This window comes from Ricinus communis, chromosome 6 (genome assembly GCF_019578655.1).
Source record: "Ricinus communis isolate WT05 ecotype wild-type chromosome 6, ASM1957865v1, whole genome shotgun sequence".
Lineage (NCBI taxonomy): Eukaryota > Viridiplantae > Streptophyta > Magnoliopsida > Malpighiales > Euphorbiaceae > Ricinus > Ricinus communis.
The window spans coordinates 22,227,340-22,280,737 of NC_063261.1; the positions used below are offsets into that span (position 1 = coordinate 22,227,340).

Below are 53,398 nucleotides of genomic sequence, written 5' to 3' on the forward strand. Positions count from 1 at the left end.
CTTTACAGCATTCCAATACTCTCTGTCAGGATTCGCCATGTATCGACTTACTACTCCTACTATGTGTAATGTCTGGTCGTGTACAAATCATCGCGAACATTAAACTCCCTACTATTGATGCATACGGTACTCAAGATATTTTCATCCTTCCTTCTTCACTGTTAGGACTCATACTGGAGGATAATTTGAAACTAATAGGAAGTGGGGTAGAAATTGACTTACAATCTTGTATATTGAAGCGTCGTAAGACCTTATTCAAATAATTTTTCTAAGAAAGCCAAATCTTCCGATTATTTCTGTCTCGGTGAATTTGCATCCCTAGAATCTTGTTTGCTAGTCCCAAGTCCTTTATTTCAAATTCCCTAGCCAATTATGTCTTTAGTTCTTTAATATGATCTTTGTTGGGGCCTCCTACTAACATGTCATCTACATACAATAATAAGATAATAAAATCACTTTTGCCAAACCTCTTAAAATATGCACAAGGGTCTGTATTAAGTCTGTTGTATCCAAGGTTCATGACGAAGGAGTCAAATCTCTTATACCAACACTTCAGCGCCTGCTTTAGACCGTATAGAGATTTGTTCAACCTACAAACTAAGTTCCACTTTCCTTTTTCTTTAAAACCTTCTGGCTGGAGCATATAAATTTCTTCCTTAAGTTCTCCATGAAGAAAAGATGTTTTCACATCTAGCTGCTCTAGATGTAAGTCAAATGTAGCACACATCGCCAAGACTACTCGAACAATTGTTAATCGAACCACAGAGGAAAATATTTCGTTGAAGTCAATCCCCTCCTTCTGAGCATATCCTTTCACCACCATTCTTGCATGAAACCGCTCCACTTGATCATCACTATTTCTTTTGATCTTAAAGACCCATTATTGCCAATGGCCTTTCTTCCTTGTGGTAGTGGCACAAGCTCCCAAATCTTGTTCTTACGCAGAGCTTCCATTTCTTCTTGCATTGCTGCCATCCACTGAGATGCATCTGAACTGCTCATTGCTTTTTGGAGAGTTGATGGCTCCCCTTCCTCAGTTAGAAGACAGTATGCGACATTGCTGCTTACATCATAATCTTTCTGTCAGGTTGGTGTAAATTTTGTACGCTTTCCCTTTCCAAGTTCTGACTCTTCAGACTCGGCTGGCTCTTCAAATTCGACTGGTTCTTCCTCTTCGTGCTCTGGTGCTACTTCAGAAGAATCTTCTTCTGTAGACTTTCTTTCCACCTGTATGGTTGTAGTCTCTGAATTTTTTTTTTGAACTGCTATCATCTTTTCCCTTCAATTTATCTTCTAAGAAGATTACATCCCTACTGATTATAACCTTGTGGGCAATGGGATCACACATGCGATACCCCTTCATACCATCAGCTTATCCCAAGAACAAACACTTCCTGGATTTTGGATCTAGCTTTGTAGTTTCTTGGGTATTATACATCACATACACATGATTTTCAAATATATGGAGGTTTGAATAATCAACTGGCTTCCCAGTCCACATCTCCATCGGCGTCTTTTGATCAATTGTTGTAGATGGAGACCGGTTAATCACATAACAGGCGGTGTTAACTGCCTCAGCCCAGAATGCCTTATTTAGGCCTGCAGCTCCCAACATTGCTCTAGTTCTTTCTAATAGAGTTATGTTCATCTGCTCTGCCACTCTATTTTATTGAGGAGTGTATGCCGTAGTGAACTGCCTTTTGATGCCTTCTTACTTGCAAAAGCTATCAAATTCATTACCTATGTATTCTCATCCATTATCTGTCCTCAAACACTTGATCTTATTACCTGAATCAAGTTCAACCCACGCTTTGTAGGTTTTGAAAAGTGCAAATACATCTCCCTTGCTCTTGATAGGATACACCCAACATCTCCTGGAGTAATCATCAATGAAGGACACAAAGTACTTAGCTCCTCCTAATGATGAAACTGGTGCTTGCCATACATCAGAGTGAACTAATTCTAGAACATCCTTGCTTCTAGAATTGGATGTATTGAACTGTAGTTGATGCTGCTTGCTTGTTATGCAATGGTCACAAAACGGTAAAGACACCTTTGTGAGACCAGGAAGTAGATTTTTCTCAGCAAAAACTTTCATGCCTTGTTCAGACATATATCCAAGCTTCTGATGCCACACCATTGCAGATCTGTCGCTCGAACTACTTGAAGCGACAAATGCTTCTGCTTCATGCACGGTCTCTCCCAAAAGCATATACAAATTAGCAACAACTTTTTCTCCTTTTATAATTACAAGCGCTCCTTGGCTAATCTTCATGATTCCTTTCTGAACTTTGATGATGCAATTAAAATCATCCAGTTATTCCAGAGATAACAAATTCTTCTTCAGACCTTCCACATGTCTCACACTTTGAATAGTGCAAACTGTACCGTCGTGCATCTTCAACCTTATGGGTCCAATGTCTATGATCTTTAAGGCATTTTCTTCACAACTATACACAGATCCTCCTAAGATAGGTTCATAATTATGGAACCACTCTCTTCGAGAGGTTATGTGATAAGTTGTTCCTGAGTCAAGAAGCCATACATCAACAAATCCCTTCCTGCTCTCAATTGATATTGCTGCTTCACAGCATAATACATTTCCATCATCTGAAGTGCATGCCACATTCCCTTGAGGATTGAAATTCTTCAGACTCTAATAATCCTTCTTCAGGTGACCTTTCTTACCACAATAGTAGCATTTATAATTCTTTTTACTTTTTAATTTTGACCTATGATGATTATGACTTCCATTTAGGCCACATTTTGCTGATCTCCCTCTCATCACCATAAAGGCTTCCTCCTGTTGTGAACTTACCTGCTTGTCTTCCTTGTTCCTTCACCGATTTTCTTCTTCAAGAATAGCGGCTGCTATATCATCAAAGACTAGAATTTCAGTAACAACATTATTTATGAAACTGATGATGAGTTGATCATACGAATCAAGTAGACTTTGGAGTAGAAGTTATGCACGTTCTTGTGACCCTATTTTATAGCCCAAAGATGTGAGTTGAGAAAATAGAGTATTCAAGACATTAAGGTGCTCTGTCACTGAAGTAGATTTTGACATTCTTAAGGTGTATATTTTCCTCTTAAGGAAAATTTTATTGTGTAATGACTTGGCCTCGTACAGTCTAGTGAGGTGGTCTCAAATCTCCTTTGCCGTTTTCTTTTCTTCTATACTAGATAAGATCCCATCTGCAAGTGCCAGGTGAAGATTTACAATAGCATTCCCATCCATCTCGTTCCACTTATTATCATCTGTGAGTATTGTAGGTTGTTCACTGATAGCCGCAAGACAATTGTTTTTTCTCAATACAACCTTTATCTTTAATTTCCACAGTGAGAAATTACTCCTTCAATCTCAAATTTTGCCGCCATTACTTCTATCACAAATGGTGCCTTTTAGCTTGTAAAATGAACCACAGTAATGAACACAACTCACTAGGTAAGTTCCCAGGAAAGACTGGAGGGTCACAAGCGAACCTCTTAAGTACCAAACTCCTTAAACAAAACCTTCCCTAAATTGTAAATTTTTTTACTACTCCACACAAGCTCTTTTGCACCAAAGAAACCTCAAAACCCTTTTCTGATGTGAAAGATCAGACTGAGCTGCAACCACAGAATTTTAAGGAATTTCTTACCAACCAAGCTCTGATACCAATTGTAGAAAAATATGAACCAGATAGAGCAAAATCACAGCTAATAATTTGAGGAAATAAGGATAAAGAAAAATAAAATACACAATAGAATACAGATTTACGTGGAAAATCCCTAAACAAATTAGGATAAAAACCACGGGCAAGGATAAAAGAATTTCACTATAAGAAAATAACAGGAGTTATAATCTCTCTATTTATAAAGGAGAAAATATTAAAATTCTCTCTTTATAATAGGAGAAAAATAATTGCTTAACTCTCTAATATTTTTCTCTTATTTTTGGAATGAATGAATAACAAAGTGAGGCCTCTATTATAAAGGCTTGGAAGGTACCTCAAGATTGTTAACTTAGCAATGTGGGAGAAATACTCCTCAAAATTAATAACATAGTAATGTGGGAGAGATACAAATCCCTAAATATCAACAATAATATCCTGACAGGATTAATCCCATATTCCTTTGGTAACCTTTCTTCTCTCCAAGCATTTTCTGTAGGATTTAATCATTTATAGGGAAACATTCCTAACGAATTGGGACGATTAACAAGCTTAGGGTTTCTTATAGTTGCAGTAAATAACCTGAGTGGTGTAGTTCCTTCTATCCTATATAATTTTTCATCTCTCTATGAGTTTATCATTGTAGCAAATAAACTGACAGGGCATCTCCCATCAAACATAGGCCTTTCTCTTCCTAACCTGAAAGCATTTGGCATAGCTCAAAACCAGATTTATGAAAGTATTCCAATTTCCATAACCAATGCTTCTCAGCTTGAAATACTTGACATTTCTGCAAATATGTTCAGAGGACAAGTTCCAAACAATCTAGGAGATATGAAGGGTCTTCAACAACTTAATTTGAGAAAGAATTTTCTGGGAATTAATTCCTTTCAAGATTTAAGTTTTATTGAATCTTTGTCAAATTGCAGCAATCTACAAGTATTCTACTTTAATTATAATAATTTTTGCAGTGCACTACGTCACACCATAGGGAATTTGTCCACTAAACTCTATGAATTAGGTACAGAAAGCAATAAACTATATGGAATAATTCCTATAGAGCTTGCAAATCTTGTCAATTTGTGTAAGTTAGCAATGGAGGATAACCATTTTTCTGGTATCATTCCAATTTCTTTTGGCAAGCTTGTGACATTGCAACTTTTGACTTTACATAGAAACGATTTGTTTGGAGAAATCCTAGAGTCCTTAGGTAACCTTACTCGGCTATACGCGCTTACTTTGAGTAAAAACAATTTAAAAGGAAATGTAAGTACTTTAAGTATTTGGAATTGCTAAGGTTTCATTTAACTTGACATTTCAGATCATCACCTAATTGGTAACATACCCAAACAAATCATTGATCTTTCCTCTTTGTCAGTAGGTCTTAGCTTATCGAGAAATGCATTGTTAGGTACCTTACCTGCAGAAATAGGAAAGCCAAAAAATATTAGAATCTTGACTACCTCAGAGAACAGATTATTTGGGGAGATTCCTGAGAAAATAGGCGATTATTCAATACTTAGACCTATCTAGAAACAACTTGTCAGGAAATATCCCAGAAAAGCTTGAGCAACTTCCCTTTTTGCAATATCTGAATCTCTCTTCCAACAATCCCGAGGGGGAAGTACCGACTAGGAGAGTGTTTAAAAATGCAAGTGCAAATTCACTTGTCGGAAACACTAACCTTTGTGGAGGTATCCCGGAATTGCAGCTGTCAGCATGCCCTATAGTACAAAAGAAAAACAGGTCCCCCGTTATCATAATTCTTGCCACAACCATAAGTTCAATCGTGCTTTTCATGATAGTATTATCCATTATGTTTTGTATCGAAAAAAAAAAACTCATCTTCCATGCCATTTACGGTAGATGGTCTTCTTCGGATTTCATACCAGGAGCTCTTGCAAGCAACAGGAGGATTTTGTTCAGACAACTTAATCGGACAAGTAGTTTTGGCTCAGTGTTTAAACGAAGTCTTGATCAGCAGGGAGGAAAAGCTGGTCTTTGTGAAGGTACTCAACCTTGAACAACATGGAGTTGTAAAGAGCTTCGTAGCTGAGTGCAAAGCATTGAAAAACATCTGCCATCGGAATCTTGTTAAATTTCTGACATACTGCTCCAGCATTGATTTTAAAAGCAATGACTTCAAAGCTGTAGTGTTTGATTTCATGACAAATGGAAGTTTAGAAATGTGGCTGCATCCAGAAAGAGATGGTAATAGTCAATCAAGGAATTTAAACCTTCTTCAGAGACTACATATTGCCATTGATGTGTCTTCTGCATTGCATTATCTTCATAACAATTGTGAAACACCAATAATTCATTGTGACTTGAAGCCAAGCAATATTCTTCTTGACAATGACATGACTGCTCATGTTGGTGATTTTGGATTAGCAAGGCTACTTTCCTATAATTCTTCACAAGGCCAAACTAGCTGCATTGGCATAAAAGGAACCATTGATTATATGGCTCTAGTTAAATCTTTCCCATACTTCTCTATCAAATGATAATACAAAGATACACTATATCACTATATTAGAGTGGACTGCTATCAGTGGTCAATTTGAATATTTACCTAGGCCAGACGATCTTACACCTAGTGAATTGATAAATATTATGTCAAGGATTCATTAACATAATAGAAAAAAGAAAATATGGAATTATGTCAATCAAAATGGAGTTTTAAGCTCAATGTTTCTTAAGAATTGCAATAAAATAGTTTTGTTCCATCATTTCACTTAAAATGCGTAAGATATAGAGAAAATTTTGGAACCTAAAAAATATCCATGTACTCTTTCATAGAAAGAAGTGAAACTCGTTAACTATTATGGAATTTTGGTAGATCACAAATAGTTATATTTATTGTGTTTAATTCCCTTGCGATTTGGTTGAATAATGTACTTAATTATAGAAATTCTGTTTATTATGACTTAGGTGATGAAATATCAAGGATGGAGTAAAATTCAGCCTAAAGACATGTTTTAAGTCATCATTTGTCAAAAACCAAGTCTTTTCGAGGAGATGCAGAAATCTGTACAGAAGATCACTATCGACAAGGCATGACCATGCCTTACAGCCCATGAGCTCCGCATAAATCTGTGCAAAAGACTACTGTCAACAAAGCGTGACCACGCCTTATGTCCCATGAGCTGCTAAAAAATACAAAAGAGAGCTTCAAAATTTTCAGAGATTATTTTGTGGTGGACCTATCCCTAGTTAATTTTCTTTATTTTTAGAAATGTTGGATTAATAGAACTTTCTTCCATGTATTTGGGGTTTTAATTTATTTAGATCGCTCTTAATCTTATCCTTCCTTATAGGGATAAGATTAAATAGGAAGTTTATTTCTTTTTTATAAGGATTCTACTATTTGGGTTTAGGGTTTTACTTCCTTATAAGGACGGCTGTAAGTAATTTTATTCATTCATATTCTTATTCTTCTTCTATTCTCTACAATTATTGTGAATTCTTACTCCATCATGAGTGGTTAAGTTTTTAGTTTCTAATTCAAGAGTGAATAAATTCCAATTGTGATTTTGTGAGGATTTGTGCTTAACAGAATTCTTTTTTAATTCAAGTATTCTTTATTTCTTGTTCTTATTATTTATGAATTATTAATATTGATTGAACTGACGACTCAACTTTGATATTGATTTTTCTATTGCTAAACTTTGAGTTTGTAATCCGTAATTATCATGAACGATTGACACAAGTAACAAGGAGCTGGCTTATGTGTGTGTGATTATGGCTTATTTGAATTACATAGCTCGCATGATAGGCTCGAGGGAAATAAAGGAATAAGGTTATTTCAATTGTAGTTATCTCAATTAATTAATGTTGGTTTAGTCATTTTCATTATTCTTAATGCTATCATTAAGTTGATATGGAACGCTATCGTATCCAGTTGACTAATGGTAAGTTTTGATTTGGATGTTGGGTTTGAGTCAATTATATTAGGAGAATTACACTTGTTGCGGCTTTTTCGAATAAGTAGACTAAGTATTTGAATAGAAGAATTGATATTTTAGCCTATGATCATGATTACAATTGGATGGAATTAGCACTCTTGAATTGGAAATTTGTTAAGATTGATTTTATTTATTTTAATATTCAGCCTTCATTATTTTTTGCTTATTTATAATTTTGATTCAAACATTCAAAATCCCCTCTTTTATTTTACTTTGAGAAGCTATCCACATTGGTTATCTTGGGATTCGACCTGGTTTCACTATTTCTACAAGTTAGTTTAGAAAAATCAGTAATTTACTTTGAATAGCTTCAACAACCCGTTCAAATTTGATGTGTTTCTGTATTGCAGAGTATGGAGTAGGCAGCGAGGTTTCAACTTATGGAGATGTGTACAGCTTTGGAATGATTCTGTTGGAAATTTTTGCAGGACGGAAACCAACTGATGAGTTGTTCACAGATGGTCTAAATCTTCACAACTTCGTTAGAGCTAATCTCCCAGGACGAGTCATGCAGGTCGTGGACCCATGCTTATCACAACATGAGAATTTGGGCCGGCAGCAGCAGAGTATAGAGGACAATGACAATTATAATGCACAAGCAGAGATCGGAGATAATAATGTAAATATTGAGAATCTGACAGTAGAGGGAGGCATCAGTCTTGGAAATAGGACTGTCATGTTCATCAGAACTGTTAGGAGATCGGATGAATATGAGAGATGTCACAAGAAAACTAAATGTCGTCACTAAGGCTTTCCTTCGTGCAAGAACTCGGAGGGACAGATAAATTGTAGTCCGCTAAACGTATGACTTTAATATTTTCAACACACTTGTCATTGAAGTTAATTTCAGTTGTAAATGGATTTTAGAGACACTGTTGCTTTTAAGATGAAAAAAAAAAAAAGAAAAAAAGATTCCAAACGTTTCCAGTTTTCTATAAGTAATCTTATGTATTTGGCTTGACTTGATATGCAGAGGTATAGGTTGTGGCATTCGAGAATTACTTTAGAATCAACTTGAGCTTGTGAATCATACAGAATTCCAGGAAGAAGTGAGTTTCAACAAATAAATCTGTAGTAGTACCTCTTCAGCATTTCAAGTATGTTTGAGCTGAACAAATGATGGTCTCTTGATATGATGGGATTGGGGTTTTAAATCAACAAAATACTTGAAATGTGTTGCAGTGATGTTTCATTTTATTATCTAGTGATGAAATTCCAGTTTGGCAGTTTCTCCAAATCCAAGCATAACCCCGAATTTAAATAGCTGGATACATACTCAAGTCTATTGAAATCATGAATTCAGATTCTGAATATGGCTCAAAATATTATCAAATTATGAACCTCTCCAGGATAAAGCTCATTTTTGCCAAAACAACTAATTGACTTTAGAACCTTACAGCTAACAGTAAGTGACGTTACTACATGCAGTCTTCAAGCCAAATAACAGCAAGCTTGAAGTCCTGGGCAGCATCACAAGGGCCATTTACACAAGTCATCTGCAATGCAAGAGTACAAAAGCATTAAGATATTACTACATTTGGCAAGAAATAACAACCTTGAAAAGAAAAAAAAAAAAGAATCATTAACAATAGGGTATTATTTTGAAAATGATGTGCCCATTGCTGCTTGTCTTGTCTTAACATTAACTCTCTCACAATTGAAGATAATTGGAAATGAGTATTTTCAGTCAGTCAAATCAACAATGAAAGGAAATAAAGAGAAACCATAGCCCAAATAATAATAATCTTAACTTCACTTGAATACTCCTTTGGAGTCCATCTATAGGCCGTCTAATGCTTTAGATATTTCTGTAAATACAACTACATGAACCCAAAAGAATTATCCCAGCCCAAAAAGGCTCAGTAATTCACAACCACAAGATCAAACCTCAATTAAAAAATCATACATCAACCGTCTGATCTAGGTTACAGCAAAAACCCTAATTTCTCATTCCACTATATAACCGAACTGAAAACCGTGTTCCATTTCCACCAAAAGCTTTTCACTTTCACTTCATATTCGCGCAATACTCATATCAAACGGAGGTTAAAGAGACGGCATATCCTCGCTGTCCGCCTTGACCGAGCCACGGCAGCTTAGTCTTGGCCCTCTAATTTTGCTGTAAAGTTAGAGTCTTTATACTGTTTTTTCGTTGTAATATCATCAAATCGAAATTAAATGGCTGGAAAACCATCAAAGGCTGACAAGAAGCTTGCATATGATGCAAAGCTATGCCAATTATTAGATGAGTATAGCCAGATCTTGATTGTTGCAGCTGATAATGTTGGTTCTAATCAGCTTCAAAATATTAGGAGAGGTTTAAGAGGTGACTCTGTTGTTCTTATGGGAAAGAATACTATGATGAAAAGGTCTATCAGAGTTCATGCTGATAACACTGGCAACAAGACTATTCTTAACCTTATCCCTCTCCTTCAGGTATAGAAATTTAACCTTTCATTTATCAATTCAATGTCTAATTCTATGCTCGTATTTCTTAATTGGTTAGCTCTATGTGTGTTTGAGTTAAGTAGTATGATTCTTCTAGGAAAAATGTATTTCTGTTTTCAGAAAATAAAATGTAACATTTATTTATTTCTTTCTAGTCTTTACCTTTTATCCATCAGTTTAATGTTTAGTTCCATTTTGTTTAATTGGGTAGCTTTCTGCTTAAGTAGAGTTAATCTTAAAACCAAAATGTCTTTTTCGAGAAAATTATGATATTTAGATAAATATAGTAATCTTATATTCCAGAGATTTAGTTTTGAAACTTGTATATGTTGTGGTCAATAAATTTCATAAGTGATTGATTTGTGATTTGCTCCTTGATTATTGTTTTGAATTGTGCTTATTACTTTATAAACCAGGGCAATGTGGGTTTGATTTTCACAAAAGGTGACCTGAAGGAAGTGAGTGAAGAGGTTGCCAAGTACAAGGTACAGAGTCTAACTTAATTTTGTTGTCTGCTACCATATAATTGTTTATATCTAGAAATGATAAACTTATCCGAGTGAAGTGTGAATTTTGTTACTGTAAAGCTTTTGTAGTTGAATTTAAAAATAGAAAGTTTGGTTTTTAGAACTGTATATTAAGTATTAGAATTCATATGTATCTTATTGGTACTCAATTTACTATGCTATGTAACTAACATAAACTCTACATGTAGAACTGTATATTAAGTGTTTCTAGTTGTTAATTGTAACTATATGAGATTCCATTCTATTAAGTGCACAAGAAATTTAGTGGTCAAATGCTCCTTTTTAATTTGTTTGTAGTACATGAGATAGTGGAAAAACAGATTCTTGGTTTGAGAAGTCGAACTCTCGTATGGTGATTTGTTTATTTTAGCTACCCCTTCCTTTATTGCCGAACAGATATATTTGTTGAAGATTTATGTTAAATAGACATGCCCGGTGTTCTGTTCAAATCTGTGTACTCAACATAATTTTCATTGTCAATGTGAAGGTTGGAGCTCCTGCTCGTGTTGGTTTGGTTGCCCCAATTGATGTTGTTGTCCCTCCTGGCAATACAGGGCTCGACCCCTCTCAGACCTCTTTCTTCCAGGTTCGTTGTTGAATTTCTCTGATCAAGCTGTTTTGCTTGCTATTCATTGCCCCTGGCAATAATCAGAACTAACAGTTGTTTTTATTCTCTTAAATTTAGGTGCTTAACATTCCTACCAAGATTAACAAGGGTACTGTTGAAATTATCACCCCTGTGGAGCTGATCAAGAAGGGTGATAAGGTTGGCTCTTCTGAGGCTGCTCTTCTGGCAAAGCTTGGTATAAGGCCATTCTCATATGGTCTTATTGTATTGTCTGTTTATGATAATGGCTCTGTCTTCAGCCCAGAGGTTCTTGATCTGACTGAGGATGATCTCATTGGCAAGTTTGCTATTGGTGTCTCCATGGTCACCTCATTGGCCTTGGCCATCTCATATCCAACCCTTGCTGCTGCACCACACATGTTCATCAATGCCTACAAGAATGCTCTTGCTATTGCAGTTGCAACTGAGTATACCTTCCCACAGGCAGAGAAAGTCAAGGAGTACCTTGAGGTAGTGTGGTTCTTAATTTATTGGAACTCAACAGTATCTTATGTAGGGAAACCTATTACGCCTATAATTTTATGTTGATTGGGTTTGTGTTTCTGATTGCAGGATCCTAGCAAGTTTGCTGTTGCTGTTGCTGTTGCCCCTGTTGCAGCTGCTGGTGCACCAGCTGCTGCTGCCAAGGAAGAGGAAAAGAAGGAAGAACCAGCTGAGGAGTCTGATGATGACATGGGTTTCAGCCTATTTGACTAAGTTTCATATAGGTTTCTATCATAGGACTTTTAGATTTGGATTTTGCCCAGATGTTTTTGAAGAATTTTAATGTGTTAATTTAGCAAGTTTCACATACAGATGTTTAAATCTACTATTGTCTCTCGATCAAGTACTTATGTTTTTCGATTGAACTTCTTTACTTTTTTGAGTACCTTGTTTGATATTTGTAGCTGCTATACTGGATTATAGCTTAGTTGATGAAAAGCCACTTTGATATGATTTTTTTAGCATCATAGATTGTAAAAATTAACAAGCTTAGAACAGGGCAGACAACTAGAGATTTTGAAAAATATGGATTGGTGCTTATGAAGGGCGACAAAAATATGGCAAGCTGGATTGTGAAACTTCTTTCCATTTTGGGAATAAAACCTGTTCATTTTTGGGCCACTATCTTGGTTAATAACTTGATAATTTCTAATTCTAATGCGGTATGAGCTTGGACGTGAAAGATAATGTATGTAACGAAATGTTCCTAATATTGGAATCTTTTTCTATTCTTTGTTATGAAATCCATTAGGAACATAAAAAATGAAATGGCTGAAATGCATCGGCTTCCATTTTTATTTTTGTTGATGTTGGAAGCACAGTGTAATGTGATAATATTAAATTGTTTTCACAAATTGACTTGGCAGATATTCGATAGGACAATTCTTAAGTTTGCGCAAAACGATTTCTGTATATCTTCTTGGCAAAACTCGGCTCTTCTCTCAGAACTTTGCAAGTGTGATTTGGCAAGTGTCAGGATTTTGCTCACTTCTCCCGAGTCTCTGATGATTTAAGACCCTTTTGTGATGTTACTTTCATCGTTCTGTTTTGTCAAAAATCATTAAATCAATATAGTACTCTTGAGATAAACTATATAGGAGCAACATTTGATCAAGGCTTATTGTATCCGAAGCCCACCTCATGAGAATACGTAATTAAATAAATTTTATATAAATTAATAAATGTCCTCTTTTATTTTTTTCCCCCTACCCAAGCCCAAGCAAGAACAAGGGCTACAAGAAAAATAAAACAAATAAGAGGCTCCAAAAATTATTTTTCCTGAAAAAAAGAATTATGGTACGAGAAGACCAATCCTCATTTAGCTAGTGCAGCCACCGAGGCATCATTTTCTATTTAATTTTAAATTAAAACTATAATCATCATCAATTTAGGGATGGATAGGTAATTACTGATTAATGACAGGGCAGAGGGAGGAAAATGGGTCAAACCGATGTCTTGTAACGTTACCCACCATCAACACAACAAGGTTTTCTATTTTATTTTAGTATTCTTTTCTAGAGCATGAACTGAAATTATAGACAGAATTATATATTAACTTACTAAATTATAATCAAACATGTCTTTGGTTTCCTTTTGATGTGTTACTTATGTTTGCCACATCACCTAAAAACAAAGCAGTCCCCATTTTACAGATATTATATTACAAACACATAGTTTTATGGATGGATTATCATCAACTGAGCAAGACTTCATTTCTAAATAGAAAAGACAACCCATTCTATATGCTTACGTTCCACAACAAACAATGTCTCAACATGAATTGTCTCCCACACAAACAAGGAATAATAAAATCTTATCCCTTCCCCTACTCAAATTTCTTATATATATATACTGAGTAACTTTAAAAACCATCGTACTTTAATTTAATAATTAGATATTTAATACCAATAATTAAAATCGTGACTATTATGTTTTTATTTTCAAATATAATTTTAATTATTTCATTTTTTTTCTCGTTTTTAATATACTAACATATTATTTTAATAGTAATTAATATTGGATCGACTACTTTTAAGATAACAGTATTGATTTGGACTAATTTATTTATTTTGCTAAATGTTTTCGCATTTTAGAGTTATAGATTTTGAGGAGTTTTACAATTTTAATTGATGTATAAATCATACTTCTTGTTGAATGGAAAAAGAAACGAAAAGAAAGTTGGAAAAGAGAGGGAGAGAAAAGAAGAAGAAGAAGAAGAAGATTAAGTGGCATTATGTTGACCATTATCGTGTCATGTCTTTAATTGATATTCAAGAAAATTAAAAAGAATTAATTGAATTGATTAAACAAGTAACCGAACTCGCAGGCAATTTCTTTAAGACATTGATTGATATAACCTAAGATATATTCAAGATTGATATCTTAGTAAAGATAAGTTCCACATCATTCTTCTTCCCACCCACTTCCAAACATATTGTAAAACAAAAAATTATGTTTATTTATTTATTTTACATATAGAGGTCTTTCCAAAAATTATTATTTTTAGTTTTGAATATTACAATGTCAAACTTCTTGCTTTATAAAAGAATCATAGAATAAAATAAAATTAGAGTAATTTATTCGACCGACCTAACCTTGTTGTGTTCATGTGTGCTGTTGAAAGTGGGTAACATTACTGGACATTGATTTGACCATTTTCCTCCCTGTGGCCCGTCACTAATCTGTAATTACCTATCCATCCCTGAATTAATGATGATTATAGTTTTAATTTAAAATTAAAATAATTGTAAAAATTTTAAATTTTAAAAATTAAAAGTAAATAGGCTAATAAATTTTAATTATTTATATCAAATAAAATAAGATATCTAAAAAAACAAAAAGAAAAAGAATCCGATAAAAAGAGGAAAAAGGAAATGAATGTGAAAGGCATGGACATTAGGAGGACAACTAATTTTATGCCAAATGTGGATTATCTTCTTATGAACAGAACATACTTTCCGATATTCCTATTCTTTTCCTATCTAAAACTTTTTGTTCCTTTCCTTTTGATCATCAATCAGCTCATCTCCCTAATTAGATTAGAAAAGCAAGATGCCCAATACACCATACTTTTTGAAAAATGTTGTGTGTGGAACCAGTACTACAGCTAATGCTTCATCATAATTGCCTCCAAAATAGACTCATAAAAACTGTTCCCTTCTAAGTCAAGGACAAAAGGAAAAAAAAGGGTTGGCTGTCTCATCTGGAAAAACCCATATGTCTAGAATTCCTGTTAGAGTTTTTGTATTGTACCAAGCTACCATTGACTTGAGATAAGGAAAAGATGGGCTGATCTTAATCCCCACCAAGCAAGAATTTTAAAAAGATTTGGGCAGATTCCACCCTCCCTCCCCTAAACCCTATATTTGAACCCATTCATGTTTAATCCTGGCTGCTTGATGGATCGTGCATTTGACAGATGAATTTCTTTTGTTATAAATCAATCCAGACTGATTATGTCACTGATTATTATTATTATTATTTAAAAATATTCTTATTAAGTTTTTTTAATAAAAGCTACATTTTTAAAATAAAGTGTTAACAGTTTGAGATATATATATATATAAATATATGGTACCCATAATAGTACCAAAACTGGTCCTAAAGTAGCTCTAGAGATCCAATCTTTCCGACTTTTTTTATTGTATTTTACTTTTCTTTTTTCTTCCCAGTACCCTTCAGACAATTGGATTCATTTAGAACCAAGGGTTAGTAGTAGAGTTATGTACCCATTTAACCAATAGCCAAGTGGTGCAATCCTTTCGCTAGGTGTCATCCCACTTATGTCAAACTTTAATATGTTTGATTAGAGGTTGTCAAAATTAAAGTAAATATAAATTATTTCAAATGGCCTAACAACTGCACAATAATTTCAAAATACTCTATAACAAAATCTAAGCTATTATTAGACCATGGCCCTCTTTTCTGCCAATTATATACTCCTGGCACATTTATACCAATTCAAATTACACAATTTGATTTACAATTGCAAATCCTTTTGGACATGTCAAATTCAACTAGTTAGATTTGGAATAGGGGATCAGCCCTAACTCAAAGAGGAGTACGTACAGAGTACTGGGTTTGCTATCCCAATTTTAACCCAATAATCTGCTGAATAATGGAGCAATCCTTGAATAGCTAAAAGCTATAGGGTACCTTCTCCTTTTCTCTCATTTATTGTTGATCAAAATTTTATTTTTTTATCCACTGTGGTCATTTTTAAATTCAGGGTTTTTTTTTTTTATATTAATTGATTTTAATAAATAAATATTAAATATCTTTTTAAGAGTTTTATAATCTTTCGTGGTAAAGAAAAAGAAAGGATTTATCGTAACATTTAAATAATCAAACTCGTCAAAAAAACACTTATAAAATTAATATGTAATTTAGTGTCAACTAGTGGAAAGTTTTTTCTTATAAAATTACAATATGTTCCTTCATCAACACAATTATTAATTGCAAAGGATAAATTTCTTGTATTTGCATTACATGATATTTATTATTTATTTAAAATTTACTTATTAATATTTATTAATGGAATAAAACAAATGGAGCAATCCTTGCCTCAATTTTTGCAGCAGATTGAGATGCCACAAACGTTTTAGCATATTATTTAGGGTTAATGCAAGAGGCTGATCAATGTCATCCCCCAACTAATTTCATTATTGGGCAATAGTAACAAACTGTTTTTATCAATTTGGTACTGTAATTGTCAAAAAAAGAGGCAAATAATGGAGCCATGTTGCACATGTTATCCAAAGTTGTACATTCTTTATCTTGGGATGGGTTTGGCTACTATGTCCTTTCAAGAAAAAACAACAAAGAATGGCATACTATGTCATCAACATTTAAAGACAAAAAGAAAATTATAGTGGCACCTTCTTCTTCTTTTTTTTTTTTTCCCTTTTTTTCTCTTATTTTGGGTAGATGTTTTTTGTTTACTTTTAATTTATTATTTTTTTCTTCTTATTTTATATTAAAAAAATAGATATTTTTCAATTTGTTTATTTCTTAAAAATTATTTAAATCTCTCTTCATAGAAATTTTAATACCCTATGAGGGATTTATGGTATTACTTTGAGATTTAAATCTTATTTTATGAACATATTTGTGAAACTTAGTGGATATGAAATTTTAATAGTCTAAAAAGTTTTATTAATGTTTTGCAATCAAACTTATTTGAAAATAAAAGTTTCAATTTGTGATTCATTTTAACCATTTTAAAAGAGCTCACTAACACTATTAGAAAAAAAAATACAAATATTTAAATTAGAAAAAAATTAAGTTTAAGAGGTAAAAACCTAAATAATAGAGAAAATTTTAAAATTATTAGACACTACAGTACTCAAAAGGGTTGAACTAAAAAAAAAACAATTACAAGGAGAAAATCTAATTAGTAGATAAACATGATTGGGCCCATGCTAACCTTTACAATCAAACTTAATCATGCTAACCTTTAAAGAAAATCCCATCCCCAATTAATTAATTAGGAGATAAATATGATTACATGATATGATAAGCATTAAAAAAGAAAGGAAAACACAAAACAAAACAAAGGCATGCAGCCTCCATTGCTCATGCTTTGATAAAAACTTGTTTCCCACCATGTCTGAGGAACTAATGACTTTTGACTTGGATTAAGGAGGCAAATGCTCTCATCTCTCTCATGTAATGTCTATCCATTGCAAAATCATATAAGGACAAGGAGGCAGCCTAATCTTTTCTTTATATCCCTTTGCCTTTAATTTTATATTATCTATATATCTTTTTCTTTTTATTAAATTAATTAGCAATACAGACAATATTGTTTCCTTTTTTATTATTTTAATTTAAAATTACTGAGGAATCTAGATAGGTCAACATCAATAATAATGGGTTTTTGTAAAGGTTGTGACGCAGTTTTGATTAACCTATGCTGATTCTAAAACTGTTGTAATTAATTAACTAAGATTAAAAAAAGAAGCAAGGTTTTTGTTGTATAATTAAATTTATTAATGAATTGCTTCCTTGATATTATCAAACAAGAAAAGATTTGTGGTCTTGAAGTTCTTGTTCTTGCTATTGGTCTATGTTTAGTCAATAGTCAAATTAATTTAAATGTGAAAATGTAAACTTTTGGTCACAGTATGCTCCTAAAATCAATGATGATAAATCAATATTCTTTTGTTTGTAATATTCAAAAGAATTATTGTTTTAAGAGACAATCAAAGAAAATCAAAATTACTATATATAGACTTCAAGTATAATGAATTCTTTTATTTTCTAAAATGGGGGCATAAATTTAAACAGTTATTTCTAATTTTTATGTCATTCAGATTTGAAAAGAAATAAAACATAAAAAAAGAAAAGTAAACAGATAAAAGGAATTAAAACTAATAGATAACAGAGAGGGAAAAGGAAAAAAAATATTTACCTAATTTTAATATATATTTCTATTTATAATAAGTTGATAGAAGATTAATATATATTATTTGCGAATGTAATTAAGATCCTTTGAAGTTAAAATAAAAAATTATTATAACCATGTAATCGTAATACTTTACAAAAATATTGACCACTAAATAGAAGCATCTTTCAACATTTCACAATCTTCATTCTTCCATATTAATAAAAAGACTAATCTGTTAAATTTTAATTCATTCAACATTTGATGAGACGGATTACATAAAAAGCAATAATAATTTTCTCTACATTCATTGTAAATAAAAATATAATTAATATTAGAAAATGAGAATAAAAATATTCGAATATTTAAAATCTTTTTAACTCTTAAATTAAAATTAAAAATATTGATTTAGATTATATTACTCCCCCAAAAGTTGTTAGAGCTTCTATATCTACCCACACTTTTTAAAAAACAAAAATTATTAGTCTGAATTTTGTGAAATGTGGACTTACAATAAAGTGGGTAGCTAAAACATATCATGATCTGCATAAATGTGATCCTTGAATTACAAATTTAAACTAGTAACCATTAACTACCCCTTGTTTGAAATTTTCTAAATGTATTACTTTTAATGTGAGATCATGCACACTTCATTTGTATCACACTAATTCTTCTACTGCCATTAAAATAAAAGGTATTACTTTAATGTGTTATATTTTGATCCATGAAGTTAAAATAATTAAAAAGAAAAATTCTTGAATTTTCCTTTTCCATATCAACAAATATATATATATATATATATATATAATGTTTCAAGATGGTACACCACACGGCTTAAATATTCTTCAATTGAATAATCAAATTCAATTTTTTATTCTAAAGTTTTCTAGAAAAACTGCATATATAAATATCCATATCCATGTTATCTGGCTCCTCCAATTGTTGGGTCCATTTACGCTTATATATATGTATATATATTCAAGCCAGAAAACATGCTTCCTTGCTAGGAAACCTCTGTTGATAGCTATACATACCTCAGAATTTGACTCCCTTCAAAGTCAAATAAACAACACCAGTTATTCCACGCACACCACATAATACTAGACATTTCTTCTTCTTTTTGCATCAATAAATTATAATTGTTTTTCTTTACTCCTTCATTTAATCATAAAACTTCAATATTTAACTAATTATTTCCTTTCATTTATAGATCTTATCCATTTAAATTTTTCGTCCACTAAAATAATTATTTATTTATTAGAAATCTAATAAACCATATATTATAGACAAAAAAATCTAGCCTCTATTATTAATTTATGTTTAATACAACATAGCTAGCATAGAAATAAATATTTAAAATTTAATCATAATTCTTTTATCTGAATCAATTTAAGCTTTTTTTTACTCGTATAAAAATAATAATTTTTTTATTAAATATTAAAATTAATAATAAATGAAAAAAATTAAATTTTATATTTTTATTATTTAAAAAAATACATACGAATATAAAAAGAAAATTATATAGTTGAAAATCGATGTCATGAATTTAGAAAAAAAAAAAAGAAAAGAATACAGTCAGTCGGGTCCCTCGTGGCTGGCACCAATCGCTACTTTTTATTGTACCCTACAAGATATAATCATTTTCATATTCTCGCATAGCTAGACGTGGAAGCCAATTAATCAGTAATAGCTCCAACTGTAAAGTCCACGTGGCAACAATCAAACTGCCTGCTTGGCACCGTCAGATGTGACATAATATGTCCACCTAAGACCCGACAGGTAAGTAGTAGATAACGGTGGGTGAAGCACGTGAGCAATCACGACACGTGTTGAACTTAGAGGTCACAGTCACGTGCTTGGCCGCGTAATTAGTTGGCACTAAAAATATTAACAATAATTAGAAAAGAAAAAGAACAAACCAAAAGCGGTACCGAGTTGGAGGCCACCACCACGCCTTAAAATAGTAAACGGTGGACGCCACGTGTTCCAATCAATACCGTTGGAGATTTTTTCGTTTGATCTTTTTGCCGTTTGGCGCGGCAAACGCGGAATTGAATTTTTATATAAAGAAGCTTCTCTCACTGGCCAGCTCTTCAGAAATCCAAAGGAGAGAAACTATGAAACTGAGCAAGCCAACAAATATGAAGGCTTATCCACAAACTAGTGAAAGTAGTGCCAAATAGAAACATTTGGAGATTTCTAAGTAATCATACTGAGACCCAATTCATTTATATATAGTAATTATACTATTGTTATTAAATTATGTACCAAGTATAATTGTCAAGAACAGTAATTACAGCAATTTATCACATCTTATAGTTTTAAATACTATTTCAGCCTCCCAGAATCAAAATTTATTGCCTTCCATAATGATGTGAAGCAATTTATCACATATATACCACCAAATTAATAGTCTGAAAAGAAATTAATTAAAATAAATTGACTAAATAAGGATATATTAATTAATATTTCACCCTTCACCTCTTCTATTCAATAACTTAACTTGGCCACTTATAATGTTGGTAATGGCTATCACTATTATAGGTTCAAAACCATTAATAATGGGAAACAAATATTAAAATTGGTACTTTTAATAATAGTGGTTGGTGACTGTAGTAGTAGTAGTAGTAGTTGAGGGGGGGAGTTTAGAAATTGCACTAGTTTTTAATAGTGACACAAGCCTACCATCAATTGCCAGCAAAATTTATAGTTTAGATTAGTTGGGTACATTTCATCAATTCCAAGTGCATTTCATCAAACATAAAAACATTGTGCATATGAAGCCAAAATTGAAAGTTGGCCAATCAATTGGTTTCACATGTTAATGCCCCTTACTACCCAATTTTGGTAGAGTAGAGACTAATTTCTATGGGCAGATTTTTGATATTTGTGAGCTGAGTCTTAGCTTGATTGGCTCGGGGGAATCCCAGCATACCGGATGGGTAGGCCCAACACTTCACCTTCACTTAGACCGGGGGGTTTGAAATCTAAGTAGGATGATTGAAAGATAGTTTCATTCTAAAACACAAATGATGATTAAAATGCATCTCTCCATTTATGCCTGTTAAATAAATTGAATCTACAGCTCATTTATCATTTTAGTAAAGATTGAATCTAAAAAAAATGCAAAAAAAAATAAAATATTCATGATGAATCATAAATTACACAATAACAGACTAGTGTTATTTTTATAATTTAGATAATTAAATGATAAATTTAAACATATATGTTAAAAGTGTCTTTTATCAAATTTTAATAAAGATAAAGAAGAAAGAAACCAAGAACTTTGGGATAGAATCCAAGGAAATAATGTCGTTTTCATGTCCATACAATCGCAAACAAAGGAAGACAAATTGGCTAAGGTAATTAAGACTAAGGAGGAGTCGCTAACAACATTACATTTGAGACATATCTCAAGTGCCAATAGCATATGCTCTTATGAAGTAAAGATCTTGAGTTCAAATCTTTAATTCTATACTAAATAAGTGTTCACCTTTTATCACGAATACAAAGAGATGACTACTCATATTAGTATAGCCATATCTTGCTGAACTTCTCATAAATAAATAAAAATATAATCTTATATACCAATTGATATAAACATTTCATGTGACAAAAATGGACGTAATTTGCAACTTAAGGATCGGCTTTTATTTGCGGTCGTTTTCCCTCAAAGTATGGACAAATTTGAGTATCCTCATTTACCCGACAGTGGCAATTGTTGTAATTATATTGGGGGAAGAATGGACACACAGCACCATCATTTATTTTTTCCGGTGAGGAAATTGAAGATTAGAGGATAGGAATTAGGAAGCAACTGAAGGCAAATGAATTCAACAAAGTGGACAAGAGAAATAATTTAATCTATTACATCTATTTCAACAACTACCTTTTCATATTTAATATTTACATAGCATTTTCTTAAAGGAAAATACTCATTTCTTTTCTTCTTCTTCTTCTTCTTTTCTGTATCTACCATAGATAACTCACATGGTTAAGGTACTAACTCATATGTAAGTTCAATTTTTTGCTTGATTCTACAAAAATTTTAAATCATTTGTTATAAATCATGAAGAACTTGTTTATTTAGTTATTTAAGCTTGCTAAATAATATCATTTTAGAGAGCATATAACCTTTTATTTAAGTAATTAATACAAATAGCTTGTCAAATGGAATTTATGGTAACACAACCCACTATTTGTCATGCTCATTAAGTTAATAGTTATTGCTTGTTTTGTTGTTGCCATGATGTATATTAGGTCATAAGGAACCAAAAATTCTGAATCAACTAACTTATGAATAAATGCACATAAAGTATATTTGAAAGCATATTACACGTAAATAAAATAATATTTTAATAAAAATAGGAATTAATTCTAATTTTTTTTTACTATATACATAATTTATTAACTTCCATTAAGATAATACGATCTGAATGTAGCACCATAAAATTTTACAAGATCAAATAAGAATAATATGATTATATTACAATGAAAAACTATTAAAAAGAAACAGCGATAAATGTGTATAAATATAGAGAGAGGGGGTTTAGATGTTAGAATTTGTAATACTCCAACATAAGATAAAATTTTAAATTTCAAAAAAGGGGGGTCATCATTTTTTGAACGTTACTCAAAGTTAGTGGATGTCCAATACTAATTTAGCATTCACACAAGTAAGGGTACATGCCACTATGTGATTAGATATAAAAGACCCCACTAAAAAAGAAGAGGCGGTAGAAATGGAAAATAGGAAGAAGAAGACTTTGGCACTAAGTTGAGATAATGCAGAAACAAAGACCAAGTTCTGAGTTGGAATGGTTCCAATTTCGAATTCCAAATTCCAACCAAAGGCCTCCCTTATCAGCTTCCCCCTTTTACTAAAGTCCAACATCAGCAGTTTCCTTTGTTTAAAAATGCCCAATACCAACAACACATTCCCACCTTCCACGTTAGCTCGTTTAGATAAGCTTCACTTCTCTCTCTCTCTCTCTCTCTCTCTCTCTCTTTCCAAATTCCTTATAATTTCCCGGCACCGCCACGTGTCCCATATTTATGCCATTTTCATCTTTTTTTTTTCTTTTTCCTTTTCTTTTCTTTCTATTTTGATATACTCATTTTCATGTACTAACGCTTCAAAATTCAATATTAGTAACATATTAGAAGGTCCTATGCATTAATGACAATATCAAATAGAAATAGGATTCTTTAAATGAACATTCAACCTAAAAAAAAAATATCTCTATAACACTTCTAGAATTCAATTTTAAAATAACAAAAGTAAAATGAAATCAAATCAAAATAATAATTATTAACAAAAAAATAATACATTTAATATTTTTATTTACAAAGAATAAAATATTTTAATTCTCATAATATTATAACAAATTCATTATTTTATAAAATATTGTGTGGCATTTGACACATAGCCTTTGATTGATATAAAAAAGATTTCAAAAACCATAAAAAATAATAAAATTAAATTGGCTTGAATAGCGATTTCTTTTAGTATATTACCAAAACAAATTAATATGCATTTTGGGATTTTTGAATTATCAACTTACTGTTTATTATTATTATTCAAATGCCAAATTCTCATACTGCGCCTTCCTTCTTATCCATCTTTCCTTCCCACACGCCTTTATTCTCCCTTTCCTTCCACTATATAAACCCTCTCCCTTCTCCCTTCTCTCTTTATACACAACAACGCACAGCTGAAATTTCTCAAAAACAAACACAAACCCAAAATCCGATTTTACTCATTTGCCCTTTTATGAAAACATGGTCGATTTAAATTGGAATGCAAAAATGGTTTCCTCCGATCTCTCAAACAAGTCACCAAAGCTCTCTAACAAACTCCACGTCACCATCCCTTCCACCACACCGTTTCGCGGTGTTTCTAATATTTCCCCCGTTTCTGCTTCCGACTCCGCCTGCGCCGCCTACGACCACTACCTACGGCTTCCGGAGTTGCGAAAGTTATGGAATTCTAAAGATTTTCCTGACTGGGAAAACGAGTCGGTTTCAAAGCCGGCTTTACACGCTTTAGAAATCACTTTCCGGTTTGTTTCGACGGTTTTATCGGATCCGAGACAGTACACGAACCGTAAGGAATGGAAACGCAGAATCGAGTCTCTCGCTACTTCGCAAATTGAGATTATCTCTCTCCTCTGTGAAGACGAACAAGATGATGTAGAGATACGCGGGACGGCTCCGATCGTCGATTTAAGCTCATCGAACGGCGTTTTAGCTCGCGGCGGAAGCTACGCTGAGGTGTGGAAGGTCTCACCGGAAACCACCGTCGTCAACAGAACCAGCGAGAGCAGCCTCTTGCCTCGTCTTGCCACGTGGCAGAAATCTGAAGATATCGCGTTGAAAATTCTTTACTCGATTGAATGTGAAATGAGAAGGTGTCCGTACACATTGGGTGTTGGAGAACCAAATTTAAGTGGGAAGCCTAATCTCGATTACGACACCGTTTGTAAGCCCAACGATGTGCATAACCTAAAGAAGTGTCCGTACGACAATTTAGAGAATCACGAGAATCAAACATTATACACGACGCATCAGATATTGGAGTGCTGGATTCAAGTAGCAAAGGAGTTGATCAATCGCGTGATTAAGAGAATCGAAAGCAAAGAACTTGATAAAGCGTCAAGCGACTGTTATACAATTGAAAGGATTTGGAAGGTTTTGACAGAAATTGAAGACTTGCATTTGTTAATGGATCCCGACGATTTCTTGAGGTTGAAGAAACAGCTGGTTATAAAATCAGATAATGAAACAGCACCATTTTGCTTTAGGTCAAAAGCACTAGTGGAGATGACGAGAATGTGCAAGGATTTGAAGCATAAGGTGCCTGAGATTTTAGGGGTGGAGGTGGACCCAAATGGAGGGCCGAGAATTCAGGAGGCGGCGATGAGATTGTACAGTGAAAAGAGAGAGAGTGAGGTTGAGAAGATACATTTGCTACAAGGGTTGCAGGCCATGGAGGCTGCATTGAAGAAGTTTTATTATGGGTATAAGCAGTTATTAGTGGTGGTTATGGGCAGTTTAGAGGCTAAAGGGAATAGGGTTTTGGTGAGTCCTGAAAGTTGTGACCCGTTGAGTCAGTTGTTTCTTGAGCCTACCTTTTTCCCTAGTTTGGATGCTGCCAAGACCTTTTTGGGTGACTTTTGGAGCCATGAACATGGCGGTTGCGGCGGTGGGGTGGAGAAACGGGATCGGAGGAAATAGTCATGTGGTGGAATTGGTGGCTGACTCGGTTTTGACCGACTCAGCTAGCCGTGTGTTAGAAATTTCTAGCTTAAAATGAAATAGATACACACGATTGTTTTTTTTTTTTTTATAATTATTTGTAACATATTTTGAAATTTTTTATTTATTGCAACAATTTTACATGTTATTAAAATGCAATACCCTTCAACTTATTGGACCCATTTTTATTATAGTGCGCCTTTTGCTATGGGCATGAAAATCTATGTCAATTTGAAGACCAAAAATAAATCTATTTCAATTTGCATTATCTTGGTATTTCCTTTTTCCTTTTTTATTTTCTTTAATTCAAAAGAACGCGTTAGAGTAAACTCCATTACCAGTCTTTGCCTATTTTTTAATTCACTGATGAAATAAAAGTAATTTTAAAAATAGACATCAGAATTTAGATTTTATAAATTCTTTTTAAGCAAATACAGTTCATGTTTGATTCTTTTTTTTTTTTTCTTTTCTTTTCTCTATGAAACTCTTTGAATCCCAAGCTTTGCATAATCTTGTGACTCGACAACCAATTGATTTGTACATGAACGAAAGAAAAAAGTTTACCAAAGTTTTTGTCATTTCTTGTTAAAAATCAACGTGTGAAATGAAATTGACAGTGGTTTATTCCTTTTTTGCAGTTTCTCTGGTCTATTTGGAGCAAAAAATAATGCACAAGTTCTTAGACAGTGGCTTTTTAGATGAACACTTTTTCTTGGGTTGGATGCCAAATCACATGGATAAGGAATGAAGCAAATGCACTTACGTTCATAACTCATCATCCTCCCTTCTGCAATGATTCAGAATTCATCAAGTGCTTAGCCATACCTTTGCTCGTGCCTAGTTGACAACTTGATAATTATGTATACATCTATACAATGGGCTGATAAACGATATGTCTAAATAGAAATACGTTTCCTTCAAACAACTGTCTGGGTGGTGTAGTTGGTTATCACGCTAGTCTCACACACTAGAGGTCCCCGGTTCGAACCCGGGCTCAGACACTTATTTTATTATTATTATTACTTTTTTGGCTGTGTCATTATGGTAAGTTAACCTCTTTTGTTTTTAAGGGAAAAAAGAATATTACGAGTTAACTAGAATACTTGGGGTACAGAAAAAATCTTGGGTTAGTACCTTGATTGATATATTAGAGTAAAATCAGGCCAGAATTTTAAATGCTATGGTGTTTCAAATGAAAGCCAAACTTTGGGTTAGTACCCAATTGATATATCGGCTTTTTCTTATTTATAAATATTTATAAAAAAATATAAAACAATTACAAAAATACACTACCTATTTTGAGTTTTTTAAATTTCTTATCCCCTAAAAAATTATAAAAATATGTTGTCGGTTTCTGTTAATTTTTTTATCGATTTTGATTGAGTTTTTGAATAATTTTAATTGAATGTTTTAAACTTTCAAAACTAAAAATCTCTTAAAAAATCCATTAAATAATATTAATGACATTAATAATAACAACAATAATTTATTAATATATAAATTTTAAAAAATTTCATTTTTGAAAATTTTACTTTCTTGTCTTAGGGATGTCTAAAAATTTATTGTTTTTATATTCAAACTATGAAATTTTTAAAATTCATACATTTTAAATTAATAAATTTTAAGTCCATATGTATTGACTAAATCCATAAATTTTAAAATGCCTCGACCCAAATGAAGCCTTCATCTTTTGGCTGTTAATTACTGATGAAACCTTTACCCTGTTGAGAAGAACATTTGTTTCAGTTTCTATTACTGATGTTGGCTCTTTATTTTCTGTTGCTGAACTGTAATCTCTTGCAGTATTTGTCAATGGCATTAGTCCTATTCTTAGGGAAGGCAAACAACTTATTTCAGTATTACCTCTTAAATACAGCTTAGCTTTGTATTTTTTGTTTTGGGCAACTAGAAGGGCGAGAGGAGGTGGCTGATGGTAATAAGTGTGACCACACGAGCTCTCATCTGCTGCCGAATGTTCGTAAAGCTATAACTAGTTTAGACCGCGGCCAAACTCATCATTGCGATACTAATTTTGGAATTAAATAGGTAGATTCATAAAACGAGGCTTTAGGTGCTTCCGAATAAATATTTTTGATAAACTATCTCTTAAAATTTAAATTCAGGAATTTAAACTGTTTGATTAAAGTCATCTCCATTAAACTACAATCATAAATAGTATTAGCTTCTTACATGAGAGACTAGCAAGAGAAACAAACAAACAATAGATACTAACCGATCATGATTGAACATTTGCATCTAAAGACGAAAATCCTACAATAGTAATCAAGGTAAGAGGAGTGCAAAAGAAAAAGGGTTACCTATTTCTCCATCTAAAACTCTAGATTACTGGCGGGTTTGCTACCTTTCGTTGGTATGGTCTATTATGTTTGGCAGGAGAAACAATTATATTTCAGCCAGATAAAGGAAGGGAAAGCTCTTCATAACATCAAAATCAAGTTAAAATCACATGACTTTACAACCAAAAAAAATAAAAGAAAGAAAGAAAACCTTGAGGTAGCACTAGAAACATAATTTGAAATACAGAATTAAGACCTTCAAATGAAGGGCATCCCATTGGCTACATATTTCGTGAAATGGGCCAAGTAGATAGGCTATTCAAAAGCTTGGCTCAATCCATTCAACATAATGAGCTTATGACTAATTTTGATAATGGGAAACCTGCTCCCAAATTACTTAATAACCCATCTCACACTGGCTTGACCTCTTTATCAGGTTTCACGAGTACTATGTTGACGTGGATAGATTTCTTCTACAAGGAGCCTTTTTGGTGATTATTTTTTTCTTCACCACAATCTCCTTTTTATGACATTATTAGTTGTAAAGTATCTTCAGCAATGCCTTTTATTAAAAGTTATTATGATAGAAGTATATTTAATTATAAAATATAAAAATATTTTTTTTTTTTAAATTTAGTAAATTCTATATATTTTAGTAATTTTGATTGGTAAAAAAAGTAAAATTCAAAATATAAATTTTAGTAATTATAACAATTTACAGGTTATTAAAATGTAATGACTTCCAACTTATTCAACCCATTATTTATTAAGTTGAACAAATAAAACTCCCCAGAATCTTGGCAATGTAGAAATAAAAACCAGTATAAGAACATGTTGAATGTATTTTTTATATATATTAAAGCATTTTCAGTGTATTTTTTATTTTAAAGAATTATATATTATAAGATAACATTCTAAATGTATTTTTTATTTTCTAAATATAAAATAAAGAATCAATTTGGCTCTCTACATATGGAGAGTCAAACTTCATTCTCTATTTTATATTTAATAAATGCACTATAAATTTTTATGTATTTAATTTAATTAATATTTATAATTCTTATTTTTCTAAAAAGTTAAAAAGAAAAAAAAGAGAGATTAAAAATATTAATACTTATGGAAATAAAAATAAAATATTAAAAATTTGTTGGATTTAAATAAAATATTTTACTTTTTATATGTAAATATTCTTTAAAATGCTCTTTATTATAGAAATTACATTCTTTAAAATAAAAAGCATCATTAGGGATGCTCTTATAAAATAAATCTCTAATATATTTTTTATTTTTTAAATAACAGTAGAGGATTGATTTGATTCTCTCTATATATGGAGACTCAAATTTCACTCTCTATTTTATATTTAATGAATGCACCGTAAATTTCTGTCCATGCATTTAATTGATATTTATAATTATTATTTTTTATTAGTAAAATTTTTTTAAAAAGAGAAAAAAATTAATGTTAATGAAAACAAAGTAAAAAATATAAGATTTAAAACAAAAATGCTTTCTAATTAAATTCTTTAAGAGCAAAATATAAGGAGTCCCCACATGCAAATTCTATGGAATGGTGAGCTTACTAGGTCATTCGTCCCCTCCCAAGGAGTTCGTCAAGGCGAATCCCCTCTTGCCATACCTTTTTGTGCTTTGTGTTGAGCGATTAGCTCGTGGCATTAATGAAGCGGTGCTGGGAGACAAGTGGAAACCTTTACGGCTTGGTCGTAGAGGGCCTCCTATTCTACATCTACTTTTTGCAGATGACCTTTTGCTTTTTGTTGAGGCGTCGATTGATCAAGCAAAAGTAGTTAAAGAGGTCCTAAATCGGTTATGCAATTGATTGGGTCAACGTATTAGCAATGCGAAGACAGAAATTTCTTTTTCCCGGAATGTTAGTCATACTCCAATTTAAGGTTACTAAGGAGTAGGAACATATCTTGGAATGCCAATTCTCAGTGTATTGTCTGTGACAAAAAATTAGGTTTGGGCTAGGTCCGAGAGCATAGTGCATGCTGTTAAAGTTGATAGGGATTGTTCTACTAGGAAGGACAAAATCGAAAGAATGATTGGGTGGGCTCCTTCACCTGAGAACTAGTTCAAACTGAATACTGATGGGGTTTCAATGGAGGTACGGGTATGGCGAAAGCAGGAGGGGTCATCAGGAATCATTTAGGAGCTTGGTGCCATGGATTCCCTATAAATATTAGAGTCTGTTCAATTACAAATGCTGAGCTTTAGGGCGTTTACCAAGGTTTGAATCTTGCATGGAGGTGTGGTTATCGAAGGCTGTTGGTTGAGACAGATAGTCCTTTTATTGTGTCTTTAAGTTCTAATTGTAGTGCGGCGGTTAGTGGCCATAGCTCATTAAATGCTGGTATCTGTGAATTGCTTTCAAGAGCTTGGAACGTCAATATTTACCATATATATAAAGGAGGCAATTTTGTTGCTGATAGATTGGTTGATCATGCAGGCTCTCTTCCTCTTGGGTGTCATTTCTATAAATATCGTTTTAGAAAGAAATCAAGTTCTACTTCCGTATGACTTTAGAGGAAGCTAAGGCAAGCAATCAGTAAAGCCAAGCCTGAATGGAATTCATATCTCCTTCGTCTGGTCGAGAAGGGATTGTGATGAAGACTCTCCGAATGACATTATCCAATGGTTATGCTATGATGTAAGCGGGGTTGCATATCCGCGTATGGTTATTCTGCAGTGCTTTTGGCTTTTGCCATCCTTTTTTAATAAACTTTATTTTTATAAATATTTTTTATTATAAAATTATATTTTTTAAAATAAAAACTATCATTAAATTTTAAAATGATATGTTAAAGTCCATTTTAAAAATATAACTATTAAAAATAAAAATTTTATTTAAACTCAATGGTTAGGCCTTAAATTGTTCTCTATTTTATTTTTATTTTCATTATTTATAAATAATTTTAATTTTTTAATTTTTAACTTATAAAAATATATAAAAATTTATTCTGCATTTATTAAACTGAGAAATAGAAAGTGAAAGGAGAGCTAAAAGGATTTGTTTTTAATAAAATCTTATGTATTTACAGTTCTGTCATTTTCATCGCTTTTCCATTAGTTGTTAGGTTTCGCCCACTCTTTCACAAAGCGGTTACTAACAGCCGGGAAATATATCATATATGTAATGAAGTGATACTCTAGATTCTTACTAAAAAAAGTAAAAGATGAACATTTTTTTTAATATTGCAGGTACTAAAACTATTAAAAAGAACACTAATTTCTTAAAATAAGAATTTAATATAAATAAAGAGTATTAGAGATATTCTAAAAAATGAAAAATTAATAGGGTTTTATTTAAATAGAGATTTATGTAGCACATTCTAATAATTTAAGATAACTAGCGAGGGTGCAATTTAGTTATTAGAATTTGTGCAAGAGGGCAATGGTCTAGTAAAAAATACCAATATGATTGCAAATTGGAATGACAATGGAGTCCTTGTTCATTGCCATTTATTTGAGAAAATAAATATTTGATCAGATATTTATTTATTTTATTAAAATTTTTAAAATAAAATTAATATTTTAATAAAATATTATTTGTAAGTCAATTTAATATTAAAAAATAAATATTATTAATATTTTAAAATCAAAATATATACGATAAAATTTAACTATTAATATAAAAATGTTATATTTTAAAAATTAGTATATAAATATCATTGCTAAATTTGTAAACATGATGTGAAAACTCACCACGTGTCCAGAACCACCAGCCAAGAATCTTTATGTCGTCTCCTTGACCCATTCCCTAGAAGCCACTTGATACGGTGATATGACACGTATTCTTTCGGCCACTGTTTTATAGCCATGTTACCGCCCGACCGTGACAAAATCAGAGCTCGATTCACAGGAAAGAAAAACACGGGCCAGAGACTTTTGCTGTAATTTATATCTGATTCTCCAAATATATTTGCTTATAATTATAAGTGATATTAACTTTGTCAATTTATGCTTCAAAAACAAAAAATTCTGAGTTTAAAAAGTTACATTTTTATCATTAAATTCCTTTAATTTTCTCTTGAAAACATAAATCTCTTTTTTAAATTTCCTAGATAAAGAATTTTCCTTTTAGGTTGTTACATACAATTCATGTCTAATAATTTGTAATTAAAATAATTATTTTTTTAATTTGTTTTTATTTATATTATTACACTGGTGTGTAATAAGAAATGTAATTATTATATTTTATTTTACTATTTGTAACTAAATTCAACTTATATTTTAATAGATTCTTATTGTGTTTTCCAAATATTAGTTTAATAGCTAATTACTAATACTTTTCATTAATTATCGTGAACTACATTAGTAAGTTAGTAGTAACATGTGATTCACCTAAATTTAAAAATTAATAAAATTATTTTAAATATATAAAATTTTAATTTGTATAAATTAATAATAGCTTATTAAAATTAGACGGAATGAATACTATTTTTAATTTAATATAATTAGCTGCACTCCCTATTTAATTATCTCACACAGCAACGTGCCATAGTCTTTTCATTTAACAAAAGAAGAAAGAAACCCTAAAAACCTTCACCTTCTGTAACAAACCCAATAGACGTCAATGAAATTTTTTTATTATTTTTGTCATTACGTATATGTTTTCCAAAATTAAATCGCTTAGTTATCAACTCTCTCTCTTTCTCTCTTTTTCTTTTTCCTCTTTATATTTATCTTTCATCGTTCATTCAATTGAAGAACTGAAAAGAAATTCATTAGTTGTCATCAAATTTTGGTTTCAACTTTTAACCCTTTTCTCTGGTAAGCCTTTCCAAGTTTTCCGAAAACCTTTTCGATTATTACTGGTTTAATGTTGTACGAATTCACATTGTATTAGAATTCTTGAAAGCGTTTCTTTGTGTTTTGTTTTGTGTTAGAACTTTTTGTTCACATATCTGTATATAATTATGTGATATGAGGAATCCTATTTGATATGAAATATGAATGTGATATATTTTAAGTCATTGGAGAATTTAGAATAATATGCAAGTGGAGACAGGTAGAAAAATCTATCATATTAAAAGAGATTGCGATCATGTTTCTCTCTTCATTGACTCTAATGCCTTTCTTTTCTCTGAAATTTTCAGGTGGGATTGAATTAAAAGCAATGGCACCAGCTTCTAGACTCTCTCTCTTTTGATTTTTGTTTATAAAGGCAAGCATTTACCACGGGTTCCTTGAGCCTTCAATCTTTGACTTCTTAAACATACATTGCATATGCCATCACCCGCCATTGCTGCATCTTCTTCTTCGTCTTGAAAGGGGTCTTTTTGTAGTGTTTGATTCATTACTGTTCTTTGTTATATCAGATCTTAGGCACCCAATAATAAATGGGATTAGAGGGTCTTCAAAGTTTACACCTGCCTGCAGTTCCTCATTCGCCATCTTCTTGTAGAAAGCCTTTTTGCACAAGATCATATTCTTTATCTTCTTTTCGTTGCCTTAACAATCATCAGCCTTTGTCCTATTCTTTAGGCCGTCCATCAACCCTTTTCGGCTCCTGTGGTAATCTCAAAACTTCAGGTCTGAAAAGATCTTGCAGTGCTGATTCTAATGCGTATTTCGATGAAGAATTTCTAAGACAGATTGAAGATTTGGCGCAAAAGTTTGATGTCTTTGATCATAGAAAGGATATGAGCGATAATGATGCAGCTTATTCTGTATCAAAGATTGAGAATGATATCAAGAATATCACGAAGAACAGAGAAAAAACTGATTCTGCCATGTCCATGTCTTTTTTACCTTCAAAGCTCGAGTCTCTCGAGCCTAGTTTCCTTGGAATCGTACCAGAGCCACCAGAATGGCCGGAAAGAGAAGAAATAGTGAAGATGAGCATTCAACGCAAAGCGAACAGCGTTGATATTCCTTTGTCATTGAGGATGATACGAAGAAAGCAAAAATGTCGAGAAGGTTTTGTAGATGCAGCAGGGGATTTCGAATACTGTTCTGTGAATAAAGCTTTTTCTTCAATGGTGTTTATGATTAGAGAGATCCAAAATCATGCATTATCTATAAGGGGTGGCCTTTACAGTGAAGATTTACAGGCAGTTGTTAATAAGTTTCAAAAGGAAATGAATGCTTCCTTTGTTTGGTTGTTTCAACAAGTCTTTTCGCGAACTCCTAATCTCATGGTCTATGTCATGCTTCTTTTAGCTAATTTCACAGTGCATTCCATGGTTGGTAACCTGACGACAGGCCCATCTGAAAGAATATGTTGCAGATCAATTCCTGTCAATAAGATGACAACAGAAGAATTGAATCGAGAACACTCGACTTCAATTCAATATACTAGCGTTGGTTCTCCTGGATATCAAGAAATGACAGAGGAAGAAGAGGAAATGGAATTGTGGAACATGGTAGTAAAAGAAGCTGCATTATTGCAAGAAGAAGAATCAAGATATCCGGTTCTTGATCAGGAGACAATGAAACAATTCGTGTCACCTATATCAGTGGAGATTGAACCTGATGATTATGCGGAGTTTCATAGAACAGATATACTATATCAGATGGGTGTAGCTGAGGATCCAGACAACACTCTTCTGCTCTCAAATTATGCTCAGTTTCTCTACAAAGTTTGCCGTGACTATGACAGGTGATTTCTAGTCATCTGATCTAGCCTTGCTCAATAATTTCTTATGATGTGGTTTCCTTTGTTGATCATATCATTATTATTGGCAAGGTTTTTGTAGTTTCTATTTTGTATGCTTATAACCTTTAATCCTGAAGAAGACAAGTGGGAAGGAAATTTCAAGTTCCTTGTACATGTCTAGCTCAACTCTTTTTCCCTGGATGTTTTTTACTATAAACGCATTACCGGGATTCTGATTATGTTTGTTTCTTGAATTGTTTGTGAACTTTATAGAGCGGAGGAGTGCTTCAAGCGTGCGATAATGTCAGGACCACCAGATGCAGAGACATTTAGTCGTTATGCAGATTTCTTATGGTTAGTAAGGAAGGATTTGTGGAATGCAGAAGAGGTATACCAGCAAGCCTTGGAAGCTGCACCAGACAATCATTACTATCTGTCAAAGTATGCCAAGTTTCTCTGGAGCACCGGAGGCGAAGATACATGTTTTCCTCTTAGCTTTCCTTCTTACAAGGTTATGTAATTTGAACAAGAGATGCATTTATCATTATAAATGCATGCCTTTAGAATGTGACTATGCTTCAAATACATAAATTATATGTATATGTATATGCGTGTGTGCGCATGTGCACACCCATCAGGAAAAGTTTCAGCCTGGTTCAGTTTTCAACTTATATTTTCTTCAGTAGTAGATTCTTTAATCTGTGCCTAAATGCTCAGAACGATATCATCAAGTAGTTTATGGAAAGAAACATCTATTCTGGAATCATATTTTGAAACTGTTTGCAATGTATTTATCAATATGTGACCAACTAATATGATCTTGTCCTGTCAATCCATTACCAGCATTTCTAGCTAAGAACACATGATCAAAGCTTCCTGCTTTGATCTTAATCTTGATCATTAAACGCGTTTTTATTTCTCACAAGAATACACATAAGGGTCCTGTTAAAGTAACCAGGGTGGCTGATAGAACGTGAGGATTGATTCAAAAAATAATATGGTAGTCAATTCAATTAATTTAACTTCGATAGGATGATGAACAAATAAGGAAGCGATCTGTATCAGTATCAGCATTGAAAAATCTCAGAGTTGGGAAAATATTTATATCAACTTGCTGGGGTCGTGCATGATTATAGTTGTCATGACATGCTCTCATTTTCTAGTCAAATGATATCTAACAGATGCCAAATCCTGTCTTAGGAACTAGTGGGCACCAAGTCTGTTGTGCCAATGTTGATGGAAATTGCAACTGTCAGTTTCTTCACCGTAAATCCTGGAGCTCAGCTGGCATTAGACCGCCGCAGGAAGACTCCAGCCAGAGAACAGAACACGGGGGCATTTGGCTCTTCCTTTTTACAGTCAAATAAAAATTATCGATCAACAGAAAAAAAAAAAGGGCCATTTTATATAAATATATAATAAATAATCTTGTTGTGATTGAGGTAGTGAAATGTGGATTGACTAGTTTAATAATACAAAAATAGTTCCATTAATTGACCAAAGCCAGCTAAGTAATTATTCATTTCTATGTAGAAGATTGTCATCATGTCCTGAAATTTGCAACAAGATAATAGCATTCTGCATACATTCTAAATAAAGAATAAAAACAGAGTACCATATTAGTATTAAAGTGGAAATGGCAGCCTCTTTTGGGCAGAGTTTTGATGACTTCCCTGCGATTTTCGGTTCTGTATTTATGTTGTTCTTTTGCCCTCCATGTTTCTCTGAGCGTAAGAGATTATCGCATTCTTTGGTAAAAGACGCCCACAAAGGTTGGTTTTGCCTTCATAGCTGGAATAGTCAAATGTGGCAAATTGTGAATTGCCTTCATATTTTGCTAAAATGTCATCACTCAGAACTGTGGACTTGTCAAAGGACCATTTTGAATAACCTATCAAACATCCAGAAGATTGATGTTTCTTATAACTTGTTCCAAGGTCTGATCCCACTTTCCACTTTCGTAAATCTCTCAAAGCTTAATTTCTTAGATCTATCCCACAACCGTCACTTACAAGTTGAATCTGAATCTCCAACTTGGCATCCTTCATTCCAAATACAAAATTTGTTTCTGGCAGGATGTGATCTTAATCAGAGGAGTAATCATCTTCTCCCTCTATTTCTTCCCACCCAATCCAACCTGCAGACTGTAGATTTATCTAACAACTTCTTGGAAGGTTCTTTTCCTGCTTGGATGCTTAGTAATGTTTCCTCTGTTCTAAGGCTGGAAGGCAATTCATTTATTGGTCAATCTCCTCTTTCTAACCGAAATATGCAATTAAAGCTTCTTGAGTTGGACATCTCCTCCAAACTCTTTGGAGCGCCATTTCCTTTAAACATAAGCGTGTTTCTTCCAAACCTGATTCATTTTAATGCATCTTCAAGGGGATTAAAGGTATAATTCCCCCATCACTAAGGGAACTGAAAATTCTAGAACGTTTAGACTTATCTAACAATCACTTTTCTGGTATTATTCTGTTGAGAAATATTAGTACAAGAGGGTATAAAAGTCATAGCCTACTTTTTATTAACTACATATACTGATAGGGCATAAGGTAAAAAAGAGAAGAAAACAAAAAGATGGGACAGAAGTTGTAATGTCCAAGTACCATTATCCTCTAATGCCTGTATCTCCTCCTGCATAGATTTTTTCCAACCAACAACCTTCACGGTCTCCTTAAAAAACCCGGGCTCCTTACCAGAAGTAATAGCTACAAGAAGTTTTCGGTAATGCAAAAAAAATTGTCACAATTTATATAATGTGTTATAGGGTAAGGAGTACATGAGGAATGCTGTGGAGACAAAATGGAGGGAGATGGACTTTCGACGACAACCGTATGTGTCACAAAATCTCGTAATAAAACTGAAGAAAATTTATCCCTCATACCACGGTCGAGGTCAGTTGGCCCCCAGATGCAACGGGCTGCTTAGGAAGATTAGAGAACCTAGAAAAAGCTGGGTTTTGTGGGAAAGCAGTGGAAGTGGGTAACTCCGTGTGAGCTTCAGAAACTTGGCTGGAGATAGCCTGATGGTCTGCCTCTAAATGTTCATTACAAGGTTGGTCCTATTGTGGAGTGGTATGAGATGCAACATATTGTGGCTCACAGTCATCGAAATCAGAATCTACTTCCACATGAATATTAGATACAGTATTTTCCGGCTCAATATTAGTTGCTTCCGTATCAGGAAATGGAAAAACATCTTCAAAAAATTTCACATCACGAGAAATAAAGAATTCCTTTGTATCAAGATCAAAGAGTTTCCATCCCTTCTTTCTAAATGGATATCCCAAAAAAAAAACACATTTCTACTTCTACTAGCAAATTTATCTCCCTTTGATTTTTGATTATGAGCAAAGCAAAGACATCCAAAAATACAAATTGCATTATATGAAGGAGGATTTTCAAAGAGAATTTCATAGGGATTTTTGTTGTTTAAAAAAAGAGGGGGTTCGATTTATTAAATGAGCAGCAGCAAGAATACTCTCTCCCCAAAAGTAAATTGGCAAATTGGCTTGAAACCTTAAAGCTCTCCCTAAATTCAAAATATGCTTGTGTTTTCTTTCAACCCTCCCATTTTGTTGCGGAGTTCCCACATATGAAGTTTGAAATAAAATACCAGTCGCAGAGAAATAATCAAGTAAGCAATTAAATTTCGTGCCATTATCACTTTGGACAAACTTAATTGCTGAGAAAATTGTCTTTCAATCATTGCTATAAAGGACATAAATATTCAAAAAACCTCAGTCTTATCAACTAGTAAATAAACCCAAACAGCACGGGAATAATCATCCACCAAAGTTAAGAAATAACGTGCCCCACAAGAGGAAGAATGCTTGTAAAGACCCCACAAATCACAATGTATTTTTTTAAAACTTCTAGTTGCTTTATTATCATTGAAATGAAATTTGTCTCTAAAATATTTAGCACGGAAACAGACTTCACAAGCTTTATTCAAACTATCTTTAGAATTGTTAGCAGGAGGAAGTAACTTTACTACTTTTTCATATGGATATCACATTCATTTGTGCCACAATTCTACCGTAGATGATGCCCCATGCACCGAGATATGTCCCACTGAAGTAGCTTCCTTGAAGTAGTAAAGTCCATCCCGCCTAACACCCGTTCCAATCAGCTTCCTAGATTGGTCTTGTATAACACACTCACATAAGAGTTAAATTGAACAATACACTGCATATCATCATTTAATTGGGATACCGAAATTAAATTGCAACTAAAATTTGGTACATAAAGAACATGTTTAAGAGTAATGTGGCCCGATAAATGAACCGAGCCCTCTTGCGTTGCCATGACAGTTTCACTATTGGGAAGACCCACGAAACAAGAAATTTCATGTGTATCATATAACCAAGCAGCATTACCAGTGACATGATGAGTTGCTCATGTGTCAATAATTCACAATTTATCATCAAACTCACCATTCAAACAATCATCTGGAATTTTTGTATTACCGAGAAGGCTAACAAGAGCCTCCCATTGATCGATAGACAAGAGCTGCGAAGAAGAGCCCGTGAACCCAGTGCTGCCAGCTGGTCCAACCGCTCCTACAACCCCTACACCAATTGACAAAGCAGTAGCTGCATTGGCTCGAGCTGACCCACGCCCTCTCCCAACTGATTGTGGTGGCCTGTTACGTCTCGAACTTCCACCAATCACCTTTGCTTGATCTGGCCACCACTCCGGATAACCAACAATTTCAAAGCAGTGTGAAGCCTCGTGACCATTTTTCTTGCAATGAGAATAAACAAGATGAGACCTATCCACTCTATCCATTTTTCCTCGTCCCCTGGCAGCCCCCGAACGAAGCACAAAGGCCATAGCATCAGCAGACTTACTTTCTTGAACTGGTTTGGCGAGATGAACATGCTCGTCTTGAATTACCAACTGATAAGCCTTATCAAGACTTGGCAATGGATCTTGTGACAATATACTAGTAAGGAATTGCGCATAATATTCAGAATAAAGACCCATTAAAAACTCATGGAGCATTCCATTCTCACGTCTCTCTTTATGCTTACGTCCCACCAAAGAAGAGGAACAACATGAACAATTAATTATAGGCTCATGGTTATGCAATTCTTCCCACAAAGCAGTTAACTTTCCAAAGTACGTTGCAACATACATGTTTTTTGTTTGTTCAAATTTAGCAATAGAAGATTTTAATTGCTGAATCCTAGGGCCATTCACTAATGCAAATCGAGATTTAAGGGTGTCCCAAAGTCATTTTGCATCCTTATATTTTGAGAGAGTGCACTTTACCTCAGGTTCAATAGTGTTCATAATCCATGAAATTAACATGGTGTGAATAGTATTCCAATCTGATTGTGTGCAAGGAGGCTCTGGTTTGGTTATTGTGTCATCCAAGAACTCGAATTTTCGTCGTGCTTCCAACGCAATTTGTATATCTCCAGCCCAATCGTCATAATTTTCTCCACGAAGTCGGGTCAGAGTAATGAAGTCCCCAGAACGATCTTGCGATCCTAAAAAAAAGGAGAATTTGGTTCAATTTTGAGGGCTGGTTGATCGACGCCAGCCATGGGTTCATTTCGGTTTGAGCACGGGTTGATGAAGGTGGATCTAGGTATTCTTTCGGGTCATTTTGTGTGTTTAGATGCAGCGTCGATTTGAAAATGAAGGCTCTGCGTGAAGAACCCAGTGAAGAAGATGGACCTTTTTTTTTTTCTTTTTTGAAAAGATGTGAAGTTTTGATTTTGTTGATGTTCTTTGTGGTTAGGCAGATGGCTGCCGATTTGTTGAAGATTTTGTTACTGTTGTTTGTGGTTAGGCTATTTACTCTGATACCATGAGAAAATCTGTGTTAGAGGCTCAACTTTTGCCCCATCTTTTTGTTTTCTTCTCCTTTTTGCCCTATGCCTTATCTGTATATGTAGTTACTAAAAAGAAGACTATTTAGGCTATGACTCTTATACCCTTCTGTACTAATATTTCTCGACATATTCCAAGTACCCTGACCAGAAACTCGCAAATGTAGTACCTAAATCTGTCCAACAATAATTAGGCGGTGATTTGCTTCTAAAAGATTGTACTATGCAGAAGTTAAAATGGTTGCTACTTTCCAACAATAACTTTGTTGGAAATATACCTCCTTGCCTATCAAACAGTCCATCTGTATGAATGTTGGATGTTCGACATAACAACCTTGCAGGAATAGTTTCAAGCCACATGCCAGTTTCCTTTGAATTGGAGATGCTCCTCTTAGGAATGAACCAATTCAAAGGACTGATCCCAAGGCAATTATGCCGAATGCAAAACTTGTGGATTTTGGATCTCTCCAACAATAACTTCTCAGGGTCTATTCCTTCTTGCCTCAGTAACAACTTGTTTTGGAAGAAGAAGCGCCAAGAAAACACCTGGGTCCCTACTGATTTCACCACTAAGGGCATTCCATATTCTTTCAAGGGTCTTCCTCTCACTTTAATGACTGGAATAGATCTTTCAGCCAACCGCTTAACAGATCCTATTCCGTTCAGATTGGTGAATTACAAGCACTCCATTCTTTAAACTTGTCTTACAATCTCTTGACAGGAAATTTCCCCATCTCTTTTCGAAATATCATGAGTTTGGAAAGACTAGACCTCTCTCACAACAGGTTAACAGGGCAAATTCCTTCGGAGGTTATCCACTTGAGTACTCTTGAAGCATTTAGTTTTGCATTTAACGATCTTTCAAGAAGGATCCCATTTGACCAGCAACTTACTAATTCTCTGATAGTAGCTATGTTGGCAATCCAAAGCTGTGTGGAGAACCGTTATCAGGAAAGTGTTCATACAGTTGCAGTCATGGAAATCAAGTTAAAGGAGAGGCTAGTAATTGATCAACCTTTGTTCTTCTATTCATTTGTGTTAGTGTCGTATGCTTTGGGATTCTGGGGTGTCGTTGCACCTCTATGCATTAGCCAAACATGGAGGAGAAGAAATTATGCTACCATAGATGGATGGATGAATTATTGTTTTGAAATGTAATGATGTTTATTTATGTGTATCAACTACTGAATAATTTGTTTATGTGTATCAACTACTGAATAATTTGTTCTCCTCGGAGCCTATGATTTCTATATGCTACCATGTCAGCTGCAATCCTTCCTGCCTATCAATAAATTTAACGACAAAAGATTTTGTGCATTCCATTAGAGATGGCAAACATGTAGGGAAGGTCATATCAACTGGATTCATTTGGAATTTGGGTTTGTTTAATTTTGGGTAATTTGAGTTTTTTGCCGTTCCAAGTTCGACCAATTTGGGTTTTGGGTCGTTTTTTATTCGAGTATTTTCAGTCTTGGACCTTTTTTGTTTCAAGTGGTTACATGTTAAGATTGTTTCAAATTCGTACCATTTGCCATAGTTGAGTTATTTTGGATCTGATTAGCGCAGATGTTCAATTCAAATTTCAAGTCTTGTTAAATAAAACAAAAAAGAAATGTTGAAAGAATTGGGTTTACTCTAATTCAATTTATAAAATCTAGTCTTCAATTTATGATAATTGGGTTTTTCATATATATTATATGTCTCCATTTGCTAATTCAACTTTAGATATATTATCGGGCAATTCACCTCTCTTTTATTGCTCTATTCTTAAAAGTTGTAACAACGCCTAGTATGGTTCTTTAAATGTTTGCTTTTATGACAAGTTGTGCTTACCCAATCTTCATAAATTTATAAATCAGCTATACAATATTGGTCATTTCAATTTTAAATTTATTTACATCAATCATGAACTCGAATTATTTCCGAATTATTTTTAGTTAGAATTTTCGGGATTAGATGTTCAGCTCTCACATTATTTTAAAATTTAAGTTATTTCAAACTCGGATCTTTTAGTTTTAACATATTCAGATAGTTGACTTTTAAAATCAGCTCGAGTTTGGATCGATAAATCTCCGTATTTCATACAAATAATTTGTTTATCACAACATAAGCATTCATCAAATGTAAATTTATCCCTTGAAAGATCCTCATTTTACTATTACATTCTACAATTGAACTCTAGAGAATCTGTCCAGAAGGCAAAATGTATTTTATATCACTGCTAATTGCAACCGTCTTCTCCTTACATGGTAAGAATACAGTAATCAATCTAGTGGAAAATGTCAAATTAGCATCTAACTGAAAAAGATATAAAGAAGCAAAACTAACCTATTATACAAATAAAAAAGAATTGGAATCGCTCACAGGATTACCAAAAATTTAAGAAAAGAAAAGTGGAAATTCATAATTCAAATACAGTGGAATCTCCAGCATTACCAAAACCAGGCATGGCGGCTGTCAACAGCCTTAACCGTTGTCGATATGAGGGGCATTCGCCCGTACTCTGCTACAAATCTATTAACACATTGTGTTCTTTTTTCACTATGACCTCCCAAGCTACTAATCCCAGTGGACCCAATCTCAAATATCTTACCTGCATTGACAACATTAAAAAGTAGATGAAATTTGTGATTCAGAAGTAATTGAAAATGAAACACAACAAGAAACCCATCAATAAGCAATGATTGGAAACTTCTAAAAAGGCAGGGGAGCTATTAGCCAACCACTGTGAATCCAAAATGATAATCCATCATCATGACTTCGGAATCAGACTTTGAATCTCAGATAAATATCCAGCATTACCAAAATCAGACTTTGAATCTCAGTTCTTCTGTTTGTCCAGACAAGCAGTGTTTTATTCAAGTATGGAAAGCAGCAGCATGTCCGTATTTAAAATATGAAAAAAAGAAGCTATATTCTGTATAACAAGAACATGAACAGGCTTCTAAGAACAGAGAAACTATGGCATACTCTACAGAATAAGAACATGAACAGCTAAGCAAGAGATATCATTCTCTATAGCAGGACTCATTAAGCAGGCTTTTGCACTAGTACACCATATGCGCTGTCAGTACAATTTGCAAATCAAACGCCCCAAAGCTAAACAAAATCTAATGTGTTACAAAAATACTAGAAAATCTTGGTTACCATTCTTCCACGGATTATAGGCAGCAAGTCCTAAAGATAAATCCATAAACAAAACAGTAAGTAAAGGATCATAGAAGTATAAATCACAATGGCATAGAACAGTGAATGTTCTGCTTTCACTGGTACCCCCCCCCCCCCCCCCCCCGGCTCCTACAAGCCTAAATGCTCTAGTAGACCATGCAGCCAGTAAAAGGTATAATATGTATAACCCCCTCCTTCCAACCTACCCCATCTCTCTCTCTCTCTCTCTCTCTCTCAGCTTTGTTCTTCCTAAAATTACTTCAGTTTAATGGTTTAACTTTTCTGAATCAATAAACAAAAAGAAAAAGAACATCTGTTCAACCAACCTGAGATGTGAATTAGCTAAGCTAGAAGGACAGGAAGAAAAAGCTGATTAACAAAGAGAGGGAAAAACTTGTTGACCATGGGAGAAATTAAAAGTTGGAGGTACTAGAAGGATGACAGGTCAACTGGGTAAAGTTGACTATGACAGAACACAAGGAGGTCTATGAGTTAACTAAAAACAGAACATATTTGCAGTAACCACCAAATATGTCCTTTTCAAATCAAACTATCCTATTCTTCAAAAAAGCAGTAAGGAACTTGCAGCCAGAGGATTGTGCAATATGGCACCCCACTAAAATTAAAATGATAAAATAATACGTAACTAAGAATATGAGAAAATGACATTATAGGAATATAGCATAAACGACTCAGGATTATATTGGATATACTTTGTACCTTTCACCCATATAGGTGGAGCTCCAGTTGCATTAGCTACCAGAAAGGACATTGCAATATCTTCACAATTCCTGGCAAATTAAATCCAAGAAAAAAATGAATGGTTAAGCATGTAAATAGTTACAGCAGAACACATCAAATAAAGGTCAAGCATGAATTGCATTGAATAGAAGAAGAACCTGTTCTTGGTTGTGTATTCTCTGATTGATGCTGGCATCTCATTCGTGTATAATCTGAGGTACTTTTTGTGGAAAAAAGCCGCCTTTGAGAGTACCATACTGTATGTACCTGTCCACCAAACAGACCACCATCCGCCATATATGTAGTAATCTTTTTTCCCTTGCTGCATAAAGTTGAACTGAAACCACTTAGCCAAATTCATACATCCTCCAAAAAGATGACTGTTTATTGCTAAAGTAATGCCCATGAAAACTTTATTAAGAAAAATGACCAATGTGAATAATTTAGCACCTAATTGCAATTTGTATATTCACGTTACAAGAGTCAAGTTTTTCTACATTGCATAAATCTGTTAACCACCCTAAACTATTAGTTATAAACTACAGACAGCACATGCAGTAAATATATTGTTGCATGGTGACACATAATCAACAAAAGAAACTACAGAGTGCATAATAATTACATAAAGCCATACCGACTTATCAATCCAATGCGCACGGGGCACAAAGCCCACCATTGTATCTTGAGCACTCTGCCAAACATTGAAAGCAAACTCCACCGTAGAGCAAGAAAATATAATATCATCATCAATTGAGAAAACGGCATCAGTCATCAAATCCTTAATTTCTTTGAATCTGTTGTTCAAACTGTCTTCCTCATTGATATCAAATTTCAGTTCAACTTGCCTTGTACCTTTAGAATTTGATTTTACAACGCGACTTAGATACTTGACGAGAGATTCTGACGGAGGATCAGGCTCACTCCACACAATATGTATAGAATCAAGTCCACCACATGATGAATAGTGAGAAATTGACTGCTTCAACAGATCATATCTCTTCCATGTGTTAATTAAAATAGCATATCCTTTCCTGTACAGATATCATAAATCCAGAAAGATAACATAAATCAACATGCTCTAACATGAAAGATGATGTTAACAATCTCAATACAGCATGTCCACTCAAATAACACCAGTATCCTTCAATACTTAAATCTTACATTAAAGACAACAAATTTCTGCTCACAGATCCTTAATCCATAAACTACACAATATACACTTAGAATCAAAGCAAAGAAGTCTGCAAAGACATGCTCAATGTACCAAAGATTGACTTTCTTTTACATTGAAATTCAGGACTTACTATTAGCTATGAATTCGTTTTCTTCACAAAAAAAATAAAAAATCTATTATTTCTGCCCTGAAAAAAAAGGAAAAAAAATCCACATGCTGCTAAAAGAAAAAAAAAAAAGTCCATATTTAGGTGATGTCCATCTTTAATTCCTTGTTTCCCATCCTCAATTCCAAAACTCGAAACGCTTCTATCAAAATCTAAATCAAGATAATTCCTAAGTCCTTGTTTGGAATAAAATCATATGCAAGCTTTCAATTCAATTGAATCGACTTCCTGCAAGAACGACAGGATTTCATTACTTTCAGAATGTACTTTTTTGGCTTTTCAAGTGGAAGAATTGAATTCTAGCAAATCTATAAGCTCTCCAAACAGAATCCTGAATTTATGAACTTTCCAAAACACACACTATTACTAAATCTACATCAAACAAAAATAACAAGCTTTGCTTTCCTATTATACATAAAGTATTTAACCAAATATAAATCAAGATAATTAATACCAAAAGTCAAAACATATAGCAAAAATAGAAACAATAATTAAAATGTAATTAAAGTAAATAACACACCCTGGAGAAGCGAATCGATCAACAAAATCACTGTTACTCTGAGTCCATTTATCTGAAGCACGATTCGCAAGAGCAAGTAGCGTAAAAGCTATACAACAAAATAGTAACAACTTTATTTTCGACGATCCACTTATTATTATAGCTATTTGCCTGAATCTCTGCACACCACGCCGATTCATTAACAGACTTCCTCTCATCACCGCCAGTGTTGCTACTTTTCTTCCTAAACGACGGTCGTCTCGCGTCACGTTTCTTTTTCGTCACTCGCCGGGGAAGAGAGAAAAGAAAAGGGACACGTGTTAAGAGGGTGTTGGTTGCTGAGAACAGAGTAACGTTCGTCCGTTTTGCATTTGGTTTTTGGTCATGTGATGATGAAAATGGACTGGGGGCTGTTTGGATGTTGTGTTAATTAGAGAAGGGAGAGAGAGACGTTAAAGAAGGAAACTGAAAGTGATTTGCTGAGAGATATTTTGGTGTGCGGTGCATGCACGTGGTGGATGTTGTCACCTTGACATGGTTTTTTGTTAATAACCGTTGGATTGGTGCAGATATTTTATTTATCCTTCAAGTTGGACTTCTACACTATGTTTGAAGAATAATAATATGAAAAGAAAAAGGGAAAATAAATATCATTTTCTTACTTATTTAGTTAAAGAAATGAAAATAATATTTATTTTTATTTTATATATAAAAAATTAATCTTTAGGATTTTCTTATTAAAAGTTTATTTGAAGGTGATATAATTATTTGATAATTAAAATTTTTTTAGCTTATAGTTTAAATTGTCACTGTATTTTTTTGAAAAAAAAAAAGGTTTCTTAATATATTAATAAATGTTATTAAAAATATAGGCCCAAGGTTGGAGATTTTGGGCATCTAAGGTATTTATTTATATAAAACACTAAACAAGTTAGTCCTAATTGGAAAATAAAAATCATTTATGGCTATTTCAATATTATATTTAGTTTCAAAATGTATCGGAAATATCTCGATTTAATTTTTAGTAAAAATTAATCTTAAATGAATTTAACTGTCTAAAGAATTTATAAATAAAGAGAATTTTTAGTTTTTCCAAATTGACTATTAACCCGTTACTTATTGGTAGAAATTGACAAAAACATTTAGTGGGACAATCTCAGAATAAAGAGAATAATAATATAATAACAAAAAAAATAAAAAAAAATGCTAATATAATAGATAATGTTACATTGCTCATCTTTATCTATATATATTAATTTTTGATACCTAATATTATTTTAATATATATATTTATTTTTTTACACATAAATTTTTTATTTTGACATGTATATTTATTTTTGATATATAAGAATTAAGTTTATGTATAATTTTATAATTTTATCTATTAATTTATTAATTCATAAATTACATTCTAGTTAAAAATTGGTTCTAATCCTAAAAAAAACATATTAATTGTTTCTAATATTTTATTAATTAATAAATAATTTTTTAATCAGATAATGATAGTAATTATATACTAAAAAATTACATATTAATTATATTTTAATATTATATTAACTAATACATTAGTTTTATAATTAGATAATAATTCTAATCTAAAAATTATATTTTTAATATTATTATTTAATAATAAATTAAATTTTTAATTATATAATAGATTATTAATCTTAAAAATAGTCTATCAATTATATTCACATGTGAATTTATATAATATTAAGATAATTATTATATTATTATATTAATAAAATTTTAAATTTTTAAAAAAGTAAAGACATTTAAAAATAGTTCGTTTGTTATTATTTTTTATTAAATTATATTTATCAACCTGATTTTATAATAAAAATAATAATAACAATCATGTAACGCACGGATAAACGACTAGTTTCTCATAATTCTCATTTATCAAATATGATATATATATAATGTCTTTAATGGTTCGGGATTGCTCTTTGTATTAATGAGATAGTTTTGTAAGAAAATTATATGTAAATTAGTAAGAGTTATAAATAATTTTTATATTAATTTATTAAATATATTTATTAATATTAAAGATATGTCTCATGTTTATTCTATTTTTTTTAAATAAAATAAATTTATTAATAAATTTCGATCAAAATATAACGGCTTCTCTCACAGATTTTATTTTTTTCCACATCTACCTACTGAAATTGAAAAATATAAATCTTATTATGACTTTAGTGTTGATAAGAAAGCTTCATTTGAGAGGAGAAATAGCCCATTACTACACGGGCTGGGTTCATTATGAACAAGACAAAACTTTGACATATTATGGCCGGCATTACTTTGTATGTTTTCTTGTTTGGGGTTCAAATCTTTGGAGGATTTTGCTTTTTGCCCTGCCTTATATTTTGCTTCTGCTAACAATTGGGACAATATTATTTTTCCAACTTCCAATGGGTTTCTTGCTAATTGTTTTAGCCAACAGAATGTTGGTATTTCTTGAGAATTTGAAGGCTATATTGACCAAGCCAAGAAAAGATTCTCCCTTTTTTAAATGCCAAGTTGGTTTGGCTTTCACCTTTTCACATTTTATTTGGTAAGAATAAATTAAGTTTTATAAAGTAAATAAAGATAACAAATTTAGAAGGTAAAATAGAGCTTTTAATTTTATTTATTTGAAAGAAAATGGCTAGTAAATAAAACTTTGTTTGTTTTAGTCCACAACTACTTCTGTAAGAACTTTCCTTTATTTATTTAATTAATATATTACTCTTTAAAAAAAAAAAAAGAATATCTACTGCAGAACATTAAAATCAGTTGGAAGTAATCTATCAAAATTGCAGAGACACAAGCAAATGATATTTGCTGTTCTATTTATTGCCCTTATTTGATTAGAAAATGTCAATCTAAATGTCTTAAGACTTGTTGCATAATATTTTTCTTATAAAAACTTAGCTTGCTTTTTATCTTAATTAATTTTTCATTTTTAAAAAATCTAATCTTTTAGCCCATTTTCAATTGTCGGTAAATCTTTAATTAAATAAAAATAAAAGTACATAAGCAAACAATAAGAACAAAAAATTAAGTATATGTGAGAGAAAAGATGATAATAAAAGCCATTTGTTTTTTGAAGTGAGAGGTCTCTTGTTTAATTTCTTTCCTATATACTATATGTGTTTTCAAATTTAAGACAAAAATAAAGAAATAACTATTTTTTACTGCGTGGCTTGTTGGCCGTCCTATGAATTAAAAGAAATTAATAGTGAATTTAGGACGAGAGAGGAAAAGGTTTTTAGTTTCTTTTCGTATTTTCTCCATCTAGAAAGTAGAGGGTGAAATCAACAAATGATCAAAAATATGGATTTCCATAGCATGAGGTTCATTTATTCATTGAAAGCAACAGTAAGAAAATTTAGGTCAAAAGTTCCAATGTATATACCACTGCCGCTACCACCACCACCAAATCCATAAGCAAATTCAAAACATGGACCAGTTAGCTATGAAATGATTCGGCCGCACATGCCCACTAAAATCTTTGGTTTGATATCTAAGCATGTCTGCCCACTTGTATCTCATTTTCAGTACTATCATCTCAATATCAAATCATGAACTCAGCCGAGGAAAAACATTTTATATTTCTAGACGCTGGGAAGTCGGTTTTGCAATTGGGAGATCTCTGACTGTTCTGCACTTGCGAGATACTGAAATTCCCGTCCCTAATATTACAAATCCGTCGCTAAATCTTTTGGCAACGGAATAGATTATACATATAATAGCAAATTATATCCTACTTTACCCAAAGGATTCATCAAATGCGTAGAAAAACAAAAAGGCTCAATAGTTTAAAAAAATCTAAACCCTTTTGTAAATTTTTTATTTTGGCTAATTTTTAACAAAATTATTAATTTAGCCATAATTTGACTAATTGAGTATAATTTTGATCAAGTTGAGTTGTTGGATAAAATTAGACAATACGAATGGTGATGTGGATGCTATTTAAAAAATGAGAATTCAAAATTAAGTAACGTGTATAAATAATATAGTATTAAGACATATTAATTTAAATTTTTTATTTTTTAATTGGCGTCCATGATATTGTTTATATTGATTAATTTTGATAAACAATTTAATTAGGCTAAAATAGTACTCAATTGGCTAAGTTTATAATTTCTAAAAAATTTACCAAAATAGCAGATTTTGTAAATTTGCGGATTGTTTAAGATATTAGGCAAAGAAAAGGAAGGGGTAAATCTAGTTGACTATGTGAAAGTTAACTTGCAGTTAGGTGTGGCGGAATGGGTCCTAACCTAATGATAGATACCATCAAGAATTATATTGGACCAAATTATAATTGTTAAGAAGCAAATGGCTTCAATCAAATGGGCGGTTGCTTAACTCACTCTTACCCTTTATTTTATCAGTTTATTCTTCACATGATAACATTATTTTTATAAATTTCATCTCTCTTTTTCCCAATTAGAAGAGCTTCTCTATACGACAAGTATTTAGTAAGTCTTTATATATATACATATGACAACTACTTTAATGTTCTTATGTCACAGCAGCCCCTAAATGGTTTTAGAAACAAAAGGAGAAAATGACATTAAATTAGTACCAAATATAGTTGTCTCTATGTGCAAAAACTTTGGGGTATAATTTATTTATTTATTGTGTTGCTTATTAATTTTATTTTTTAAATTGCCTTTTCATATCCATCTCACCTTTTGCATATAATTTATAATAGCTTTGAGAGCATATATATTTAATGATAGATTGAGGCTAGTTAAATACAATTTTCATATCAAAAAGAATTTGGAGAATTAAAACTTTTAGTGTTAGCATATGCTACTAGCAGTTTTTCTTTAAGAAAGCCTTATTGGCAAGGAAGAGGCTAAATTACCCATTCTGTCCTTGAATTTTGAAACAAGTAACACTAATTCTTTAATTTGTAATACTAAACTCTTTAAATTTTGATTTCAGTATCACGAAACTTTTTACCGTTAATGTCTGTTGATCGCAACAATGAAATATTGATGTGTCAATTTATTTTATAAAAGAAAATCCACATCATTTAAATGAGGCAGATCTGCAACAGTGTCACAGTTACTCTCTCTCCTTTCTATTCTCTCTTCATTGCACTTTTCATACTTTCTCAGCAAACAAACACAGAAGAAATTCGAACCTAGCATTTACAAAAACTAAACTCACAACTGCTTTGCTCCATTTGTAAAGAAACTCTCCTAAATCCTAACACTCATATCTCTCTCTATAAACACACACTCAATAATTACACTGGTTTATGCTTTGTACTTTGTTTAAGCTTTTTGAAAAACTAGAAAAACAAAATAAACACACTTCTTTTTAGCAATATGACACAATAATAATTGTAAATGCTTTAATTATGCTGAAAGTATTTATTTTTGGCAAGGAAGACCTTATATCATGTTTGCAAGAATGTTCATTTTACTAAATAAAGTCCATAAAAATATAGTAATTTGAGTTAATCAATTATAGGTACATTAGAAAAAACTCTTAGTTCCTTGTTTATAAGCATTAATTTTTTTTTTATTAATGCATTTTATTAGCATGGAAACCACATAGAGTAATAGAGAAATTATTTTAAAAATTAGTGCTAATTTCACTTGCTTATTTATTAACTCCTTATTATAATTTTTTTTTATTGACGAAGCATTTACAATTCAATTACACTTTTTATTTTAAAATTTTATATTTTTAAATTCGTAAGTCACGAATTTATTGTCTTATTCACATATGATGGACTATTATCACATAATTTTTTAAAATTAATAAAATCAACGATATCCATAAATTTTTAAAAATATTACTTATTATGTAATTTATAACATGTTACTCTTCTATAAATTAAAAAAATAACTCTAAATAAATTAAAAAAATAACGAAAAGCATATGTTTGAAATTCTTTGCCAGAACAAAATGGCTTCTTATGATTTAATCTATCTAAATGCCAAAGATTCCTTCAATGATACAAAAGACATGCATAATTTTTTAATTTCCTTAACTAAAACAAATATAATCTTTACATATCACTACAACTAGACTAAATGAATTATTAGTATAATCATTTCCCACAAATCCTCCATTATCATCCAAACTCTAACCTGCCAGCTTGACAATATCTGTGGTCCTTTCTAAAGATGTTTATATAGTCATTGCCCATTGGCTCCTTCACAAAACAAAATGTAAAGAATTGAAAGGATAAGATTTGATGTCATGCCATTTCCTTCTAAAATTATTGCTAATCTGTTTGTGCCATGGAAGCATTTCAAAAAAGAAAAAGAAAATGTTTATTTAAAAGGAGTAAACTTCTTGTCAGGACATAAGACTTTGGTTGCCGTATTTTCTTAATCACATTAAATAATTTTAACTTTGTTGCTAATTATATCATCCTAATAAAATAAATATATGATAATTAACTATTCGGGTTGATATTATAAAAATTAAAAAATTTTAAATTTAAGTTTTCTTATTTGTTGTTATTTTATTATTTTTAGTGAGACTTAAAAGTTATTTTTTTTATTGCGAGTAATGAGATATTATTATTATTTTATTATAAATTAATTTAAAATATAAAATAGGAATAGATTTATAAAACTCGTTATAGGTAATTGCTGTAATAATTTAATGATAAAAATTTGAAATCTGAATTGGTATATATTTTATGTTGATTTTCACTAAGCAGGGTGAAGAATATTTATAGGAAAAAATTAGATTACCAAGAATTAAACTATAAAAGTTCGAATTTTGACGCATTTTTAATATTTAATTTCTTAGCAGTGTCAAATAAGAAAAATACTAAAATTGTTATAGAGGTCGCAAATTTTACAAATAACAAAGAGCCACGTTTCGTTCATCTATAAGCAGAGACGTGGCAGAAATGTAGCGGTTCCAATATAACTCAAGTACCTCACTCGGTTACTTTTCCCCCCAAATAATCACGAGGCACATGTGACATGCTGTAGCAGATTATACTGCTGGGAGATGGAAATAGAAACTTCTTCCAACTTCATGTTTTCTCTTGGAAAATTATTAGTTGCATCTGAATACAAAAAGGAGAAAGAAAGAAAGAAAAAATATGAAGTGCTATTTATTGCATTTGAATGTAATAAATATATTGTGACCATGTACATAACTTTTAGGTAAAATCAATTTACGATTAAGCTTAGCCTTATATCATTTCAAACATAATTAAAATTAAAATTAAATATTTTATTTATATATATATATTTTTTAACAAAATAAGTTTGATTCTGATTTAAAAACGATTGATTTTATTATGTTTGTATTGATATTTATAATTTTAGATCTCAATCGATAATAGAGTTATATATGGAAAAGTATTTTTTTCAAATAAAATAATTTGTTTTTCATCTAAACAAGATTTTACAATTTCCATTTTTTCAAACCAAAAAAACTTTCACTCGTTGTCTCTATCTCTTGAATTCCATTATTGGAAGATGGACGGTGAGTGTTTCATCAACATGTGGCCACCCATTTGCCAACTATGAATTACAACACTATACAACTCTCGTGTCGTTTTCAAT

At 32.3% G+C, this 53,398-nt stretch overlaps 6 protein-coding genes and 1 non-coding gene across 8 annotated transcripts; 6 read left to right on the plus strand and 1 right to left on the minus strand.

The window, feature by feature from the left end:
* The first annotated feature begins 5,506 nt into the window (after positions 1-5,506).
* On the plus strand, positions 5,507-8,369 carry LOC8270448 (probable LRR receptor-like serine/threonine-protein kinase At3g47570). The gene is made up of 2 exons (XM_048375348.1): positions 5,507-6,125; positions 7,969-8,369. The coding sequence occupies exons 1-2, from the start codon at positions 5,507-5,509 to the stop codon at positions 8,367-8,369; spliced, it is 1,020 nt and encodes a 339-aa protein (XP_048231305.1).
* Positions 8,370-9,571: 1,202 nt separating this feature from the next.
* On the plus strand, positions 9,572-12,080 carry LOC8270447 (60S acidic ribosomal protein P0). Its single transcript, XM_002526827.3, has 5 exons — positions 9,572-10,057; positions 10,486-10,554; positions 11,084-11,182; positions 11,282-11,674; positions 11,777-12,080. The coding sequence occupies exons 1-5, from the start codon at positions 9,800-9,802 to the stop codon at positions 11,918-11,920; spliced, it is 963 nt and encodes a 320-aa protein (XP_002526873.1). The 5' UTR covers positions 9,572-9,799; the 3' UTR covers positions 11,921-12,080.
* An 11,683-nt stretch (positions 12,081-23,763) lies between these two features.
* LOC8270478 (nematode resistance protein-like HSPRO2) lies at positions 23,764-25,522 on the plus strand. Its single transcript, XM_002526826.4, has one exon. It carries the CDS (start codon positions 23,874-23,876, stop codon positions 25,326-25,328), a length of 1,455 nt encoding a protein of 484 aa, XP_002526872.2. The 5' UTR covers positions 23,764-23,873; the 3' UTR covers positions 25,329-25,522.
* A 754-nt stretch (positions 25,523-26,276) lies between these two features.
* TRNAV-CAC lies at positions 26,277-26,350 on the plus strand. The gene has a single exon. It is a non-coding gene; the product is annotated as a tRNA-Val (tRNA).
* A 5,842-nt stretch (positions 26,351-32,192) lies between these two features.
* LOC8270444 lies at positions 32,193-35,032 on the plus strand. 2 transcript variants are annotated; one of them, XM_002526824.4, is made up of 4 exons: positions 32,193-32,436; positions 32,763-32,830; positions 32,985-34,267; positions 34,538-35,032. In XM_002526824.4, the coding sequence occupies exons 3-4, from the start codon at positions 33,006-33,008 to the stop codon at positions 34,782-34,784; spliced, it is 1,509 nt and encodes a 502-aa protein (XP_002526870.2). In that variant the 5' UTR covers positions 32,193-32,436; positions 32,763-32,830; positions 32,985-33,005; the 3' UTR covers positions 34,785-35,032. The 2 variants fall into 2 exon arrangements, with proteins under 2 accessions (XP_002526870.2, XP_015579464.2); XM_015723978.3 differs by having other exon boundaries at positions 32,763-34,267.
* Positions 35,033-40,856: 5,824 nt separating this feature from the next.
* LOC8270443 (receptor-like protein 15) lies at positions 40,857-41,264 on the plus strand. Its single transcript, XM_048375349.1, has one exon. The coding sequence runs from the start codon at positions 40,857-40,859 to the stop codon at positions 41,262-41,264; it is 408 nt and encodes a 135-aa protein (XP_048231306.1).
* A 1,030-nt stretch (positions 41,265-42,294) lies between these two features.
* On the minus strand, positions 42,295-46,340 carry LOC8270442 (glycosylinositol phosphorylceramide mannosyl transferase 1). The gene is made up of 5 exons (XM_002526822.4): positions 45,876-46,340; positions 44,650-45,046; positions 44,174-44,337; positions 43,995-44,065; positions 42,295-42,699 (listed from the first exon to the last, which is right to left on the minus strand). The coding sequence occupies exons 1-5, from the start codon at positions 46,070-46,072 to the stop codon at positions 42,539-42,541; spliced, it is 990 nt and encodes a 329-aa protein (XP_002526868.1). The 5' UTR covers positions 46,073-46,340; the 3' UTR covers positions 42,295-42,538.
* Positions 46,341-53,398: the final 7,058 nt, after the last annotated feature.

Excerpts from the sequence above, each read along its gene's own strand:
- LOC8270448 (XM_048375348.1), top strand. The coding sequence starts at position 5,507 with ATGCCATTTACGGTAGATGGTCTTCTTCGGATTTCATACCAGGAGCTC. Across the intron at positions 6,126-7,968 it reads AACCATTGATTATATGGCTC|CAGAGTATGGAGTAGGCAGC; the intron begins TAGTTAAATCTT and ends GTTTCTGTATTG.
- LOC8270447 (XM_002526827.3), top strand. The coding sequence starts at position 9,800 with ATGGCTGGAAAACCATCAAAGGCTGACAAGAAGCTTGCATATGATGCA. Across the intron at positions 10,058-10,485 it reads ACCTTATCCCTCTCCTTCAG|GGCAATGTGGGTTTGATTTT; the intron begins GTATAGAAATTT and ends TTTATAAACCAG. Across the intron at positions 10,555-11,083 it reads AAGAGGTTGCCAAGTACAAG|GTTGGAGCTCCTGCTCGTGT; the intron begins GTACAGAGTCTA and ends GTCAATGTGAAG.
- LOC8270478 (XM_002526826.4), top strand. The coding sequence starts at position 23,874 with ATGGTCGATTTAAATTGGAATGCAAAAATGGTTTCCTCCGATCTCTCA.
- LOC8270444 (XM_015723978.3), top strand. The coding sequence starts at position 33,006 with ATGGGATTAGAGGGTCTTCAAAGTTTACACCTGCCTGCAGTTCCTCAT. Across the intron at positions 34,268-34,537 it reads GTTTGCCGTGACTATGACAG|AGCGGAGGAGTGCTTCAAGC; the intron begins GTGATTTCTAGT and ends TGAACTTTATAG.
- LOC8270443 (XM_048375349.1), top strand. The coding sequence starts at position 40,857 with ATGAGTTTGGAAAGACTAGACCTCTCTCACAACAGGTTAACAGGGCAA.
- LOC8270442 (XM_002526822.4), bottom strand. The coding sequence starts at position 46,072 with ATGAGAGGAAGTCTGTTAATGAATCGGCGTGGTGTGCAGAGATTCAGG. Across the intron at positions 45,047-45,875 it reads GATCGATTCGCTTCTCCAGG|GAAAGGATATGCTATTTTAA; the intron begins GTGTGTTATTTA and ends ATATCTGTACAG. Across the intron at positions 42,700-43,994 it reads TCCACCTATATGGGTGAAAG|GTAAGATATTTGAGATTGGG; the intron begins GTACAAAGTATA and ends TTGTCAATGCAG.